Source organism: Microcebus murinus, chromosome 15 (genome assembly GCF_040939455.1).
Source record: "Microcebus murinus isolate Inina chromosome 15, M.murinus_Inina_mat1.0, whole genome shotgun sequence".
NCBI lineage: Eukaryota > Metazoa > Chordata > Mammalia > Primates > Cheirogaleidae > Microcebus > Microcebus murinus.
Window position 1 is genome coordinate 77,937,669 of NC_134118.1, and position 71,012 is coordinate 78,008,680.

Genomic DNA, 71,012 nt, shown 5'->3' on the forward strand with positions numbered 1-71,012 from the left:
GTGGACACAGCCAGATCCACACTGTGCCCTGCCTGACCGTCTGCCGTCGGTGAGTGGACACAGCCAGATCCACACTGCGCCCTGCCTGTCCGTCTGCCGTGGGCGAGTGGAGACAGCCAGATCCGCACTGCGCCCTGCCTGACCGTCTGCCGTTGGTGAGTGGACACAGCCAGATCCGCACTGCGCCCTGCCTGCCCGTCTCCCGTGGGTGAGTAGACACAGCCAGATCCGCACTGCGCCCTGCCTGACCGTCTCCCGTGGGTGAGTGGACACAGCCAGATCCGCAGTGCGCCTTGCCTGCCCGTCTCACATGGGTCAGTGGACACAGCCAGATCCGCACTGCACCTTGCCTGCCCGTCTCCCGTGGGTGAGTGGATACAGTCGGATCCGCACTTCGCCCTGCCTGCCTGTCTCTCGTGGGTGAGTGGACACAGCCAGATCAGAACTGCGCCATGCCTGACCGTCTGCCGTGGGTGAGTGGACACAGCCAGATCCGTACTGCGCCCTGCCTGCCCGTCTCCCATGGGTGAGTGGACATAGCCAGATTCACACAGCACCGCCTCTGCCCATCTCCCGTGGGTGAGTGGACACAGCCGTATCCGCACTGAGCCCTGCCTGCCTGTCTCCCGTGGGTGAGTGGACACAGCCAGATCCGCACTGCGCCCTGCCTGCCCGTCTCCCGTGGGTGAGTGGACACAGCCAGATCCGCACTGCGCCCTGCCTGCCCGTCTCCCGTGGGCGAGGGGACACAGCCAGATCCGCACTGCGCCCGGCCTGCCCGTCTGCCATGGGTGAGTGGACACAGCCAGATCCGCACTGCGCCCTGCCTGCCCGTCTCCCGTGGGTGAGTGGACACAGCCAGATCCGCACTGCGCCCTGCCTGCCCCTCTGCCGCGGGTGAGTGGACACAGCCAGATCCACACTGCGCCCTGCCTGCCCGTCTGCCGTGGGCGAGCGGACACAGCCAGATCCGCACTGCGCACTGCCTGACCGTCTGCCGTGGGTTAGTGGACACAGCCAGATCCGAACTGCGCCCTGCCTGACCGCCTGTCGTGGGTGAGTGGACACAGCCAGATCCGCACTGCGCCCTGCCTGACCGTCTCCCGTGGGTGAGTGGACACAGCCAGATCCGCACTGCGCCCTGCCTGCCCGTCTCCCGTGGGTGAGTGGACACCGCCAGATCCGCACTGCGCCCTGCCTGCCCGTCTCCCGTCAGTGAGTGGACACAGCCAGATCCGCACTGCGCCCTGCCTGCCCGTCTCCCGTCGGTGAGTGGACACAGCCAGATCCGCACTGCGCGCTGCCTGTCCGTCTCCCGTGGGCGAGTGGACACAGCCAGATCCGCACTGCGCCCTGCCTGCCCGTCTGTCGTGGGCGAGTGGACACAGCCAGATCCACACTGTGCCCTGCCTGACCGTCTGCCGTCGGTGAGTGGACACAGCCAGATCCACACTGCGCCCTGCCTGTCCGTCTGCCGTGGGCGAGTGGAGACAGCCAGATCCGCACTGCGCCCTGCCTGACCGTCTGCCGTTGGTGAGTGGACACAGCCAGATCCGCACTGCGCCCTGCCTGCCCGTCTCCCGTGGGTGAGTGGACACAGCCAGATCCGCACTGCGCCCTGCCTGCCTGTCTCCCGTGGGCGAGTAGACACAGCCAGATCCACACTGCGCCCTGCCTGACCGTCTCCCGTGGGTGAGTGGACACAGCCAGATCCGCAGTGCGCCTTGCCTGCCCGTGTCACATGGGTCAGTGGACACAGCCAGATCCGCACTGCACCTTGCCTGCCCGTCTCCCGTGGGTGAGTGGACACAGCCAGATCCGCACTGCACCCTGCCTGACCGTCCTTCGTGGGTCAGTGGACACCGCTAGATCCGCACTGCGCCCTGCCTGCTCGTCTCCCGTCAGTGAGTGGACACAGCCAGATCCGCACTGCACCCTGCCTGCCCGTCTCCCGTGGGTGAGTGGACACAGCCAGATCCGCACTGCGCCCTGCCTGCCCGTCTGTCGTGGGCGAGTGGACACAACTAGATCCGCACTGCGCCCTGCCTGACCGTCTGCCGTCGGTGAGTGGACACAGCCAGATCCACACTGCGCCCTGCCTGCCCATCTGCCATGGGTGAGTGGACACAGCCAGATCCGCACTGCGCACTGCCTGACCGTCTTCCGTGGTTGAGTGGACACAGCCAGATCCACACTGCGCCCTGCCTGACTGCCTGCCGTGGGTGAGTGGACACAGCCAGATCCGCACTGCACGCTGCCTGCCCGTCTCCCGTGGGTGAGTGGACACAGCCAGATCCGTACTGCGCGCTGCCTGCCCGTCTGCCGTGGGTGAGTGGACACAGCCCGATCCGCACTGCGCCCTGCCTGACCGTCTGCCGTGGGTGAGTGGACACAGCCAGATCCGCACTGCGCCCTGCCTGACCGTCTCCCGTTGGTGAGTGGACACAGCCAGATCCGCACTGCGCCCTGCCTGCCCGCCTGCCGTGGGTGAGTGGACACAGCCAGATCCGCACTGCGCCTTGCCTGCCCGTCTCCCGTCGGTGAGTGGACACAGCCAGATCCGCACTGCGCCCTGCCTGCCCGTCTGCCGTGGGTGAGTGGACACAGCCAGATCCGCACTGCGCCTTGCCTGCCCGTCTCCCGTGGGTGAGTGGACACAGCCAGATCCGCACTGCGCCCTGCCTGCCCGTCTGCCGTGGGTGAGTGGACACAGCCAGATCCGCACTGCGCCCTACCTGCCCGTCTCCCGTGGGCGAGTGGACACAGCCAGATCCGCACTGAGCCCTGCCTGGCCGTCTGCCGTGGGTGAGTGGACACAGCCAGATCCGCACTGCGCCTTGCCTGCCCGTCTCCCGTCAGTGAGTGGACACAGCCAGATCCGCACTGCGCCCTGCCTGCCCGTCTGCCGTGGGTGAGTGGACACAGCCAGATCCGCACTGCGCCTTGCCTGCCCGTCTCCCGTTGGTGAGTGGACACAGCCAGATCCGCACTGCGCCCTGCCTGCCCGTCTCCCGTGGGTGAGGGGACCCAGCCAGATCCGCACTGCGCCCTGCCTGCCCGTCTCCAGTGGGCGAGTGGATACAGCCAGATCCGCACTGCGCCCTGCCTGCCCGTCTCCCGTGGGTGAGTGGACACAGCCAGATCCTCACTGCACCCTGCCTGACCGTCCTTCGTGGGTGAGTGGACACCGCCAGATCCCCACTGCACCCTGCCTGCCCGTCTCCCGTGGGTGAGTGGACACAGCCAGATCCGCACTGCGCCCTGCCTGCCCGTCTCCCGTCAGTGAGTGGACACAGCCAGATCCGCACTGCGCCCTGAATGCCCGTCTCCCGTGGGTGAGTGGACACAGCCAGATCCGCACTGCGCGCTGCCTGCCCGTCTCCCGTGGGCGAGTGGACACAGCCAGATCCGCACTGCGCCCTGCCTGCCCGTCTCCCGTGGGTGAGTGGACACAGCCAGATCCACACTGCGCCCTGCCTGCCCGTCTGCGTGGGCGAGTGGACACAGCCAGATCCGCACTGCGCCCTGCCTGACCGTCTGCCGTGGGTGAGTGGACACAGCCAGTTCCGCACTGCGCCCTGCTTGACCGTCTGCCGTCGGTGAATGGACACAGCCAGATCCACACTGCGCCCTGCCTGTCCGTCTGCCGTGGGCGAGTGGACACAGCCAGATCCGCACTGCGCCCTGCCTGACCGTCTTCCGTGGGTGAGTGGACACAGCCAGATCAGCACTGCGCCCTGCCTGACCGCCTACCGTGGGCGAGTGAACACAGCAAGATCCGCACTGCGCCCTGCCTGCCCGTCTCCCGTGGGCGAGTGGACACAACCAGATCCGCACTGCACCCTACCTGCCCGTCTCCCGTGGGTGAGTGGACACAGCCAGATCCGCACTGCACCCTGCCTGACCGTCCTTCGTGGGTGAGTGGACACCGCCAGATCCGCACAGCGCCCTGCCTGCCCGTCTCCCGTGGGTGAGTGGACACAGCCAGATCCGCACAGCGCCCTGCCTGCCCGTCTCCCGTCAGTGAGTGGACACAGCCAGATCCGCACTGCGCCCTGCCTGCCCGTCTCCCGTGGGTGAGTGGACACAGCCAGATCCGCACTGCGCGCTGCCTGCCCGTCTCCCGTGGGCGAGTGGACACAGCCAGTTCCGCACTGCGCCCTGCCTGCCCGTCTCCCGTGGGCGAGTGGACACAGCCAGATCCGCACTGCGCCCTGCCTGCCCGTCTCCCGTGGGTGAGTGGACACAGCCAGATCCGCACTGCGCCCTGCCTGACCGCCTGCCGTGGGTGAGTGGACACAGCCAGATCCGCACTGCGCCCTGCCTGCCCGTCTCCCGTGGGCGAGTGGACACAGCCAGATCCGCACTGCGCCCTGCCTGCCCGTCTGCCGTGGGTGAGTGGACACAGCCAGATCCGCACTGCGCCCTGCCTGCCCGTCTTCCGTGGGTGAGTGGACACAGCCAGATCCGCACTGCGCACTGCCTGCCCGTCTCCCGTGTGCGAGTGGACACAGCCAGATCAGCACTGCGCCCTGCCTGCCCGTCTGTCGTGGCTGAGTGGACACAGACAGTTCCACACTGCGCCCTGCCTGACTGTCTGTCGTGGGTGAGTGGACACAGCCAGATCCGCACTGCGCCCTGCCTGCCCGTCTCCCGTGGGTGAGTGGACACAGCCAGATCCGCACTGCGCGCTGCCTGCCCGTCTCCCGTGGGCGAGTGGACACAGCCAGATCCGCACTGCGCCCTGCCTGCCCGTCTCCCGTGGGCGAGTGGACACAGCCAGATCCGCACTGCGCCCTGCCTTCCCGTCTCCCGTGGGTGAGTGGACACAGCCAGATCCGCACTGCGCCCTGCCTGACCGCCTGCCGTGAGTGAGTGGACACAGCCAGATCCGCACTGCGCCCTGCCTGCCCGTCTCCCGTGCGCGAGTGGACACAGCCAGATCCGCACTGCGCCCTGCCTGCCCTTCTGCCGTGGGCCAGTGGACACAGCCAGATCCGCACTGCGACCTGCCTGACCGTCTGCCGTGGGTGAGTGTACACAGCCAGATCCACACTGCGCCCTGCCTGCCCGTCTGCCGTGGGTGAGTGGACACAGCCAGATCCGCACTGCGCCCTGCCTGACCGTCTGCCGTTGGTGAGTGGACACAGCCAGATCCGCACTGCGCCCTGCCTTACCGCCTGTCGTGGGTGAGTGGTCACAGCCAGATCCGTACTGCGCCATGCCTGCCCGTCTGCCGTGGGACAGTGGACATAGCCAGATCCACACAGCACCGTCTCTGCCCATCTCCCGTGGGTGAGTGGACACAGTCGTATCCGCACTGCGCCCTGCCTGCCTGTCTCCCGTGGGTGAGTGGACACAGCCAGATCAGAACTGCGCCCTGCCTGACCGTCTGCCGTGGGTAAGTGGACACAGCCAGATCCGCACTGCGCCCTGCCTGCCCGTCTCCCGTGGGTGAGTGGACATAGCCAGATTCACACAGCACCGTCTCTGCCCATCTCCCGTGGGTGAGTGGACACAGCCAGATCCGCACTGCACGCTGCCTGCCCGTCTGCCGTGGGTGAGTGGACACAGCCCGATCCGCACTGCGCCCTGCCTGATCGTCTGCCGTGGGTGAGTGGTCACAGCCAGATCCGCACAGCGCCCTGCCTGCCCTTCTGCCGTGGGTGAGTGAACACAGCCAGATCCGCACTGCGCCTTGCCTGCCCTTCTGCGTGGGTGAGTGGACACAGCCAGATCCGCACTGCGCCCTGCCTGACCGTCTGCCGTGGGTGAGTGGACACAGCCAGATCCACACTGCGCCCTGCCTGCCCGTCTGCCGTGGGTGAGTGGACACAGCCCGATCCGCACTGCGCCCTGCCTTACCGTCTGCCGAGGGTGAGTGGACACAGCCAGATCCGCACTGCGCCCTGCCTGCCCGTCTGCCGTGGGTGAGTGGACACAGCCCGATCCGCACTGCGCCCTGCCTGACCGTCTGCCGTGGGTGAGTGGACACAGCCAGATCCGCACTGCGCCCTGCCTGCCCTTCTGCCGTGGGTGAGTGAACACAGCCAGATCCGCACTGCGCCTTGCCTGCCCTTCTGCCGTGGGTGAGTGGACACAGCCAGATCCGCACTGCGCCCTGCCTGACCGTCTGCCGTGGGTGAGTGGACACAGCCAGATCCACACTGCGCCCTGCCTGCCCGTCTGCCGTGGGTGAGTGGACACAGCCCAATCCGCACTGCGCCCTGCCTTACCGTCTGCCGAGGGTGAGTGGACACAGCCAGATCCGCACTGCGCCCTGCCTGCCCGTCTGCCGTGGGCGAGTGGACACAGCCAGATCCTCACTGCGTCCTGCCTGCCCTTCTGCCGTGGGTGAATGGACACAGCAAGATCCGCACTGCGCCCTGCCTGCCCGTCTCCCGTCAGTGAGTGGACACAGCCAGATCCGCACTGCGCCCTGCCTGCCCGTCTCCCGTGGGCGAGGGGACACAGCCAGATCCGCACTGCGCCCTGCCTGCCCGTCTGCCTTGGGTGAGTGGACACAGCCAGATCCGCACTGCGCCCTGCCTGCCCGTCTCCCGTGGGTGAGTGGACACAGCCAGATCCCCACTGCGCCCTGCCTGCCCCTCTGCCGTGGGTGAGTGGACACAGCCAGATCCACACTGCGCCCTGCCTGCCCGTCTGCCGTGGGCGAGCGGACACAGCCAGATCCGCACTGCGCACTGCCTGACCGTCTGCCGTGGGTGAGTGTACACAGCCAGATCCGCACTGCGCCCTGCCTGACCGCCTGTCGTGGGTGAGTGGACACAGCCAGATCCGCACTGCGCCCTGCCTGACCGTCTGCCGTGGGTGAGTGGACACAGCCAGATCCGCACTGCGCCCTGCCTGTCCATCTGCCGTGGGCGAGTGGAGACAGCCAGATCCGCACTGCGCCCTGCCTGACCGTCTGCCGTGGGTGAGTGGACACAGCCAGATCCGCACTGCCCCCTGCCTGACCGCCTGCCGTGGGTGAGTGGACACAGCCAGATCCGCACTGCGCCCTGCCTGCCCGTCTCCCGTGGGCGAGTGGACACAGCCAGATCCGCACTGCGCCCTGCCTGCCCTTCTGCCGTGGGTGAGTGGACACAGCCAGATCCGCACTGCGCCCTGCCTGCCCGTCTCCCGTCAGTGAGTGGACACAGCCAGATCCGCACTGCGCCCTGCCTGCCCGTCTCCCGTGGGTGAGTGGACACAGCCAGATCCGCACTGCGCCCTTCCTGCCTGTCTCCCGTGGGCGAGTAGACACACCCAGATCCGCACTGCGCCCTGCCTGACCGTCTCCCGTGGGTGAGTGGACACAGCCAGATCCGCAGTGCGCCTTGCCTGCCCGTCTCACATGGGTGAGTTGACACAGCCAGATCCGCACTGCACCTTGCATGCCCGTCTCCCGTGGGTGAGTGGAAACAGCCAGATCCGCACTGCACCCTGCCTGACCGTCCTTCGTGGGTGAGTGGACACCGCCAGATCCGCACTGCGCCCTGCCTGCTCGTCTCCCGTCAGTGAGTGGACACAGCCAGATCCGCACTGCACCCTGCCTGCCCGTCTCCCGTTGGTGAGTGGACACAGCCAGATCCGCACTGCGCCCTGCCTGCCCGTCTGTCGTGGGCGAGTGGACACAGCTAGATCCGCACTGCGCCCTGCCTGACCGTCTGCCGTCGGTGAGTGGACACAGCCAGATCCACACTGCGCCCTGCCTGCCCATCTGCCATGGGCGAGTGGACACAGCCAGATCCGCACTGCGCACTGCCTGACCGTCTTCCGTGGGTGAGTGGACACAGCCAGATACGCACTGCGCCCTGCCTGACCGCCTGCCGTGGGTGAGTGGACACAGCCAGATCCGCACTGCGCCCTGCCTGCCCGTCTGCCGTGGGCGAGTGGACACAGCCAGATCCGCACTGCGCCCTGCCTGACCGTCTGCCGTGGGTGAGTGGACACAGCCAGATCCACACTGCGCCTTGCCTGACTGCCTGCCGTGGGTGAGTGGACACAGCCAGATCCGCACTGCGCCCTGCCTGCCCGTCTCCCGTGGGCGAGTGGACACAGCCAGATCCGCACTGCGCCCTGCCTTCCCTTCTGCCGTGGGCCAGTGGACACAGCCAAATCCGCACTGCGCCCTCCCTGACCGTCTGCCGTGGGTGAGTGGACACAGCCAGATCCACACTGCGCCCTGCATGCCCGTCTGCCGTGGGTGAGTGGACACAGCCAGATCCGCACTGCGCCCTGCCTGACCGTCTGCCGTTGGTGGGTGGACACAGCCAGATCCGCACTGCGCCCTGCCTTACCGCCTGTTGTGGGTGAGTGGTCACAGCCAGATCCGTACTGCGCCCTGCCTGCCCGTCTGCTGTGGGACAGTGGACATAGCCAGATCCACACAGCACCGTCTCTGCCCATCTCCCGTGGGTGAGTGGACACAGCCAGATCCGCACTGCGCCTAGCCTACCCGTCTGCCGTGGCGAGTGGACACAGCCAGATCCATACTGCGCCCTGCCTGACCGTCTGCAGTGGGCGAGTGGACACAGCCAGATCTGCACTGCGCACTGCCTGACCGTCTGCCGTGGGCAAGTGGACACAGCCAGATCCGCACTGCGCCCTGCCTGCCCGTCTTCCGTGGGTCACTGGACACAGCCAGATCCGCACTGCACCTTGCCTGCCCGTCTCCCGTCAGTGAGTGGACATAGCCAGATCCGCACTGTGCCCTGCCTGCCCGTCTGCCGTGGGTGAGTGGACACAGCCAGATCCGCACTGCGCCCTGCCTGACCGTCTCCCGTGGGTGAGTGGACACAGCCAGATCCGCACTGCGCCTTGCCTGCCCGTCGCACGTGGGTGAGTGGACACAGCCAGATCCGCACTGCGCCCTACCTGCCCGTCTCCCGTGAGTGAGTGGACACAGCCAGATCCGCACTGCACCCTGCCAGACCATCCTTCGTGGGTGAGTGGACACCGCCAGATCCGCACTGCGCCCTGCCTGCCCGTCTCCCGTGGGTGAGTGGACACAGCCAGATCCGCACTGCGCCCTGCCTGCCCGTCTGTCGTGGGCGAGTGGACACAGCCAGATCCGCACTGCGCCCTGCCTGACCGTCTGCCGTCGGTGAGTGGACACAGCCAGATCCACACTGCGCCGTGCCTGCCCGTCTGCCGTGGGCGAGTGGACACAGCCAGATCCGCACTGCGCACTGCCTGACCGTCTGCCGTGGGTGAGTCGACACAGCCAGATCCGCACTGCGCCCTGCCTGCCCGTCTGTCGTGGGCGAGTGGACACAGCCATATCCGCACTGCGCCCTGCCTGCCCGTCTGCCGTGGGTGAGTGGACACAGCCAGATCCGCACTGCGCCCTGCCTGACCGTCTCCCGTGGGTGAGTGGACACAGCCACATCCGCACTGCGCCTTGTCTGCCCGTCGCACGTGGGTGAGTGGACACAGCCAGATCCGCACTGCGCCCTACCTGCCCGTCTCCCGTGAGTGAGTGGACACAGCCAGATCCGCACTGCAGCCTGCCAGACCGTCCTTCGTGGGTGAGTGGACACCGCCAGATCCGCACTGCGCCCTGCCTGCCCGTCACCCGTGGGTGAGTGGACACAGCCAGATCCGCACTGCGCCCTGCCTGCCCGTCTGTCGTGGGCGAGTGAACACAGCCAGATCCGCACTGCGCCCTGCCTGCCTGTCTCCCGTGGGTGAGTGGACACAGCCAGATCCACACTGCGCCGTGCCTGCCCGTCTGCCGTGGGCGAGTGGACACAGCCAGATCCGCACTGCGCACTGCCTGACCGTCTGCCGTGGGTGAGTCGACACAGCCAGATCCGCACTGCGCCCTGCCTGACCGCCTGCCGTGGGTGAGTGGACACAGCCAGATCCGAACTGCGCCCTGCCTGACCGTCTGCCGTGGGTGAGTGGACACAGCCAGATCCACACTGCGCCCTGCCTGCCCGTCTGCCGTGGGCGAGTGGACACAGCCAGATCCGCACTGCGCCCTGCCTGACCGTCTGCCGTCGGTGAGTGGACACAGCCAGATCCACACTGCGCCGTGCCTGCCCGTCTGCCGTGGGCGAGTGGACACAGCCAGATCCGCACTGCGCACTGCCTGACCGTCTGCCGTGGGTGAGTCGACACAGCCAGATCCGCACTGCGCCCTGCCTGCCCGTCTGTCGTGGGCGAGTGGACACAGCCATATCCGCACTGCGCCCTGCCTGCCCGTCGGCCGTGGGTGAGTGGACACAGCCAGATCCGCACTGCGCCCTGCCTGACCGTCTCCCGTGGGTGAGTGGACACAGCCAGATCCGCACTGCGCCTTGTCTGCCCGTCGCACGTGGGTGAGTGGACACAGCCAGATCCGCACTGCGCCCTACCTGCCCGTCTCCCGTGAGTGAGTGGACACAGCCAGATCCGCACTGCACCCTGCCAGACCGTCCTTCGTGGGTGAGTGGACACCGCCAGATCCGCACTGCGCCCTGCCTGCCCGTCACCCGTGGGTGAGGGGACACAGCCAGATCCGCACTGCGCCCTGCCTGCCCGTCTGTCGTGGGCGAGTGAACACAGCCAGATCCGCACTGCGCCCTGCCTGACCGTCTGCCGTCGGTGAGTGGACACAGCCAGATCCACACTGCGCCGTGCCTGCCCGTCTGCCGTGGGCGAGTGGACACAGCCAGATCCGCACTGCGCACTGCCTGACCGTCTGCCGTGGGTGAGTCGACACAGCCAGATCCGCACTGCGCCCTGCCTGACCGCCTGCCGTGGGTGAGTGGACACAGCCAGATCCGCACTGCGCCCTGCCTGACCGTCTGCCGTGGGTGAGTGTAAACAGCCAGATCCACACTGCGCCCTGCCTGCCCGTCTGCCGTGGGTGAGTGGACACAGCCAGATCCGCACTGCTCCCTGCCTGACCGTCTGCCGTGGGTGAGTGGACACAGCCAGATCCGCACTGCGCCCTGCCTGACCGCCTGCCGTGGGTGAGTGGACACAGCCAGATCCGCACTGCGCCCTGCCTGCCCGTCTCCCGTGGGCGAGTGGACACAGCCAGTTCCACACTGCGCCCTGCCTGCCCTTCTGCCGTGGGCCAGTGGACACAGCCAGATCCGCACTGCGCCCTGCCTTACCGCCTGTTGTGGGTGAGTGGTCACAGCCAGATCCGCACTGCGCCCTGCCTGACCGTCTGCCGTGGGTGAGTGGACACAGCCAGATCCACACTGCGCCCTGCCTGCCCGTCTGCCGTGGGCGAGTGGACACAGCCAGATCCGCACTGCGCCCTGCCTGACCGTCTGCCGTCGGTGAGTGGACACAGCCAGATCCACACTGCGCCGTGCCTGCCCGTCTGCCGTGGGCGAGTGGACACAGCCAGATCCGCACTGCGCACTGCCTGACCGTCTGCCGTGGGCGAGTCGACACAGCCAGATCCGCACTGCGCCCTGCCTGCCCGTCTCCCGTGGGCGAGTGGACACTGCCAGATCCGCACTGCGCCCTGCCTGCCCTTCTGCCGTGGGCCAGTGGACACAGCCAGATCCGCACTGCGCCCTGCCTGACCGTCTGCCGTGGGTGAGTGGACACAGCCAGATCCACACTGCGCCCTGCCTGCCCGTCTGCCGTGGGTGAGTGGACACAGCCAGATCCGCACTGCGCCCTGCCTGACCATCTGCCGTTGGTGAGTGGACACAGCCAGATCCGCACTGCGCCCTGCCTTACCGCCTGTCGTGGGTGAGTGGTCACAGCCAGATCCGTACTGCGCCCTGCCTGCCCGTCTGCCGTGGGACAGTGGACATAGCCAGATCCACACAGCACCGTCTCTGCCCATCTCCCGTGGGAGAGTGGACACAGCCAGATCCGCACTGCGCCCTGCCTGACCGCCTGCCGTGGGTGAGTGGACACAGCCAGATCCGCACTGCGCCCTGCCTGCCCGTCTCCCGTAGGCGAGTGGACACAGCCAGTTCCGCACTGCGCCCTGCCTGCCCTTCTGCCGTGGGCCAGTGGACACAGCCAGATCCGCACTGCGCCCTGCCTTACCGCCTGTTGTAGGTGAGTGGTCACAGCCAGATCCGTACTGCGCCCTGCCTGCCCGTCTGCTGTGGGACAGTGGACATAGCCAGATCCACACAGCACCGTCTAAGCCCATCTCCCGTGGGTGAGTGGACACAGCCAGATCCGCACTGCGCCTAGCCTACCCGTCTGCCGTGGGCGAGTGGACACAGCCAGATCCATACTGCGCCCTGCCTGACCGTCTGCAGTGGGCGAGTGGACACAGCCAGATCCGCACTGCGCCCTGCCTGACCGTCTGCCGTGGGCGAGTGGACACAGCCAGATCCGCACTGCGCCCTGCCTGCCCGTCTTCCGTGGGTCACTGGACACAGCCAGATCCGCACTGCACCTTGCCTGCCCGTCTCCCGTCAGTGAGTGGACATAGCCAGATCCGCACTGTGCCCTGCCTGCCCGTCTCCCGTGGGTGAGTGGACACAGCAAGATCCGCACTGCGCGCTGCCTGCCCGTCTCCCGTGGGCGAGTGGAAACAGCCAGATCTGCACTGCGCGCTGCCTGCCCGTCTGTCGTGGGCGAGTGGACACAGCCATATCCGCACTGCGCCCTGCCTGCCCGTCTGCCGTGGGTGAGTGGACACAGCCAGATCCGCACTGCGCCCTGCCTGACCGTCTCCCGTGGGTGAGTGGACACAGCCAGATCCGCACTGCGCCTTGCCTGCCCGTCGCACGTGGGTGAGTGGACACAGCCAGATCCGCACTGCGCCCTACCTGCCCGTCTCCCGTGAGTGAGTGGACACAGCCAGATCCGCACTGCACCCTGCCAGACCGTCCTTCGTGGGTGAGTGGACACCGCCAGATCCGCACTGCGCCCTGCCAGCCCGTCTCCGGTGGGCGAGTGGAAACAGCCAGATCCGCACTGCGCGCTGCCTGCCCGTCTGTCGTGGGCGAGTGGACACAGCCATATCCGCACTGCGCCCTGCCTGCCCGTCTGCCGTCGGTGAGTGGACACAGCCAGATCCGCCCTGCGCCCTGCCTGACCGTCTCCCGTGGGTGAGTGGACACAGCCAGATCCGCACTGCGCCTTGCCTGCCCGTCGCACGTGGGTGAGTGGACACAGCCAGATCCGCACTGCGCCCTACCTGCCCGTCTCCCGTGAGTGAGTGGACACAGCCAGATCCGCACTGCACCCTTCCAGACCGTCCTTCGTGGGTGAGTGGACACCGCCAGATCCGCACTGCGCCCTGCCTGCCCGTCTCCCGTGGGTGAGTGGACACAGCCAGATCCGCACTGCGCCCTGCCTGCCCGTCTGCCGTGGGCGAGTGGACACAGCCAGATCCGCACTGCACCCTGCCAGACCGTCCTTCGTGGGAGAGTGGACACCGCCAGATCCGCACTGCGCCCTGCCTGCCCGTCACCCGTGGGTGAGTGGACACAGCCAGATCCGCACTGCGCCCTGCCTGCCCGTCTGTCGTGGGCGAGTGAACACAGCCAGATCCGCACTGCGCCCTGCCTGACCGTCTGCCGTCGGTGAGTGGACACAGCCAGATCCACACTGCGCCGTGCCTGCCCGTCTGACGTGGGCGAGTGGACACAGCCAGATCCGCACTGCGCACTGCCTGACCGTCTGCCGTGGGTGAGTCGACACAGCCAGATCCGCACTGCGCCCTGCCTGACCGCCTGCCGTGGGTGAGTGGACACAGCCAGATCCGCACTGCGCCCTGCCTGACCGTCTGCCGTGGGTGAGTGGACACAGCCAGATCCACACTGCGCCCTGCCTGCCCGTCTGCCGTGGGCGAGTGGACACAGCCAGATCCGCACTGCTCCCTGCCTGTCCGTCTGCCGTGGGTGAGTGGACACAGCCAGATCCGCACTGCGCCCTGCCTGACCGCCTGCCGTGGGTGAGTGGACACAGCCAGATCCGCACTGCGCCCTGCCTGCCCGTCTCCCGTGGGCGAGTGGACACAGCCAGTTCCGCACTGCGCCCTGCCTGCCCTTCTGCCGTGAGCCAGTGGACACAGCCAGATCCGCACTGCGCCCTGCCTGACCGTCTGCCGTGGGTGAGTGGACACAGCCAGATCCACACTGCGCCCTGCATGCCCGTCTGCCGTGGGTGAGTGAACACAGCCAGATCCGCACTGCGCCCTGCCTGACCGTCTGCCGTTGGTGGGTGGACACAGCCAGATCCGCACTGCGCCCTGCCTTACCGCCTGTTGTGGGTGAGTGGTCACAGCCAGATCCGTACTGCGCCCTGCCTGCCCGTCTGCTGTGGGACAGTGGACATAGCCAGATCCACACAGCACCGTCTCTGCCCATCTCCCGTGGGTGAGTGGACACAGCCAGATCCGCACTGCGCCTAGCCTACCCGTCTGCCGTGGGCGAGTGGACACAGCCAGATCCATACTGCGCCCTGCCTGACCGTCTGCAGTGGGCGAGTGGACACAGCCAGATCCGCACTGCGCCCTGCCTGACCGTCTGCCGTGGGCGAGTGGACACAGCCAGATCCGCACTGCGCCCTGCCTGCCCGTCTTCCGTGGGTCACTGGACACAGCCAGATCCGCACTGCACCTTGCCTGCCCGTCTCCCGTCAGTGAGTGGACATAGCCAGATCCGCACTGTGCCCTGCCTGCCCGTCTCCCGTGGGTGAGTGGACACAGCAAGATCCGCACTGCGCGCTGCCTGCCCGTCTCCCGTGGGCGAGTGGAAACAGCCAGATCCGCACTGCGCGCTGCCTGTCCGTCTGTCGTGGGCGAGTGGACACAGCCATATCCGCACTGCGCCCTGCCTGCCCGTCTGCCGTGGGTGAGTGGACACAGCCAGATCCGCACTGCGCCCTGCCTGACCGTCTCCCGTGGGTGAGTGGACACAGCCAGATCCGCACTGCGCCTTGCCTGCCCGTCGCACGTGGGTGAGTGGACACAGCCAGATCTGCACTGCGCCCTACCTGCCCGTCTCCCGTGAGTGAGTGGACACAGCCAGATCCGCACTGCACCCTGCCAGACCGTCCTTCGTGGGTGAGTGGACACTGCCAGATCCGCACTGCGCCCTGCCTGCCCGTCTCCCGTGGGCGAGTGGAAACAGCCAGATCCGCACTGCGCGCTGCCTGCCCGTCTGTCGTGGGCGAGTGGACACAGCCATATCCGCACTGCGCCCTGCCTGCCCGTCTGCCGTCGGTGAGTGGACACAGCCAGATCCGCACTGCGCCCTGCCTGACCGTCTCCCGTGGGTGAGTGGACACAGCCAGATCCGCACTGCGCCTTGCCTGCCCGTCGCACGTGGGTGAGTGGACACAGCCAGATCCGCACTGCGCCCTACCTGCCCGTCTCCCGTGAGTGAGTGGACACAGCCAGATCCGCACTGCACCCTGCCAGACCGTCCTTCGTGGGTGAGTGGACACCGCCAGATCCGCACTGCGCCCTGCCTGCCCGTCTCCCGTGGGCGAGTGGAAACAGCCAGATCCGCACTGCGCGCTGCCTGCCCGTCTGTCGTGGGCGAGTGGACACAGCCATATCCGCACTGCGCCCTGCCTGCTCGTCTGCCGTCGGTGAGTGGACACAGCCAGATCCGCACTGCGCCCTGCCTGACCATCTCCCGTGGGTGAGTGGACACAGCCAGATCCGCACTGCGCCTTGCCTGCCCGTCGCACGTGGGTGAGTGGACACAGCCAGATCCGCACTGCGCCCTACCTGCCCGTCTCCCGTGAGTGAGTTGACACAGCCAGATCCGCACTGCACCCTGCCAGACCGTACTTCGTGGGTGAGTGGACACCGCCAGATCCGCACTGCGCCCTGCCTGCCCGTCTCCCGTGGGCGAGTGGACACAGCCAGTTCCGCACTGCGCCCTGCCTGCCCTTCTGCCGTGGGCCAGTGGACACAGCCAGATCCGCACTGCGCCCTGCCTTACCGCCTGTTGTGGGTGAGTGGTCACAGCCAGATCCGTACTGCGCCCTGCCTGCCCGTCTGCTGTGGGACAGTGGACATAGCCAGATCCACACAGCACCGTCTCTGCCCATCTCCCGTGGGTGAGTGGACACAGCCAGATTCGCACTGCGCCTAGCCTACCCGTCTGCCGTGGGCGAGTGGACACAGCCAGATCCATACTGCGCCCTGCCTGACCGTCTGCAGTGGGCGAGTGGACACAGCCAGATCCGCACTGCGCCCTGCCTGACCGTCTGCCGTGGGCGAGTGGACACAGCCAGATCCGCACTGCGCCCTGCCTGACCGTCTGCCGTGGGCGAGTGGACACAGCCAGATCCGTACTGCGCCCTGCCTGCCCGTCTTCCGTGGGTCACTGGACACAGCCAGATCCGCACTGCACCTTGCCTGCCCGTCTCCCGTCAGTGAGTGGACATAGCCAGATCCGCACTGTGCCCTGCCTGCCCGTCTCCCGTGGGTGAGTGGACACAGCAAGATCCGCACTGCGCGCTGCCTGCCCGTCTCCCGTGGGCAAGTGGAAACAGCCAGATCCGCACTGCGCGCTGCCTGCCCGTCTGTCGTGGGCGAGTGGACACAGCCATATCCGCACTGCGCCCTGCCTGCCCGTCTGCCGTGGGTGAGTGGACACAGCCAGATCCGCACTGCGCCCTGCCTGACCGTCTCCTGTGGGTGAGTGGACACAGCCAGATCCGCACTGCGCCTTGCCTGCCCGTCGCACGTGGGTGAGTGGACACAGCCAGATCCGCACTGCGCCCTACCTGCCCGTCTCCCGTGAGTGAGTGGACACAGCCAGATCCGCACTGCACCCTGCCAGACCGTCCTTCGTGGGTGAGTGGACACCGCCAGATCCGCACTGCGCCCTGCCTGCCCGTCACCCGTGGGTGAGTGGACACAGCCAGATCCGCACTGCGCCCTGCCTGCCCGTCTGTCGTGGGCGAGTGAACACAGCCAGATCCGCACTGCGCCCTGCCTGACCGTCTGCCGTCGGTGAGTGGACACAGCCAGATCCACACTGCGCCGTGCCTGCCCGTCTGACGTGGGCGAGTGGACACAGCCAGATCCGCACTGCGCACTGCCTGACCGTCTGCCGTGGGTGAGTGTACACAGCCAGATCCGCACTGCGCCCTGCCTGACCGCCTGTCGTGGGTGAGTGGACACAGCCAGATCCGCACTGCGCCCTGCCTGACCGTCTGCCGTGGGTGAGTGGACACAGCCAGATCCGCACTGCGCCCTGCCTGTCCATCTGCCGTGGGCGAGTGGAGACAGCCAGATCCGCACTGCGCCCTGCCTGACCGTCTGCCGTGGGTGAGTGGACACAGCCAGATCCGCACTGCCCCCTGCCTGACCGCCTGCCGTGGGTGAGTGGACACAGCCAGATCCGCACTGCGCCCTGCCTGCCCGTCTCCCGTGGGCGAGTGGACACAGCCAGATCCGCACTGCGCCCTGCCTGCCCTTCTGCCGTGGGTGAGTGGACACAGCCAGATCCGCACTGCGCCCTGCCTGCCCGTCTCCCGTCAGTGAGTGGACACAGCCAGATCCGCACTGCGCCCTGCCTGCCCGTCTCCCGTGGGTGAGTGGACACAGCCAGATCCGCACTGCGCCCTTCCTGCCTGTCTCCCGTGGGCGAGTAGACACACCCAGATCCGCACTGCGCCCTGCCTGACCGTCTCCCGTGGGTGAGTGGACACAGCCAGATCCGCAGTGCGCCTTGCCTGCCCGTCTCACATGGGTGAGTTGACACAGCCAGATCCGCACTGCACCTTGCATGCCCGTCTCCCGTGGGTGAGTGGAAACAGCCAGATCCGCACTGCACCCTGCCTGACCGTCCTTCGTGGGTGAGTGGACACCGCCAGATCCGCACTGCGCCCTGCCTGCTCGTCTCCCGTCAGTGAGTGGACACAGCCAGATCCGCACTGCACCCTGCCTGCCCGTCTCCCGTTGGTGAGTGGACACAGCCAGATCCGCACTGCGCCCTGCCTGCCCGTCTGTCGTGGGCGAGTGGACACAGCTAGATCCGCACTGCGCCCTGCCTGACCGTCTGCCGTCGGTGAGTGGACACAGCCAGATCCACACTGCGCCCTGCCTGCCCATCTGCCATGGGCGAGTGGACACAGCCAGATCCGCACTGCGCACTGCCTGACCGTCTTCCGTGGGTGAGTGGACACAGCCAGATACGCACTGCGCCCTGCCTGACCGCCTGCCGTGGGTGAGTGGACACAGCCAGATCCGCACTGCGCCCTGCCTGCCCGTCTGCCGTGGGCGAGTGGACACAGCCAGATCCGCACTGCGCCCTGCCTGACCGTCTGCCGTGGGTGAGTGGACACAGCCAGATCCACACTGCGCCTTGCCTGACTGCCTGCCGTGGGTGAGTGGACACAGCCAGATCCGCACTGCGCCCTGCCTGCCCGTCTCCCGTGGGCGAGTGGACACAGCCAGATCCGCACTGCGCCCTGCCTTCCCTTCTGCCGTGGGCCAGTGGACACAGCCAAATCCGCACTGCGCCCTCCCTGACCGTCTGCCGTGGGTGAGTGGACACAGCCAGATCCACACTGCGCCCTGCATGCCCGTCTGCCGTGGGTGAGTGGACACAGCCAGATCCGCACTGCGCCCTGCCTGACCGTCTGCCGTTGGTGGGTGGACACAGCCAGATCCGCACTGCGCCCTGCCTTACCGCCTGTTGTGGGTGAGTGGTCACAGCCAGATCCGTACTGCGCCCTGCCTGCCCGTCTGCTGTGGGACAGTGGACATAGACAGATCCACACAGCACCGTCTCTGCCCATCTCCCGTGGGTGAGTGGACACAGCCAGATCCGCACTGCGCCTAGCCTACCCGTCTGCCGTGGGCGAGTGGACACAGCCAGATCCATACTGCGCCCTGCCTGACCGTCTGCAGTGGGCGAGTGGACACAGCCAGATCTGCACTGCGCCCTGCCTGACCGTCTGCCGTGGGCAAGTGGACACAGCCAGATCCGCACTGCGCCCTGCCTGCCCGTCTTCCGTGGGTCACTGGACACAGCCAGATCCGCACTGCACCTTGCCTGCCCGTCTCCCGTCAGTGAGTGGACATAGCCAGATCCGCACTGTGCCCTGCCTGCCCGTCTGCCGTGGGTGAGTGGACACAGCCAGATCCGCACTGCGCCCTGCCTGACCGTCTCCCGTGGGTGAGTGGACACAGCCAGATCCGCACTGCGCCTTGCCTGCCCGTCGCACGTGGGTGAGTGGACACAGCCAGATCCGCACTGCGCCCTACCTGCCCGTCTCCCGTGAGTGAGTGGACACAGCCAGATCCGCACTGCACCCTGCCAGACCATCCTTCGTGGGTGAGTGGACACCGCCAGATCCGCACTGCGCCCTGCCTGCCCGTCTCCCGTGGGTGAGTGGACACAGCCAGATCCGCACTGCGCCCTGCCTGCCCGTCTGTCGTGGGCGAGTGGACACAGCCAGATCCGCACTGCGCCCTGCCTGACCGTCTGCCGTCGGTGAGTGGACACAGCCAGATCCACACTGCGCCGTGCCTGCCCGTCTGCCGTGGGCGAGTGGAAACAGCCAGATCCGCACTGCGCACTGCCTGACCGTCTGCCGTGGGTGAGTCGACACAGCCAGATCCGCACTGCGCCCTGCCTGCCCGTCTGTCGTGGGCGAGTGGACACAGCCATATCCGCACTGCGCCCTGCCTGCCCGTCTGCCGTGGGTGAGTGGACACAGCCAGATCCGCACTGCGCCCTGCCTGACCGTCTCCCGTGGGTGAGTGGACACAGCCACATCCGCACTGCGCCTTGTCTGCCCGTCGCACGTGGGTGAGTGGACACAGCCAGATCCGCACTGCGCCCTACCTGCCCGTCTCCCGTGAGTGAGTGGACACAGCCAGATCCGCACTGCACCCTGCCAGACCGTCCTTCGTGGGTGAGTGGACACCGCCAGATCCGCACTGCGCCCTGCCTGCCCGTCACCCGTGGGTGAGTGGACACAGCCAGATCCGCACTGCGCCCTGCCTGCCCGTCTGTCGTGGGCGAGTGAACACAGCCAGATCCGCACTGCGCCCTGCCTGCCTGTCTCCCGTGGGTGAGTGGACACAGCCAGATCCACACTGCGCCGTGCCTGCCCGTCTGCCGTGGGCGAGTGGACACAGCCAGATCCGCACTGCGCACTGCCTGACCGTCTGCCGTGGGTGAGTCGACACAGCCAGATCCGCACTGCGCCCTGCCTGACCGCCTGCCGTGGGTGAGTGGACACAGCCAGATCCGAACTGCGCCCTGCCTGACCGTCTGCCGTGGGTGAGTGGACACAGCCAGATCCACACTGCGCCCTGCCTGCCCGTCTGCCGTGGGCGAGTGGACACAGCCAGATCCGCACTGCGCCCTGCCTGACCGTCTGCCGTCGGTGAGTGGACACAGCCAGATCCACACTGCGCCGTGCCTGCCCGTCTGCCGTGGGCGAGTGGACACAGCCAGATCCGCACTGCGCACTGCCTGACCGTCTGCCGTGGGTGAGTCGACACAGCCAGATCCGCACTGCGCCCTGCCTGCCCGTCTGTCGTGGGCGAGTGGACACAGCCATATCCGCACTGCGCCCTGCCTGCCCGTCGGCCGTGGGTGAGTGTACACAGCCAGATCCGCACTGCGCCCTGCCTGACCGTCTCCCGTGGGTGAGTGGACACAGCCAGATCCGCACTGCGCCTTGTCTGCCCGTCGCACGTGGGTGAGTGGACACAGCCAGATCCGCACTGCGCCCTACCTGCCCGTCTCCCGTGAGTGAGTGGACACAGCCAGATCCGCACTGCACCCTGCCAGACCGTCCTTCGTGGGTGAGTGGACACCGCCAGATCCGCACTGCGCCCTGCCTGCCCGTCACCCGTGGGTGAGGGGACACAGCCAGATCCGCACTGCGCCCTGCCTGCCCGTCTGTCGTGGGCGAGTGAACACAGCCAGATCCGCACTGCGCCCTGCCTGACCGTCTGCCGTCGGTGAGTGGACACAGCCAGATCCACACTGCGCCGTGCCTGCCCGTCTGCCGTGGGCGAGTGGACACAGCCAGATCCGCACTGCGCACTGCCTGACCGTCTGCCGTGGGTGAGTCGACACAGCCAGATCCGCACTGCGCCCTGCCTGACCGCCTGCCGTGGGTGAGTGGACACAGCCAGATCCGCACTGCGCCCTGCCTGACCGTCTGCCGTGGGTGAGTGTAAACAGCCAGATCCACACTGCGCCCTGCCTGCCCGTCTGCCGTGGGCGAGTGGACACAGCCAGATCCGCACTGCTCCCTGCCTGACCGTCTGCCGTGGGTGAGTGGACACAGCCAGATCCGCACTGCGCCCTGCCTGACCGCCTGCCGTGGGTGAGTGGACACAGCCAGATCCGCACTGCGCCCTGCCTGCCCGTCTCCCGTGGGCGAGTGGACACAGCCAGTTCCGCACTGCGCCCTGCCTGCCCTTCTGCCGTGGGCCAGTGGACACAGCCAGATCCGCACTGCGCCCTGCCTTACCGCCTGTTGTGGGTGAGTGGTCACAGCCAGATCCGCACTGCGCCCTGCCTGACCGTCTGCCGTGGGTGAGTGGACACAGCCAGATCCACACTGCGCCCTGCCTGCCCGTCTGCCGTGGGCGAGTGGACACAGCCAGATCCGCACTGCGCCCTGCCTGACCGTCTGCCGTCGGTGAGTGGACACAGCCAGATCCACACTGCGCCGTGCCTGCCCGTCTGCCGTGGGCGAGTGGACACAGCCAGATCCGCACTGCGCACTGCCTGACCGTCTGCCGTGGGCGAGTCGACACAGCCAGATCCGCACTGCGCCCTGCCTGCCCGTCTCCCGTGGGCGAGTGGACACTGCCAGATCCGCACTGCGCCCTGCCTGCCCTTCTGCCGTGGGCCAGTGGACACAGCCAGATCCGCACTGCGCCCTGCCTGACCGTCTGCCGTGGGTGAGTGGACACAGCCAGATCCACACTGCGCCCTGCCTGCCCGTCTGCCGTGGGTGAGTGGACACAGCCAGATCCGCACTGCGCCCTGCCTGACCATCTGCCGTTGGTGAGTGGACACAGCCAGATCCGCACTGCGCCCTGCCTTACCGCCTGTCGTGGGTGAGTGGTCACAGCCAGATCCGTACTGCGCCCTGCCTGCCCGTCTGCCGTGGGACAGTGGACATAGCCAGATCCACACAGCACCGTCTCTGCCCATCTCCCGTGGGAGAGTGGACACAGCCAGATCCGCACTGCGCCCTGCCTGACCGCCTGCCGTGGGTGAGTGGACACAGCAAGATCCGCACAGCGCCCTGCCTGCCCTTCTGCCGTGGGTGAGTGAACACAGCCAGATCCGCACTGCGCCTTGCCTGCCCTTCTGCGTGGGTGAGTGGACACAGCCAGATCCGCACTGCGCCCTGCCTGACCGTCTGCCGTGGGTGAGTGGACACAGCCAGATCCACACTGCGCCCTGCCTGCCCGTCTGCCGTGGGTGAGTGGACACAGCCCGATCCGCACTGCGCCCTGCCTTACCGTCTGCCGAGGGTGAGTGGACACAGCCAGATCCGCACTGCGCCCTGCCTGCCCGTCTGCCGTGGGTGAGTGGACACAGCCCGATCCGCACTGCGCCCTGCCTGACCGTCTGCCGTGGGTGAGTGGACACAGCCAGATCCGCACTGCGCCCTGCCTGCCCTTCTGCCGTGGGTGAGTGAACACAGCCAGATCCGCACTGCGCCTTGCCTGCCCTTCTGCCGTGGGTGAGTGGACACAGCCAGATCCGCACTGCGCCCTGCCTGACCGTCTGCCGTGGGTGAGTGGACACAGCCAGATCCACACTGCGCCCTGCCTGCCCGTCTGCCGTGGGTGAGTGGACACAGCCCAATCCGCACTGCGCCCTGCCTTACCGTCTGCCGAGGGTGAGTGGACACAGCCAGATCCGCACTGCGCCCTGCCTGCCCGTCTGCCGTGGGCGAGTGGACACAGCCAGATCCTCACTGCGCCCTGCCTGCCCTTCTGCCGTGGGTGAATGGACACAGCAAGATCCGCACTGCGCCCTGCCTGCCCGTCTCCCGTCAGTGAGTGGACACAGCCAGATCCGCACTGCGCCCTGCCTGCCCGTCTCCCGTGGGCGAGGGGACACAGCCAGATCCGCACTGCGCCCTGCCTGCCCGTCTGCCTTGGGTGAGTGGACACAGCCAGATCCGCACTGCGCCCTGCCTGCCCGTCTCCCGTGGGTGAGTGGACACAGCCAGATCCGCACTGCGCCCTGCCTGCCCCTCTGCCGTGGGTGAGTGGACACAGCCAGATCCACACTGCACCCTTCCTTCCCCTTCTGCCGTGGGCGAGCGGACACAGCCAGATCCGCACTGCGCACTGCCTGACCGTCTGCCGTGGGTGAGTGTACACAGCCAGATCCGCACTGCGCCCTGCCTGACCGCCTGTCGTGGGTGAGTGGACACAGCCAGATCCGCACTGCGCCCTGCCTGACCGTCTGCCGTGGGTGAGTGGACACAGCCAGATCCGCACTGCGCCCTGCCTGTCCATCTGCCGTGGGCGAGTGGAGACAGCCAGATCCGCACTGCCCCCTGCCTGACCGCCTGCCGTGGGTGAGTGGACACAGCCAGATCCGCACTGCGCCCTGCCTGCCCGTCTCCCGTGGGCGAGTGGACACAGCCAGATCCGCACTGCGCCCTGCCTGCCCTTCTGCCGTGGGTGAGTGGACACAGCCAGATCCGCACTGCGCCCTGCCTGCCCGTCTCCCGTCAGTGAGTGGACACAGCCAGATCCGCACTGCGCCCTGCCTGCCCGTCTCCCGTGGGTGAGTGGACACAGCCAGATCCGCACTGCGCCCTTCCTGCCTGTCTCCCGTGGGCGAGTAGACACACCCAGATCCGCACTGCGCCCTGCCTGACCGTCTCCCGTGGGTGAGTGGACACAGCCAGATCCGCAGTGCGCCTTGCCTGCCCGTCTCACATGGGTGAGTTGACACAGCCAGATCCGCACTGCACCTTGCATGCCCGTCTCCCGTGGGTGAGTGGAAACAGCCAGATCCGCACTGCACCCTGCCTGACCGTCCTTCGTGGGTGAGTGGACACCGCCAGATCCGCACTGCGCCCTGCCTGCTCGTCTCCCGTCAGTGAGTGGACACAGCCAGATCCGCACTGCACCCTGCCTGCCCGTCTCCCGTTGGTGAGTGGACACAGCCAGATCCGCACTGCGCCCTGCCTGCCCGTCTGTCGTGGGCGAGTGGACACAGCTAGATCCGCACTGCGCCCTGCCTGACCGTCTGCCGTCGGTGAGTGGACACAGCCAGATCCACACTGCGCCCTGCCTGCCCATATGCCATGGGCGAGTGGACACAGCCAGATCCGCACTGCGCACTGCCTGACCGTCTTCCGTGGGTGAGTGGACACAGCCAGATACGCACTGCGCCCTGCCTGACCGCCTGCCGTGGGTGAGTGGACACAGCCAGATCCGCACTGCGCCCTGCCTGCCCGTCTGCCGTGGGCGAGTGGACACAGCCAGATCCGCACTGCGCCCTGCCTGACCGTCTGCCGTGGGTGAGTGGACACAGCCAGATCCACACTGCGCCTTGCCTGACTGCCTGCCATGGGTGAGTGGACACAGCCAGATCCGCACTGCGCCCTGCCTGCCCGTCTCCCGTGGGCGAGTGGACACAGCCAGATCCGCACTGCGCCCTGCCTTCCCTTCTGCCGTGGGCCAGTGGACACAGCCAAATCCGCACTGCGCCCTCCCTGACCGTCTGCCGTGGGTGAGTGGAGACAGCCAGATCCACACTGCGCCCTGCATGCCCGTCTGCCGTGGGTGAGTGGACACAGCCAGATCCGCACTGCGCCCTGCCTGACCGTCTGCCGTTGGTGGGTGGACACAGCCAGATCCGCACTGCGCCCTGCCTTACCGCCTGTTGTGGGTGAGTGGTCACAGCCAGATCCGTACTGCGCCCTGCCTGCCCGTCTGCTGTGGGACAGTGGACATAGCCAGATCCACACAGCACCGTCTCTGCCCATCTCCCGTGGGTGAGTGGACACAGCCAGATCCGCACTGCGCCTAGCCTACCCGTCTGCCGTGGGCGAGTGGACACAGCCAGATCCATACTGCGCCCTGCCTGACCGTCTGCAGTGGGCGAGTGGACACAGCCAGATCTGCACTGCGCCCTGCCTGACCGTCTGCCGTGGGCAAGTGGATACAGCCAGATCCGCACTGCGCCCTGCCTGCCCGTCTTCCGTGGGTCACTGGACACAGCCAGATCCGCACTGCACCTTGCCTGCCCGTCTCCCGTCAGTGAGTGGACATAGCCAGATCCGCACTGTGCCCTGCCTGCCCGTCTGCCGTGGGTGAGTGGACACAGCCAGATCCGCACTGCGCCCTGCCTGACCGTCTCCCGTGGGTGAGTGGACACAGCCAGATCCGCACTGCGCCTTGCCTGCCCGTCGCACGTGGGTGAGTGGACACAGCCAGATCCGCACTGCGCCCTACCTGCCCGTCTCCCGTGAGTGAGTGGACACAGCCAGATCCGCACTGCACCCTGCCAGACCATCCTTCGTGGGTGAGTGGACACCGCCAGATCCGCACTGCGCCCTGCCTGCCCGTCTCCCGTGGGTGAGTGGACACAGCCAGATCCGCACTGCGCCCTGCCTGCCCGTCTGTCGTGGGCGAGTGGACACAGCCAGATCCGCACTGCGCCCTGCCTGACCGTCTGCCGTCGGTGAGTGGACACAGCCAGATCCACACTGCGCCGTGCCTGCCCGTCTGCCGTGGGCGAGTGGACACAGCCAGATCCGCACTGCGCACTGCCTGACCGTCTGCCGTGGGTGAGTCGACACAGCCAGATCCGCACTGCGCCCTGCCTGCCCGTCTGTCGTGGGCGAGTGGACACAGCCATATCCGCACTGCGCCCTGCCTGCCCGTCTGCCGTGGGTGAGTGGACACAGCCAGATCCGCACTGCGCCCTGCCTGACCGTCTCCCGTGGGTGAGTGGACACAGCCACATCCGCACTGCGCCTTGTCTGCCCGTCGCACGTGGGTGAGTGGACACAGCCAGATCCGCACTGCGCCCTACCTGCCCGTCTCCCGTGAGTGAGTGGACACAGCCAGATCCGCACTGCAGCCTGCCAGACCGTCCTTCGTGGGTGAGTGGACACCGCCAGATCCGCACTGCGCCCTGCCTGCCCGTCACCCGTGGGTGAGTGGACACAGCCAGATCCGCACTGCGCCCTGCCTGCCCGTCTGTCGTGGGCGAGTGAACACAGCCAGATCCGCACTGCGCCCTGCCTGCCTGTCTCCCGTGGGTGAGTGGACACAGCCAGATCCACACTGCGCCGTGCCTGCCCGTCTGCCGTGGGCGAGTGGACACAGCCAGATCCGCACTGCGCACTGCCTGACCGTCTGCCGTGGGTGAGTCGACACAGCCAGATCCGCACTGCGCCCTGCCTGACCGCCTGCCGTGGGTGAGTGGACACAGCCAGATCCGAACTGCGCCCTGCCTGACCGTCTGCCGTGGGTGAGTGGACACAGCCAGATCCACACTGCGCCCTGCCTGCCCGTCTGCCGTGGGCGAGTGGACACAGCCAGATCCGCACTGCGCCCTGCCTGACCGTCTGCCGTCGGTGAGTGGACACAGCCAGATCCACACTGCGCCGTGCCTGCCCGTCTGCCGTGGGCGAGTGGACACAGCCAGATCCGCACTGCGCACTGCCTGACCGTCTGCCGTGGGTGAGTCGACACAGCCAGATCCGCACTGCGCCCTGCCTGCCCGTCTGTCGTGGGCGAGTGGACACAGCCATATCCGCACTGCGCCCTGCCTGCCCGTCGGCCGTGGGTGAGTGGACACAGCCAGATCCGCACTGCGCCCTGCCTGACCGTCTCCCGTGGGTGAGTGGACACAGCCAGATCCGCACTGCGCCTTGTCTGCCCGTCGCACGTGGGTGAGTGGACACAGCCAGATCCGCACTGCGCCCTACCTGCCCGTCTCCCGTGAGTGAGTGGACACAGCCAGATCCGCACTGCACCCTGCCAGACCGTCCTTCGTGGGTGAGTGGACACCGCCAGATCCGCACTGCGCCCTGCCTGCCCGTCACCCGTGGGTGAGGGGACACAGCCAGATCCGCACTGCGCCCTGCCTGCCCGTCTGTCGTGGGCGAGTGAACACAGCCAGATCCGCACTGCGCCCTGCCTGACCGTCTGCCGTCGGTGAGTGGACACAGCCAGATCCACACTGCGCCGTGCCTGCCCGTCTGCCGTGGGCGAGTGGACACAGCCAGATCCGCACTGCGCACTGCCTGACCGTCTGCCGTGGGTGAGTCGACACAGCCAGATCCGCACTGCGCCCTGCCTGACCGCCTGCCGTGGGTGAGTGGACACAGCCAGATCCGCACTGCGCCCTGCCTGACCGTCTGCCGTGGGTGAGTGTAAACAGCCAGATCCACACTGCGCCCTGCCTGCCCGTCTGCCGTGGGCGAGTGGACACAGCCAGATCCGCACTGCTCCCTGCCTGACCGTCTGCCGTGGGTGAGTGGACACAGCCAGATCCGCACTGCGCCCTGCCTGACCGCCTGCCGTGGGTGAGTGGACACAGCCAGATCCGCACTGCGCCCTGCCTGCCCGTCTCCCGTGGGCGAGTGGACACAGCCAGTTCCGCACTGCGCCCTGCCTGCCCTTCTGCCGTGGGCCAGTGGACACAGCCAGATCCGCACTGCGCCCTGCCTTACCGCCTGTTGTGGGTGAGTGGTCACAGCCAGATCCGCACTGCGCCCTGCCTGACCGTCTGCCGTGGGTGAGTGGACACAGCCAGATCCACACTGCGCCCTGCCTGCCCGTCTGCCGTGGGCGAGTGGACACAGCCAGATCCGCACTGCGCCCTGCCTGACCGTCTGCCGTCGGTGAGTGGACACAGCCAGATCCACACTGCGCCGTGCCTGCCCGTCTGCCGTGGGCGAGTGGACACAGCCAGATCCGCACTGCGCACTGCCTGACCGTCTGCCGTGGGCGAGTCGACACAGCCAGATCCGCACTGCGCCCTGCCTGCCCGTCTCCCGTGGGCGAGTGGACACTGCCAGATCCGCACTGCGCCCTGCCTGCCCTTCTGCCGTGGGCCAGTGGACACAGCCAGATCCGCACTGCGCCCTGCCTGACCGTCTGCCGTGGGTGAGTGGACACAGCCAGATCCACACTGCGCCCTGCCTGCCCGTCTGCCGTGGGTGAGTGGACACAGCCAGATCCGCACTGCGCCCTGCCTGACCATCTGCCGTTGGTGAGTGGACACAGCCAGATCCGCACTGCGCCCTGCCTTACCGCCTGTCGTGGGTGAGTGGTCACAGCCAGATCCGTACTGCGCCCTGCCTGCCCGTCTGCCGTGGGACAGTGGACATAGCCAGATCCACACAGCACCGTCTCTGCCCATCTCCCGTGGGAGAGTGGACACAGCCAGATCCGCACTGCGCCCTGCCTGACCGCCTGCCGTGGGTGAGTGGACACAGCCAGATCCGCACTGCGCCCTGCCTGCCCGTCTCCCGTAGGCGAGTGGACACAGCCAGTTCCGCACTGCGCCCTGCCTGCCCTTCTGCCGTGGGCCAGTGGACACAGCCAGATCCGCACTGCGCCCTGCCTTACCGCCTGTTGTAGGTGAGTGGTCACAGCCAGATCCGTACTGCGCCCTGCCTGCCCGTCTGCTGTGGGACAGTGGACATAGCCAGATCCACACAGCACCGTCTAAGCCCATCTCCCGTGGGTGAGTGGACACAGCCAGATCCGCACTGCGCCTAGCCTACCCGTCTGCCGTGGGCGAGTGGACACAGCCAGATCCATACTGCGCCCTGCCTGACCGTCTGCAGTGGGCGAGTGGACACAGCCAGATCCGCACTGCGCCCTGCCTGACCGTCTGCCGTGGGCGAGTGGACACAGCCAGATCCGCACTGCGCCCTGCCTGCCCGTCTTCCGTGGGTCACTGGACACAGCCAGATCCGCACTGCACCTTGCCTGCCCGTCTCCCGTCAGTGAGTGGACATAGCCAGATCCGCACTGTGCCCTGCCTGCCCGTCTCCCGTGGGTGAGTGGACACAGCAAGATCCGCACTGCGCGCTGCCTGCCCGTCTCCCGTGGGCGAGTGGAAACAGCCAGATCTGCACTGCGCGCTGCCTGCCCGTCTGTCGTGGGCGAGTGGACACAGCCATATCCGCACTGCGCCCTGCCTGCCCGTCTGCCGTGGGTGAGTGGACACAGCCAGATCCGCACTGCGCCCTGCCTGACCGTCTCCCGTGGGTGAGTGGACACAGCCAGATCCGCACTGCGCCTTGCCTGCCCGTCGCACGTGGGTGAGTGGACACAGCCAGATCCGCACTGCGCCCTACCTGCCCGTCTCCCGTGAGTGAGTGGACACAGCCAGATCCGCACTGCACCCTGCCAGACCGTCCTTCGTGGGTGAGTGGACACCGCCAGATCCGCACTGCGCCCTGCCAGCCCGTCTCCGGTGGGCGAGTGGAAACAGCCAGATCCGCACTGCGCGCTGCCTGCCCGTCTGTCGTGGGCGAGTGGACACAGCCATATCCGCACTGCGCCCTGCCTGCCCGTCTGCCGTCGGTGAGTGGACACAGCCAGATCCGCCCTGCGCCCTGCCTGACCGTCTCCCGTGGGTGAGTGGACACAGCCAGATCCGCACTGCGCCTTGCCTGCCCGTCGCACGTGGGTGAGTGGACACAGCCAGATCCGCACTGCGCCCTACCTGCCCGTCTCCCGTGAGTGAGTGGACACAGCCAGATCCGCACTGCACCCTTCCAGACCGTCCTTCGTGGGTGAGTGGACACCGCCAGATCCGCACTGCGCCCTGCCTGCCCGTCTCCCGTGGGTGAGTGGACACAGCCAGATCCGCACTGCGCCCTGCCTGCCCGTCTGCCGTGGGCGAGTGGACACAGCCAGATCCGCACTGCACCCTGCCAGACCGTCCTTCGTGGGAGAGTGGACACCGCCAGATCCGCACTGCGCCCTGCCTGCCCGTCACCCGTGGGTGAGTGGACACAGCCAGATCCGCACTGCGCCCTGCCTGCCCGTCTGTCGTGGGCGAGTGAACACAGCCAGATCCGCACTGCGCCCTGCCTGACCGTCTGCCGTCGGTGAGTGGACACAGCCAGATCCACACTGCGCCGTGCCTGCCCGTCTGACGTGGGCGAGTGGACACAGCCAGATCCGCACTGCGCACTGCCTGACCGTCTGCCGTGGGTGAGTCGACACAGCCAGATCCGCACTGCGCCCTGCCTGACCGCCTGCCGTGGGTGAGTGGACACAGCCAGATCCGCACTGCGCCCTGCCTGACCGTCTGCCGTGGGTGAGTGGACACAGCCAGATCCACACTGCGCCCTGCCTGCCCGTCTGCCGTGGGCGAGTGGACACAGCCAGATCCGCACTGCTCCCTGCCTGTCCGTCTGCCGTGGGTGAGTGGACACAGCCAGATCCGCACTGCGCCCTGCCTGACCGCCTGCCGTGGGTGAGTGGACACAGCCAGATCCGCACTGCGCCCTGCCTGCCCGTCTCCCGTGGGCGAGTGGACACAGCCAGTTCCGCACTGCGCCCTGCCTGCCCTTCTGCCGTGAGCCAGTGGACACAGCCAGATCCGCACTGCGCCCTGCCTGACCGTCTGCCGTGGGTGAGTGGACACAGCCAGATCCACACTGCGCCCTGCATGCCCGTCTGCCGTGGGTGAGTGAACACAGCCAGATCCGCACTGCGCCCTGCCTGACCGTCTGCCGTTGGTGGGTGGACACAGCCAGATCCGCACTGCGCCCTGCCTTACCGCCTGTTGTGGGTGAGTGGTCACAGCCAGATCCGTACTGCGCCCTGCCTGCCCGTCTGCTGTGGGACAGTGGACATAGCCAGATCCACACAGCACCGTCTCTGCCCATCTCCCGTGGGTGAGTGGACACAGCCAGATCCGCACTGCGCCTAGCCTACCCGTCTGCCGTGGGCGAGTGGACACAGCCAGATCCATACTGCGCCCTGCCTGACCGTCTGCAGTGGGCGAGTGGACACAGCCAGATCCGCACTGCGCCCTGCCTGACCGTCTGCCGTGGGCGAGTGGACACAGCCAGATCCGCACTGCGCCCTGCCTGCCCGTCTTCCGTGGGTCACTGGACACAGCCAGATCCGCACTGCACCTTGCCTGCCCGTCTCCCGTCAGTGAGTGGACATAGCCAGATCCGCACTGTGCCCTGCCTGCCCGTCTCCCGTGGGTGAGTGGACACAGCAAGATCCGCACTGCGCGCTGCCTGCCCGTCTCCCGTGGGCGAGTGGAAACAGCCAGATCCGCACTGCGCGCTGCCTGTCCGTCTGTCGTGGGCGAGTGGACACAGCCATATCCGCACTGCGCCCTGCCTGCCCGTCTGCCGTGGGTGAGTGGACACAGCCAGATCCGCACTGCGCCCTGCCTGACCGTCTCCCGTGGGTGAGTGGACACAGCCAGATCCGCACTGCGCCTTGCCTGCCCGTCGCACGTGGGTGAGTGGACACAGCCAGATCTGCACTGCGCCCTACCTGCCCGTCTCCCGTGAGTGAGTGGACACAGCCAGATCCGCACTGCACCCTGCCAGACCGTCCTTCGTGGGTGAGTGGACACTGCCAGATCCGCACTGCGCCCTGCCTGCCCGTCTCCCGTGGGCGAGTGGAAACAGCCAGATCCGCACTGCGCGCTGCCTGCCCGTCTGTCGTGGGCGAGTGGACACAGCCATATCCGCACTGCGCCCTGCCTGCCCGTCTGCCGTCGGTGAGTGGACACAGCCAGATCCGCACTGCGCCCTGCCTGACCGTCTCCCGTGGGTGAGTGGACACAGCCAGATCCGCACTGCGCCTTGCCTGCCCGTCGCACGTGGGTGAGTGGACACAGCCAGATCCGCACTGCGCCCTACCTGCCCGTCTCCCGTGAGTGAGTGGACACAGCCAGATCCGCACTGCACCCTGCCAGACCGTCCTTCGTGGGTGAGTGGACACCGCCAGATCCGCACTGCGCCCTGCCTGCCCGTCTCCCGTGGGCGAGTGGAAACAGCCAGATCCGCACTGCGCGCTGCCTGCCCGTCTGTCGTGGGCGAGTGGACACAGCCATATCCGCACTGCGCCCTGCCTGCTCGTCTGCCGTCGGTGAGTGGACACAGCCAGATCCGCACTGCGCCCTGCCTGACCATCTCCCGTGGGTGAGTGGACACAGCCAGATCCGCACTGCGCCTTGCCTGCCCGTCGCACGTGGGTGAGTGGACACAGCCAGATCCGCACTGCGCCCTACCTGCCCGTCTCCCGTGAGTGAGTTGACACAGCCAGATCCGCACTGCACCCTGCCAGACCGTACTTCGTGGGTGAGTGGACACCGCCAGATCCGCACTGCGCCCTGCCTGCCCGTCTCCCGTGGGCGAGTGGACACAGCCAGTTCCGCACTGCGCCCTGCCTGCCCTTCTGCCGTGGGCCAGTGGACACAGCCAGATCCGCACTGCGCCCTGCCTTACCGCCTGTTGTGGGTGAGTGGTCACAGCCAGATCCGTACTGCGCCCTGCCTGCCCGTCTGCTGTGGGACAGTGGACATAGCCAGATCCACACAGCACCGTCTCTGCCCATCTCCCGTGGGTGAGTGGACACAGCCAGATTCGCACTGCGCCTAGCCTACCCGTCTGCCGTGGGCGAGTGGACACAGCCAGATCCATACTGCGCCCTGCCTGACCGTCTGCAGTGGGCGAGTGGACACAGCCAGATCCGCACTGCGCCCTGCCTGACCGTCTGCCGTGGGCGAGTGGACACAGCCAGATCCGCACTGCGCCCTGCCTGACCGTCTGCCGTGGGCGAGTGGACACAGCCAGATCCGTACTGCGCCCTGCCTGCCCGTCTTCCGTGGGTCACTGGACACAGCCAGATCCGCACTGCACCTTGCCTGCCCGTCTCCCGTCAGTGAGTGGACATAGCCAGATCCGCACTGTGCCCTGCCTGCCCGTCTCCCGTGGGTGAGTGGACACAGCAAGATCCGCACTGCGCGCTGCCTGCCCGTCTCCCGTGGGCAAGTGGAAACAGCCAGATCCGCACTGCGCGCTGCCTGCCCGTCTGTCGTGGGCGAGTGGACACAGCCATATCCGCACTGCGCCCTGCCTGCCCGTCTGCCGTGGGTGAGTGGACACAGCCAGATCCGCACTGCGCCCTGCCTGACCGTCTCCTGTGGGTGAGTGGACACAGCCAGATCCGCACTGCGCCTTGCCTGCCCGTCGCACGTGGGTGAGTGGACACAGCCAGATCCGCACTGCGCCCTACCTGCCCGTCTCCCGTGAGTGAGTGGACACAGCCAGATCCGCACTGCACCCTGCCAGACCGTCCTTCGTGGGTGAGTGGACACCGCCAGATCCGCACTGCGCCCTGCCTGCCCGTCACCCGTGGGTGAGTGGACACAGCCAGATCCGCACTGCGCCCTGCCTGCCCGTCTGTCGTGGGCGAGTGAACACAGCCAGATCCGCACTGCGCCCTGCCTGACCGTCTGCCGTCGGTGAGTGGACACAGCCAGATCCACACTGCGCCGTGCCTGCCCGTCTGACGTGGGCGAGTGGACACAGCCAGATCCGCACTGCGCACTGCCTGACCGTCTGCCGTGGGTGAGTCGACACAGCCAGATCCGCACTGCGCCCTGCCTGACCGCCTGCCGTGGGTGAGTGGACACAGCCAGATCCGCACTGCGCCCTGCCTGACCGTCTGCCGTGGGTGAGTGGACACAGCCAGATCCACACTGCGCCCTGCCTGCCCGTCTGCCGTGGGCGAGTGGACACAGCCAGATCCGCACTGCTCCCTGCCTGACCGTCTGCCGTGGGTGAGTGGACACAGCCAGATCCGCACTGCGCCCTGCCTGACCGCCTGCCGTGGGTGAGTGGACACAGCCAGATCCGCACTGCGCCCTGCCTGCCCGTCTCCCGTGGGCGAGTGGACACAGCCAGTTCCGCACTGCGCCCTGCCTGCCCTTCTGCCGTGGGCCAGTGGACACAGCCAGATCCGCACTGCGCCCTGCCTGACCGTCTGCCGTGGGTGAGTGGACACAGCCAGATCCACACTGCGCCCTGCATGCCCGTCTGCCGTGGGTGAGTGGACACAGCCAGATCCGCACTGCGCCCTGCCTGACCGTCTGCCGTTGGTGGGTGGACACAGCCAGATCCGCACTGCGCCCTGCCTTACCGCCTGTTGTGGGTGAGTGGTCACAGCCAGATCCGTACTGCGCCCTGCCTGCCCGTCTGCTGTGGGACAGTGGACATAGCCAGATCCACACAGCACCGTCTCTGCCCATCTCCCGTGGGTGAGTGGACACAGCCAGATCCGCACTGCGCCTAGCCTACCCGTCTGCCGTGGGCGAGTGGACACAGCCAGATCCATACTGCGCCCTGCCTGACCGTCTGCAGTGGGCGAGTGGACACAGCCAGATCCGCACTGCGCCCTGCCTGACCGTCTCCCGTGAGTGAGTGGACACAGCCAGATCCGCACTGCACCCTGCCAGACCGTCCTTCGTGGGTGAGTGGACACCGCCAGATCCGCACTGCGCCCTGCCTGCCCGTCTCCCGTGGGCGAGTGGAAACAGCCAGATCCGCACTGCGCGCTGCCTGCCCGTCTGTCGTGGGCGAGTGGACACAGCCATATCCGCACTGCGCCCTGCCTGCCCGTCTGCCGTCGGTGAGTGGACACAGCCAGATCCGCACTGCGCCCTGCCTGACCGTCTCCCGTGGGTGAGTGGACACAGCCAGATCCGCACTGCGCCTTGCCTGCCCGTCGCACGTGGGTGAGTGGACACAGCCAGATCCGCACTGCGCCCTACCTGCCCGTCTCCCGTGAGTGAGTGAACACAGCCAGATCCGCACTGCACCCTGCCAGACCGTCCTTCGTGGGTGAGTGGACACCGCCAGATCCGCACTGCGCCCTGCCTGCCCGTCTCCCGTGGGCGAGTGGAAACAGCCAGATCCGCACTGCGCGCTGCCTGCCCGTCTGTCGTGGGCGAGTGGACACAGCCATATCCGCACTGCGCCCTGCCTGCCCGTCTGCCGTCGGTGAGAGGACACAGCCAGATCCGCACTGCGCCCTGCCTGACCGTCTCCCGTGGGTGAGTGGACACAGCCAGATCCGCACTGCGCCTTGCCTGCCCGTCGCACGTGGGTGAGTGGACACAGCCAGATCCGCACTGCGCCCTACCTGCCCGTCTCCCGTGAGTGAGTGGACACAGCCAGATCCGCACTGCACCCTGCCAGACCGTACTTCGTGGGTGAGTGGACACCGCCAGATCCGCACTGCGCCCTGCCTGCCCGTCTCCCGTGGGTGAGTGGACACAGCCAGATCCGCACTGCGCCCTGCCTGCCCGTCTGCCATGGGCGAGTGGACACAGCCAGATCCGCACTGCGCCCTGCCTGACCGTCTGCCGTCGGTGAGTGGACACAGCCAGATCCACACTGCGCCGTGCCTGCCCGTCTGCCGTGGGCGAGTGGACACAGCCAGATCCGCACTGCGCACTGCCTGACCGTCTGCCGTGGGTGAGTCGACACAGCCAGATCCGCACTGCGCCCTGCCTGCCCGTCTGTCGTGGGCGAGTGGACACAGCCATATCCGCACTGCGCCCTGCCTGCCCGTCTGCCGTGGGTGAGTGGACACAGCCAGATCCACACTGCGCCCTGCCTGCCCGTCTGCCGTGGGCGAGTGGACACAGCCAGATCCGCACTGCGCCCTGCCTGACCGTCTGCCGTGGGTGAGTCGACACAGCCAGATCCGCACTGCGCCCTGCCTGACCGCCTGCCGTGGGTGAGTGGACACAGCCAGATCCGCACTGCGCCCTGCTTGACCGTCTGCCGTGGGTGAGTGGACACAGCCAGATCCACACTGCGCCCTGCCTGCCCGTCTGCCGTGGGCGAGTGGACACAGCCAGATCCGCACTGCTCCCTGCCTGACCGTCTGCCGTGGGTGAGTGGACACAGCCAGATCCGCACTGCGCCCTGCCTGACCGCCTGCCGTGGGTGAGTGGACACAGCCAGATCCGCACTGCGCCCTGCCTGCCCGTCTCCCGTGGGCGAGTGGACACAGCCAGTTCCGCACTGCGCCCTGCCTGACCGTCTGCCGTGGGTGAGTGGACACAGCCAGATCCGCACTGCGCCCTGCCTGACCGCCTGCCGTGGGTGAGTGGACACAGCCAGATCCGCACTGCGCCCTGCCTGCCCGTCTCCCGTGGGTGAGTGGACACAGCCAGTTCCGCACTGCGCCCTGCCTGCCCTTCTGCCGTGGGCCAGTGGACACAGCCAGATCCGCACTGCGCCCTGCCTTACCGCCTGTTGTGGGTGAGTGGTCACAGCCAGATCCGTACTGCGCCCTGCCTGCCCGTCTGCTGTGGGACAGTGGACATAGCCAGATCCACACAGCACCGTCTCTGCCCATCTCCCGTGGGTGAGTGGACACAGCCAGATCCGCACTGCGCCTAGCCTACCCGTCTGCCGTGGGCGAGTGGACACAGCAAGATCCATACTGCGCCCTGCCTGACCGTCTGCAGTGGGCGAGTGGACACAGCCAGATCTGCACTGCGCCCTGCCTGACCGTCTGCCGTGGGCAAGTGGACACAGCCAGATCCACACTGCGCCCTGCCTGCCCGTCTTCCGTGGGTCACTGGACACAGCCAGATCCGCACTGCACCTTGCCTGCCCGTCTCCCGTCAGTGAGTGGACATAGCCAGATCCGCACTGTGCCCTGCCTGCCCGTCTGCCGTGGGTGAGTGGACACAGCCAGATCCGCACTGCGCCCTGCCTGACCGTCTCCCGTGGGTGAGTGGACACAGCCAGATCCGCACTGCGCCTTGCCTGCCCGTCGCACGTGGGTGAGTGGACACAGCCAGATCCGCACTGCGCCCTACCTGCCCGTCTCCCATGAGTGAGTGGACACAGCCAGATCCGCACTGCACCCTGCCAGACCATCCTTCGTGGGTGAGTGGACACCGCCAGATCCGCACTGCGCCCTGCCTGCCCGTCTCCCGTGGGTGAGTGGACACAGCCAGATCCGCACTGCGCCCTGCCTGCCCGTCTGTCGTGGGCGAGTGGACACAGCCAGATCCGCACTGCGCCCTGCCTGACCGTCTGCCGTCGGTGAGTGGACACAGCCAGATCCACACTGCGCCGTGCCTGCCCGTCTGCCGTGGGCGAGTGGAAACAGCCAGATCCGCACTGCGCACTGCCTGACCGTCTGCCGTGGGTGAGTCGACACAGCCAGATCCGCACTGCGCCCTGCCTGCCCGTCTGTCGTGGGCGAGTGGACACAGCCATATCCGCACTGCGCCCTGCCTGCCCGTCTGCCGTGGGTGAGTGGACACAGCCAGATCCGCACTGCGCCCTGCCTGACCGTCTCCCGTGGGTGAGTGGACACAGCCACATCCGCACTGCGCCTTGTCTGCCCGTCGCACGTGGGTGAGTGGACACAGCCAGATCCGCACTGCGCCCTACCTGCCCGTCTCCCGTGAGTGAGTGGACACAGCCAGATCCGCACTGCACCCTGCCAGACCGTCCTTCGTGGGTGAGTGGACACCGCCAGATCCGCACTGCGCCCTGCCTGCCCGTCACCCGTGGGTGAGTGGACACAGCCAGATCCGCACTGCGCCCTGCCTGCCCGTCTGTCGTGGGCGAGTGAACACAGCCAGATCCGCACTGCGCCCTGCCTGCCTGTCTCCCGTGGGTGAGTGGACACAGCCAGATCCACACTGCGCCGTGCCTGCCCGTCTGCCGTGGGCGAGTGGACACAGCCAGATCCGCACTGCGCACTGCCTGACCGTCTGCCGTGGGTGAGTCGACACAGCCAGATCCGCACTGCGCCCTGCCTGACCGCCTGCCGTGGGTGAGTGGACACAGCCAGATCCGAACTGCGCCCTGCCTGACCGTCTGCCGTGGGTGAGTGGACACAGCCAGATCCACACTGCGCCCTGCCTGCCCGTCTGCCGTGGGCGAGTGGACACAGCCAGATCCGCACTGCGCCCTGCCTGACCGTCTGCCGTCGGTGAGTGGACACAGCCAGATCCACACTGCGCCGTGCCTGCCCGTCTGCCGTGGGCGAGTGGACACAGCCAGATCCGCACTGCGCACTGCCTGACCGTCTGCCGTGGGTGAGTCGACACAGCCAGATCCGCACTGCGCCCTGCCTGCCCGTCTGTCGTGGGCGAGTGGACACAGCCATATCCGCACTGCGCCCTGCCTGCCCGTCGGCCGTGGGTGAGTGTACACAGCCAGATCCGCACTGCGCCCTGCCTGACCGTCTCCCGTGGGTGAGTGGACACAGCCAGATCCGCACTGCGCCTTGTCTGCCCGTCGCACGTGGGTGAGTGGACACAGCCAGATCCGCACTGCGCCCTACCTGCCCGTCTCCCGTGAGTGAGTGGACACAGCCAGATCCGCACTGCACCCTGCCAGACCGTCCTTCGTGGGTGAGTGGACACCGCCAGATCCGCACTGCGCCCTGCCTGCCCGTCACCCGTGGGTGAGGGGACACAGCCAGATCCGCACTGCGCCCTGCCTGCCCGTCTGTCGTGGGCGAGTGAACACAGCCAGATCCGCACTGCGCCCTGCCTGACCGTCTGCCGTCGGTGAGTGGACACAGCCAGATCCACACTGCGCCGTGCCTGCCCGTCTGCCGTGGGCGAGTGGACACAGCCAGATCCGCACTGCGCACTGCCTGACCGTCTGCCGTGAGTGAGTCGACACAGCCAGATCCGCACTGCGCCCTGCCTGACCGCCTGCCGTGGGTGAGTGGACACAGCCAGATCCGCACTGCGCCCTGCCTGACCGTCTGCCGTGGGTGAGTGTAAACAGCCAGATCCACACTGCGCCCTGCCTGCCCGTCTGCCGTGGGCGAGTGGACACAGCCAGATCCGCACTGCTCCCTGCCTGACCGTCTGCCGTGGGTGAGTGGACACAGCCAGATCCGCACTGCGCCCTGCCTGACCGCCTGCCGTGGGTGAGTGGACACAGCCAGATCCGCACTGCGCCCTGCCTGCCCGTCTCCCGTGGGCGAGTGGACACAGCCAGTTCCGCACTGCGCCCTGCCTGCCCTTCTGCCGTGGGCCAGTGGACACAGCCAGATCCGCACTGCGCCCTGCCTTACCGCCTGTTGTGGGTGAGTGGTCACAGCCAGATCCGCACTGCGCCCTGCCTGACCGTCTGCCGTGGGTGAGTGGACACAGCCAGATCCACACTGCGCCCTGCCTGCCCGTCTGCCGTGGGCGAGTGGACACAGCCAGATCCGCACTGCGCCCTGCCTGACCGTCTGCCGTGGGTGAGTCGACACAGCCAGATCCGCACTGCGCCCTGCCTGACCGCCTGCCGTGGGTGAGTGGACACAGCCAGATCCGCACTGCGCCCTGCTTGACCGTCTGCCGTGGGTGAGTGGACACAGCCAGATCCGCACTGCGCCCTGCCTGCCCGTCTGCCGTGGGCGAGTGGACACAGCCAGATCCGCACTGCTCCCTGCCTGACCGTCTGCCGTGGGTGCGTGGACACAGCCAGATCCGCACTGCGCCCTGCCTGACCGCCTGCCGTGGGTGAGTGGACACAGCCAGATCCGCACTGCGCCCTGCCTGCCCGTCTCCCGTGGGCGAGTGGACACAGCCAGTTCCGCACTGCGCCCTGCCTGACCGTCTGCCGTGGGTGAGTGGACACAGCCAGATCCGCACTGCGCCCTGCCTGACCGCCTGCCGTGGGTGAGTGGACACAGCCAGATCCGCACTGCGCCCTGCCTGCCCGTCTCCCGTGGGTGAGTGGACACAGCCAGTTCCGCACTGCGCCCTGCCTGCCCTTCTGCCGTGGGCCAGTGGACACAGCCAGATCCGCACTGCGCCCTGCCTTACCGCCTGTTGTGGGTGAGTGGTCACAGCCAGATCCGTACTGCGCCCTGCCTGCCCGTCTGCTGTGGGACAGTGGACATAGCCAGATCCACACAGCACCGTCTCTGCCCATCTCCCGTGGGTGAGTGGACACAGCCAGATCCGCACTGCGCCTAGCCTACCCGTCTGCCGTGGGCGAGTGGACACAGCAAGATCCATACTGCGCCCTGCCTGACCGTCTGCAGTGGGCGAGTGGACACAGCCAGATCTGCACTGCGCCCTGCCTGACCGTCTGCCGTGGGCAAGTGGACACAGCCAGATCCGCACTGCGCCCTGCCTGCCCGTCTTCCGTGGGTCACTGGACACAGCCAGATCCGCACTGCACCTTGCCTGCCCGTCTCCCGTCAGTGAGTGGACATAGCCAGATCCGCACTGTGCCCTGCCTGCCCGTCTGCCGTGGGTGAGTGGACACAGCCAGATCCGCACTGCGCCCTGCCTGACCGTCTCCCGTGGGTGAGTGGACACAGCCAGATCCGCACTGCGCCTTGCCTGCCCGTCGCACGTGGGTGAGTGGACACAGCCAGATCCGCACTGCGCCCTACCTGCCCGTCTCCCATGAGTGAGTGGACACAGCCAGATCCGCACTGCACCCTGCCAGACCATCCTTCGTGGGTGAGTGGACACCGCCAGATCCGCACTGCGCCCTGCCTGCCCGTCTCCCGTGGGTGAGTGGACACAGCCAGATCCGCACTGCGCCCTGCCTGCCCGTCTGTCGTGGGCGAGTGGACACAGCCAGATCCGCACTGCGCCCTGCCTGACCGTCTGCCGTCGGTGAGTGGACACAGCCAGATCCACACTGCGCCGTGCCTGCCCGTCTGCCGTGGGCGAGTGGAAACAGCCAGATCCGCACTGCGCACTGCCTGACCGTCTGCCGTGGGTGAGTCGACACAGCCAGATCCGCACTGCGCCCTGCCTGCCCGTCTGTCGTGGGCGAGTGGACACAGCCATATCCGCACTGCGCCCTGCCTGCCCGTCTGCCGTGGGTGAGTGGACACAGCCAGATCCGCACTGCGCCCTGCCTGACCGTCTCCCGTGGGTGAGTGGACACAGCCACATCCGCACTGCGCCTTGTCTGCCCGTCGCACGTGGGTGAGTGGACACAGCCAGATCCGCACTGCGCCCTACCTGCCCGTCTCCCGTGAGTGAGTGGACACAGCCAGATCCGCACTGCACCCTGCCAGACCGTCCTTCGTGGGTGAGTGGACACCGCCAGATCCGCACTGCGCCCTGCCTGCCCGTCACCCGTGGGTGAGTGGACACAGCCAGATCCGCACTGCGCCCTGCCTGCCCGTCTGTCGTGGGCGAGTGAACACAGCCAGATCCGCACTGCGCCCTGCCTGCCTGTCTCCCGTGGGTGAGTGGACACAGCCAGATCCACACTGCGCCGTGCCTGCCCGTCTGCCGTGGGCGAGTGGACACAGCCAGATCCGCACTGCGCACTGCCTGACCGTCTGCCGTGGGTGAGTCGACACAGCCAGATCCGCACTGCGCCCTGCCTGACCGCCTGCCGTGGGTGAGTGGACACAGCCAGATCCGCACTGCGCCCTGCCTGACCGTCTGCCGTGGGTGAGTGGACACAGCCAGATCCACACTGCGCCCTGCCTGCCCGTCTGCCGTGGGCGAGTGGACACAGCCAGATCCGCACTGCGCCCTGCCTGACCGTCTGCCTTCGGTGAGTGGACACAGCCAGATCCACACTGCGCCGTGCCTGCCCGTCTGCCGTGGGCGAGTGGACACAGCCAGATCCGCACTGCGCACTGCCTGACCGTCTGCCGTGGGTGAGTCGACACAGCCAGATCCGCACTGCGCCCTGCCTGCCCGTCTGTCGTGGGCGAGTGGACACAGCCATATCCGCACTGCGCCCTGCCTGCCCGTCGGCCGTGGGTGAGTGTACACAGCCAGATCCGCACTGCGCCCTGCCTGACCGTCTCCCGTGGGTGAGTGGACACAGCCAGATCCGCACTGCGCCTTGTCTGCCCATCGCACGTGGGTGAGTGGACACAGCCAGATCCGCACTGCGCCCTACCTGCCCGTCTCCCGTGAGTGAGTGGACACAGCCAGATCCGCACTGCACCCTGCCAGACCGTCCTTCGTGGGTGAGTGGACACCGCCAGATCCGCACTGCGCCCTGCCTGCCCGTCACCCGTGGGTGAGGGGACACAGCCAGATCCGCACTGCGCCCTGCCTGCCCGTCTGTCGTGGGCGAGTGAACACAGCCAGATCCGCACTGCGCCCTGCCTGACCGTCTGCCGTCGGTGAGTGGACACAGCCAGATCCACACTGCGCCGTGCCTGCCCGTCTGCCGTGGGCGAGTGGACACAGCCAGATCCGCACTGCGCACTGCCTGACCGTCTGCCGTGGGTGAGTCGACACAGCCAGATCCGCACTGCGCCCTGCCTGACCGCCTGCCGTGGGTGAGTGGACACAGCCAGATCCGCACTGCGCCCTGCCTGACCGTCTGCCGTGGGTGAGTGTAAACAGCCAGATCCACACTGCGCCCTGCCTGCCCGTCTGCCGTGGGCGAGTGGACACAGCCAGATCCGCACTGCTCCCTGCCTGACCGTCTGCCGTGGGTGAGTGGACACAGCCAGATCCGCACTGCGCCCTGCCTGACCGCCTGCCGTGGGTGAGTGGACACAGCCAGATCCGCACTGCGCCCTGCCTGCCCGTCTCCCGTGGGCGAGTGGACACAGCCAGTTCCGCACTGCGCCCTGCCTGCCCTTCTGCCGTGGGCCAGTGGACACAGCCAGATCCGCACTGCGCCCTGCCTTACCGCCTGTTGTGGGTGAGTGGTCACAGCCAGATCCGCACTGCGCCCTGCCTGACCGTCTGCCGTGGGTGAGTGGACACAGCCAGATCCACACTGCGCCCTGCCTGCCCGTCTGCCGTGGGCGAGTGGACACAGCCAGATCCGCACTGCGCCCTGCCTGACCGTCTGCCGTCGGTGAGTGGACACCGCCAGATCCACACTGCGCCGTGCCTGCCCGTCTGCCGTGGGCGAGTGGACACAGCCAGATCCGCACTGCGCACTGCCTGACCGTCTGCCGTGGGCGAGTCGACACAGCCAGATCCGCACTGCGCCCTGCCTGCCCGTCTCCCGTGGGCGAGTGGACACTGCCAGATCCGCACTGCGCCCTGCCTGCCCTTCTGCCGTGGGCCAGTGGACACAGCCAGATCCGCACTGCGCCCTGCCTGACCGTCTGCCGTGGGTGAGTGGACACAGCCAGATCCACACTGCGCCCTGCCTGCCCGTCTGCCGTGGGTGAGTGGACACAGCCAGATCCGCACTGCGCCCTGCCTGACCATCTGCCGTTGGTGAGTGGACACAGCCAGATCCGCACTGCGCCCTGCCTTACCGCCTGTCGTGGGTGAGTGGTCACAGCCAGATCCGTACTGCGCCCTGCCTGCCCGTCTGCCGTGGGACAGTGGACATAGCCAGATCCACACAGCACCGTCTCTGCCCATCTCCCGTGGGAGAGTGGACACAGCCAGATCCGCACTGCGCCCTGCCTGACCGCCTGCCGTGGGTGAGTGGACACAGCCAGATCCGCACAGCGCCCTGCCTGCCCTTCTGCCGTGGGTGAGTGAACACAGCCAGATCCGCACTGCGCCTTGCCTGCCCTTCTGCGTGGGTGAGTGGACACAGCCAGATCCGCACTGCGCCCTGCCTGACCGTCTGCCGTGGGTGAGTGGACACAGCCAGATCCACACTGCGTCCTGCCTGCCCGTCTGCCGTGGGTGAGTGGACACAGCCCGATCCGCACTGCGCCCTGCCTTACCGTCTGCCGAGGGTGAGTGGACACAGCCAGATCCGCACTGCGCCCTGCCTGCCCGTCTGCCGTGGGTGAGTGGACACAGCCCGATCCGCACTGCGCCCTGCCTGACCGTCTGCCGTGGGTGAGTGGACACAGCCAGATCCGCACTGCGCCCTGCCTGCCCTTCTGCCGTGGGTGAGTGGACACAGCCAGATCCACACTGCGCCCTGCCTGCCCGTCTGCCGTGGGTGAGTGGACACAGCCCGATCCGCACTGCGCCCTGCCTTACCGTCTGCCGAGGGTGAGTGGACACAGCCAGATCCGCACTGCGCCCTGCCTGCCCGTCTGCCGTGGGTGAGTGGACACAGCCCGATCCGCACTGCGCCCTGCCTGACCGTCTGCCGTCGGTGAGTGGACACAGCCAGATCCACACTGCGCCGTGCCTGCCCGTCTGCCGTGGGCGAGTGGACACAGCCAGATCCGCACTGCGCACTGCCTGACCGTCTGCCGTGGGTGAGTCGACACAGCCAGATCCGCACTGCGCCCTGCCTGCCTGTCTGTCGTGGGCGAGTGGACACAGCCATATCCGCACTGCGCCCTGCCTGCCCGTCGGCCGTGGGTGAGTGGACACAGCCAGATCCGCACTGCGCCCTGCCTGACCGTCTCCCGTGGGTGAGTGGACACAGCCAGATCCGCACTGCGCCTTGTCTGCCCGTCGCACGTGGGTGAGTGGACACAGCCAGATCCGCACTGCGCCCTACCTGCCCGTCTCCCGTGAGTGAGTGGACACAGCCAGATCCGCACTGCACCCTGCCAGACCGTCCTTCGTGGGTGAGTGGACACCGCCAGATCCGCACTGCGCCCTGCCTGCCCGTCACCCGTGGGTGAGGGGACACAGCCAGATCCGCACTGCGCCCTGCCTGCCCGTCTGTCGTGGGCGAGTGAACACAGCCAGATCCGCACTGCGCCCTGCCTGACCGTCTGCCGTCGGTGAGTGGACACAGCCAGATCCACACTGCGCCGTGCCTGCCCGTCTGCCGTGGGCGAGTGGACACAGCCAGATCCGCACTGCGCACTGCCTGACCGTCTGCCGTGGGTGAGTCGACACAGCCAGATCCGCACTGCGCCCTGCCTGACCGCCTGCCGTGGGTGAGTGGACACAGCCAGATCCGCACTGCGCCCTGCCTGACCGTCTGCCGTGGGTGAGTGTAAACAGCCAGATCCACACTGCGCCCTGCCTGCCCGTCTGCCGTGGGCGAGTGGACACAGCCAGATCCGCACTGCTCCCTGCCTGACCGTCTGCCGTGGGTGATTGGACACAGCCAGATCCGCACTGCGCCCTGCCTGACCGTCTGCCGTGGGTGAGTCGACACAGCCAGATCCGCACTGCGCCCTGCCTGACCGCCTGCCGTGGGTGAGTGGACACAGCCAGATCCGCACTGCGCCCTGCTTGACCGTCTGCCGTGGGTGAGTGGACACAGCCAGATCCACACTGCGCCCTGCCTGCCCGTCTGCCGTGGGCGAGTGGACACAGCCAGATCCGCACTGCTCCCTGCCTGACCGTCTGCCGTGGGTGAGTGGACACAGCCAGATCCGCACTGCGCCCTGCCTGACCGCCTGCCGTGGGTGAGTGGACACAGCCAGATCCGCACTGCGCCCTGCCTGCCCGTCTCCCGTGGGCGAGTGGACACAGCCAGTTCCGCACTGCGCCCTGCCTGACCGTCTGCCGTGGGTGAGTGGACACAGCCAGATCCGCACTGCGCCCTGCCTGACCGCCTGCCGTGGGTGAGTGGACACAGCCAGATCCGCACTGCGCCCTGCCTGCCCGTCTCCCGTGGGTGAGTGGACACAGCCAGTTCCGCACTGCGCCCTGCCTGCCCTTCTGCCGTGGGCCAGTGGACACAGCCAGATCCGCACTGCGCCCTGCCTTACCGCCTGTTGTGGGTGAGTGGTCACAGCCAGATCCGTACTGCGCCCTGCCTGCCCGTCTGCTGTGGGACAGTGGACATAGCCAGATCCACACAGCACCGTCTCTGCCCATCTCCCGTGGGTGAGTGGACACAGCCAGATCCGCACTGCGCCTAGCCTACCCGTCTGCCGTGGGCGAGTGGACACAGCAAGATCCATACTGCGCCCTGCCTGACCGTCTGCAGTGGGCGAGTGGACACAGCCAGATCTGCACTGCGCCCTGCCTGACCGTCTGCCGTGGGCAAGTGGACACAGCCAGATCCGCACTGCGCCATGCCTGCCCGTCTTCCGTGGGTCACTGGACACAGCCAGATCCGCACTGCAACTTGCCTGCCCGTCTCCCGTCAGTGAGTGGACATAGCCAGATCCGCACTGTGCCCTGCCTGCCCGTCTGCCGTGGGTGAGTGGACACAGCCAGATCCGCACTGCGCCCTGCCTGACCGTCTCCCGTTGGTGAGTGGACACAGCCAGATCCGCACTGCGCCTTGCCTGCCCGTCGCACGTGGGTGAGTGGACACAGCCAGATCCGCACTGCGCCCTACCTGCCCGTCTCCCATGAGTGAGTGGACACAGCCAGATCCGCACTGCACCCTGCCAGACCATCCTTCGTGGGTGAGTGGACACCGCCAGATCCGCACTGCGCCCTGCCTGCCCGTCTCCCGTGGGTGAGTGGACACAGCCAGATCCGCACTGCGCCCTGCCTGCCCGTCTGTCGTGGGCGAGTGGACACAGCCAGATCCGCACTGCGCCCTGCCTGACCGTCTGCCGTCGGTGAGTGGACACAGCCAGATCCACACTGCGCCGTGCCTGCCCGTCTGCCGTGGGCGAGTGGAAACAGCCAGATCCGCACTGCGCACTGCCTGACCGTCTGCCGTGGGTGAGTCGACACAGCCAGATCCGCACTGCGCCCTGCCTGCCCGTCTGTCGTGGGCGAGTGGACACAGCCATATCCGCACTGCGCCCTGCCTGCCCGTCTGCCGTGGGTGAGTGGACACAGCCAGATCCGCACTGCGCCCTGCCTGACCGTCTCCCGTGGGTGAGTGGACACAGCCACATCCGCACTGCGCCTTGTCTGCCCGTCGCACGTGGGTGAGTGGACACAGCCAGATCCGCACTGCGCCCTACCTGCCCGTCTCCCGTGAGTGAGTGGACACAGCCAGATCCGCACTGCACCCTGCCAGACCGTCCTTCGTGGGTGAGTGGACACCGCCAGATCCGCACTGCGCCCTGCCTGCCCGTCACCCGTGGGTGAGTGGACACAGCCAGATCCGCACTGCGCCCTGCCTGCCCGTCTGTCGTGGGCGAGTGAACACAGCCAGATCCGCACTGCGCCCTGCCTGCCTGTCTCCCGTGGGTGAGTGGACACAGCCAGATCCACACTGCGCCGTGCCTGCCCGTCTGCCGTGGGCGAGTGGACACAGCCAGATCCGCACTGCGCACTGCCTGACCGTCTGCCGTGGGTGAGTCGACACAGCCAGATCCGCACTGCGCCCTGCCTGACCGCCTGCCGTGGGTGAGTGGACACAGCCAGATCCGAACTGCGCCCTGCCTGACCGTCTGCCGTGGGTGAGTGGACACAGCCAGATCCACACTGCGCCCTGCCTGCCCGTCTGCCGTGGGCGAGTGGACACAGCCAGATCCGCACTGCGCCCTGCCTGACCGTCTGCCGTCGGTGAGTGGACACAGCCAGATCCACACTGCGCCGTGCCTGCCCGTCTGCCGTGGGCGAGTGGACACAGCCAGATCCGCACTGCGCACTGCCTGACCGTCTGCCGTGGGTGAGTCGACACAGCCAGATCCGCACTGCGCCCTGCCTGCCCGTCTGTCGTGGGCGAGTGGACACAGCCATATCCGCACTGCGCCCTGCCTGCCCGTCGGCCGTGGGTGAGTGTACACAGCCAGATCCGCACTGCGCCCTGCCTGACCGTCTCCCGTGGGTGAGTGGACACAGCCAGATCCGCACTGCGCCTTGTCTGCCCGTCGCACGTGGGTGAGTGGACACAGCCAGATCCGCACTGCGCCCTACCTGCCCGTCTCCCGTGAGTGAGTGGACACAGCCAGATCCGCACTGCACCCTGCCAGACCGTCCTTCGTGGGTGAGTGGACACCGCCAGATCCGCACTGCGCCCTGCCTGCCCGTCACCCGTGGGTGAGGGGACACAGCCAGATCCGCACTGCGCCCTGCCTGCCCGTCTGTCGTGGGCGAGTGAACACAGCCAGATCCGCACTGCGCCCTGCCTGACCGTCTGCCGTCGGTGAGTGGACACAGCCAGATCCACACTGCGCCGTGCCTGCCCGTCTGCCGTGGGCGAGTGGACACAGCCAGATCCGCACTGCGCACTGCCTGACCGTCTGCCGTGGGTGAGTCGACACAGCCAGATCCGCACTGCGCCCTGCCTGACCGCCTGCCGTGGGTGAGTGGACACAGCCAGATCCGCACTGCGCCCTGCCTGACCGTCTGCCGTGGGTGAGTGTAAACAGCCAGATCCACACTGCGCCCTGCCTGCCCGTCTGCCGTGGGCGAGTGGACACAGCCAGATCCGCACTGCTCCCTGCCTGACCGTCTGCCGTGGGTGAGTGGACACAGCCAGATCCGCACTGCGCCCTGCCTGACCGCCTGCCGTGGGTGAGTGGACACAGCCAGATCCGCACTGCGCCCTGCCTGCCCGTCTCCCGTGGGCGAGTGGACACAGCCAGTTCCGCACTGCGCCCTGCCTGCCCTTCTGCCGTGGGCCAGTGGACACAGCCAGATCCGCACTGCGCCCTGCCTTACCGCCTGTTGTGGGTGAGTGGTCACAGCCAGATCCGCACTGCGCCCTGCCTGACCGTCTGCCGTGGGTTAGTGGACACAGCCAGATCCACACTGCGCCCTGCCTGCCCGTCTGCCGTGGGCGAGTGGACACAGCCAGATCCGCACTGCGCCCTGCCTGACCGTCTGCCGTCGGTGAGTGGACACAGCCAGATCCACACTGCGCCGTGCCTGCCCGTCTGCCGTGGGCGAGTGGACACAGCCAGATCCGCACTGCGCACTGCCTGACCGTCTGCCGTGGGCGAGTCGACACAGCCAGATCCGCACTGCGCCCTGCCTGCCCGTCTCCCGTGGGCGAGTGGACACTGCCAGATCCGCACTGCGCCCTGCCTGCCCTTCTGCCGTGGGCCAGTGGACACAGCCAGATCCGCACTGCGCCCTGCCTGACCGTCTGCCGTGGGTGAGTGGACACAGCCAGATCCACACTGCGCCCTGCCTGCCCGTCTGCCGTGGGTGAGTGGACACAGCCAGATCCGCACTGCGCCCTGCCTGACCATCTGCCGTTGGTGAGTGGACACAGCCAGATCCGCACTGCGCCCTGCCTTACCGCCTGTCGTGGGTGAGTGGTCACAGCCAGATCCGTACTGCGCCCTGCCTGCCCGTCTGCCGTGGGACAGTGGACATAGCCAGATCCACACAGCACCGTCTCTGCCCATCTCCCGTGGGAGAGTGGACACAGCCAGATCCGCACTGCGCCCTGCCTGACCGCCTGCCGTGGGTGAGTGGACACAGCCAGATCCGCACTGCGCCCTGCCTGCCCGTCTCCCGTAGGCGAGTGGACACAGCCAGTTCCGCACTGCGCCCTGCCTGCCCTTCTGCCGTGGGCCAGTGGACACAGCCAGATCCGCACTGCGCCCTGCCTTACCGCCTGTTGTAGGTGAGTGGTCACAGCCAGATCCGTACTGCGCCCTGCCTGCCCGTCTGCTGTGGGACAGTGGACATAGCCAGATCCACACAGCACCGTCTAAGCCCATCTCCCGTGGGTGAGTGGACACAGCCAGATCCGCACTGCGCCTAGCCTACCCGTCTGCCGTGGGCGAGTGGACACAGCCAGATCCATACTGCGCCCTGCCTGACCGTCTGCAGTGGGCGAGTGGACACAGCCAGATCCGCACTGCGCCCTGCCTGACCGTCTGCCGTGGGCGAGTGGACACAGCCAGATCCGCACTGCGCCCTGCCTGCCCGTCTTCCGTGGGTCACTGGACACAGCCAGATCCGCACTGCACATTGCCTGCCCGTCTCCCGTCAGTGAGTGGACATAGCCAGATCCGCACTGTGCCCTGCCTGCCCGTCTCCCGTGGGTGAGTGGACACAGCAAGATCCGCACTGCGCGCTGCCTGCCCGTCTCCCGTGGGCGAGTGGAAACAGCCAGATATGCACTGCGCGCTGCCTGCCCGTCTGTCGTGGGCGAGTGGACACAGCCATATCCGCACTGCGCCCTGCCTGCCCGTCTGCCGTGGGTGAGTGGACACAGCCAGATCCGCACTGCGCCCTGCCTGACCGTCTCCCGTGGGTGAGTGGACACAGCCAGATCCGCACTGCGCCTTGCCTGCCCGTCGCACGTGGGTGAGTGGACACAGCCAGATCCGCACTGCGCCCTACCTGCCCGTCTCCCGTGAGTGAGTGGACACAGCCAGATCCGCACTGCACCCTGCCAGACCGTCCTTCGTGGGTGAGTGGACACCGCCAGATCCGCACTGCGCCCTGCCTGCCCGTCTCCCGTGGGCGAGTGGAAACAGCCAGATCCGCACTGCGCGCTGCCTGCCCGTCTGTCGTGGGCGAGTGGACACAGCCAGATCCGCACTGCGCCCTGCCTGACCGTCTGCCGTCGGTGAGTGGACACAGCCAGATCCACACTGCGCCGTGCCTGCCCGTCTGACGTGGGCGAGTGGACACAGCCAGATCCGCACTGCGCACTGCCTGACCGTCTGCCGTGGGTGAGTCGACACAGCCAGATCCGCACTGCGCCCTGCCTGATCGCCTGCCGTGGGTGAGTGGACACAGCCAGATCCGCACTGCGCCCTGCCTGACCGTCTGCCGTGGGTGAGTGGACACAGCCAGATCCACACTGCGCCCTGCCTGCCCGTCTGCCGTGGGCGAGTGGACACAGCCAGATCCGCACTGCTCCCTGCCTGTCCGTCTGCCGTGGGTGAGTGGACACAGCCAGATCCGCACTGCGCCCTGCCTGACCGCCTGCCGTGGGTGAGTGGACACAGCCAGATCCGCACTGCGCCCTGCCTGCCCGTCTCCCGTGGGCGAGTGGACACAGCCAGTTCCGCACTGCGCCCTGCCTGCCCTTCTGCCGTGGGCCAGTGGACACAGCCAGATCCGCACTGCGCCCTGCCTGACCGTCTGCCGTGGGTGAGTGGACACAGCCAGATCCACACTGCGCCCTGCATGCCCGTCTGCCGTGGGTGAGTGGACACAGCCAGATCCGCACTGCGCCCTGCCTGACCGTCTGCCGTTGGTGGGTGGACACAGCCAGATCCGCACTGCGCCCTGCCTTACCGCCTGTTGTGGGTGAGTGGTCACAGCCAGATCCGTACTGCGCCCTGCCTGCCCGTCTGCTGTGGGACAGTGGACATAGCCAGATCCACACAGCACCGTCTCTGCCCATCTCCCGTGGGTGAGTGGATACAGCCAGATCCGCACTGCGCCTAGCCTACCCGTCTGCCGTGGGCGAGTGGACACAGCCAGATCCATACTGCGCCCTGCCTGACCGTCTGCAGTGGGCGAGTGGACACAGCCAGATCCGCACTGCGCCCTGCCTGACCGTCTGCCGTGGGCGAGTGGACACAGCCAGATCCGCACTGCGCCCTGCCTGCCCGTCTTCCGTGGGTCACTGGACACAGCCAGATCCGCACTGCACCTTGCCTGCCCGTCTCCCGTCAGTGAGTGGACATAGCCAGATCCGCACTGTGCCCTGCCTGCCCGTCTCCCGTGGGTGAGTGGACACAGCAAGATCCGCACTGCGCGCTGCCTGCCCGTCTCCCGTGGGCGAGTGGAAACAGCCAGATCCGCACTGCGCGCTGCCTGTCCGTCTGTCGTGGGCGAGTGGACACAGCCATATCCGCACTGCGCCCTGCCTGCCCGTCTGTTGTGGGTGAGTGGACACAGCCAGATCCGCACTGCGCCCTGCCTGACCGTCTCCCGTGGGTGAGTGGACACAGCCAGATCCGCACTGCGCCTTGCCTGCCCGTCGCACGTGGGTGAGTGGACACAGCCAGATCTGCACTGCGCCCTACCTGCCCGTCTCCCGTGAGTGAGTGGACACAGCCAGATCCGCACTGCACCCTGCCAGACCGTCCTTCGTGGGTGAGTGGACACTGCCAGATCCGCACTGCGCCCTGCCTGCCCGTCTCCCGTGGGCGAGTGGAAACAGCCAGATCCGCACTGCGCGCTGCCTGCCCGTCTGTCGTGGGCGAGTGGACACAGCCATATCCGCACTGCGCCCTGCCTGCCCGTCTGCCGTCGGTGAGTGGACACAGCCAGATCCGCACTGCGCCCTGCCTGACCGTCTCCCGTGGGTGAGTGGACACAGCCAGATCCGCACTGCGCCTTGCCTGCCCGTCGCACGTGGGTGAGTGGACACAGCCAGATCCGCACTGCGCCCTACCTGCCCGTCTCCCGTGAGTGAGTGGACACAGCCAGATCCGCACTGCACCCTGCCAGACCGTCCTTCGTGGGTGAGTGGACACCGCCAGATCCGCACTGCGCCCTGCCTGCCCGTCTCCCGTGGGCGAGTGGAAACAGCCAGATCCGCGCTGCGCGCTGCCTGCCCGTCTGTCGTGGGCGAGTGGACACAGCCATATCCGCACTGCGCCCTGCCTGCCCGTCTGCCGTCGGTGAGTGGACACAGCCAGATCCGCACTGCGCCCTGCCTGACCATCTCCCGTGGGTGAGTGGACACAGCCAGATCCGCACTGCGCCTTGCCTGCCCGTCGCACGTGGGTGAGTGGACACAGCCAGATCCGCACTGCGCCCTACCTGCCCGTCTCCCGTGAGTGAGTGGACACAGCCAGATCCGCACTGCACCCTTCCAGACCGTACTTCGTGGGTGAGTGGACACCGCCAGATCCGCACTGCGCCCTGCCTGCCCGTCTCCCGTGGGTGAGTGGACACAGCCAGATCCGCACTGCGCCCTGCCTGCCCGTCTGCCGTGGGCGAGTGGACACAGCCAGATCCGCACTGCGCCCTGCCTGACCGTCTGCCGTCGGTGAGTGGACACAGCCAGATCCGCACTGCGCCGTGCCTGCCCGTCTGCCGTGGGCGAGTGGACACAGCCAGATCCGCACTGCGCACTGCCTGACCGTCTGCCGTGGGTGAGTCGACACAGCCAGATCCGCACTGCGCCCTGCCTGCCCGTCTGTCGTGGGCGAGTGGACACAGCCATATCCGCACTGCGCCCTGCCTGCCCGTCTGCCGTGGGTGAGTGGACACAGCCAGATCCACACTGCGCCCTGCCTGCCCGTCTGCCGTGGGCGAGTGGACACAGCCAGATCCGCACTGCGCCCTGCCTGACTGTCTGCCGTGGGTGAGTCGACACAGCCAGATCCGCACTGCGCCCTGCCTGACCGCCTGCCGTGGGTGAGTGGACACAGCCAGATCCGCACTGCGCCCTGCCTGACCGTCTGCCGTGGGCGAGTGGACACAGCCAGATCCACACTGCGCCCTGCCTGCCCGTCTGCCGTGGGCGAGTGGACACAGCCAGATCCGCACTGCTCCCTGCCTGACCGTCTGCCGTGGGTGAGTGGACACAGCCAGATCCGCACTGCGCCCTGCCTGACCGCCTGCCGTGGGTGAGTGGACACAGCCAGATCCGCACTGCGCCCTGCCTGCCCGTCTCCCGTGGGCGAGTGGACACAGCCAGTTCCGCACTGCGCCCTGCCTGACCGTCTGCCGTGGGTGAGTGGACACAGCCAGATCCGCACTGCGCCCTGCCTGACCGCCTGCCGTGGGTGAGTGGACACAGCCAGATCCGCACTGCGCCCTGCCTGCCCGTCTCCCGTGGGCGAGTGGACACAGCCAGTTCCGCACTGCGCCCTGCCTGCCCTTCTGCCGTGGGCCAGTGGACACAGCCAGATCCGCACTGCGCCCTGCCTTACCGCCTGTTGTGGGTGAGTGGTCACAGCCAGATCCGTACTGCGCCCTGCCTGCCCGTCTGCTGTGGGACAGTGGACATAGCCAGATCCACACAGCACCGTCTCTGCCCATCTCCCGTGGGTGAGTGGACACAGCCAGATCCGCACTGCGCCTAGCCTACCCGTCTGCCGTGGGCGAGTGGACACAGCCAGATCCATACTGCGCCCTGCCTGACCGTCTGCAGTGGGCGAGTGGACACAGCCAGATCCGCACTGCGCCCTGCCTGACCGTCTGCCGTGGGCGAGTGGACACAGCCAGATCCGCACTGCGCCCTGCCTGACCGTCTGCCGTGGGCGAGTGGACACAGCCAGATCCGTACTGCGCCCTGCCTGCCCGTCTTCCGTGGGTCACTGGACACAGCCAGATCCGCACTGCACCTTGCCTGCCCGTCTCCCGTCAGTGAGTGGACATAGCCAGATCCGCACTGTGCCCTGCCTGCCCGTCTCCCGTGGGTGAGTGGACACAGCAAGATCCGCACTGCGCGCTGCCTGCCCGTCTCCCGTGGGCGAGTGGAAACAGCCAGATCCGCACTGCGCGCTGCCTGCCCGTCTGTCGTGGGCGAGTGGACACAGCCATATCCGCACTGCGCCCTGCCTGCCCGTCTGCCGTGGGTGAGTGGACACAGCCAGATCCGCACTGCGCCCTGCCTGACCGTCTCCTGTGGGTGAGTGGACACAGCCAGATCCGCACTGCGCCTTGCCTGCCCGTCGCACGTGGGTGAGTGGACACAGCCAGATCCGCACTGCGCCCTACCTGCCCGTCTCCCGTGAGTGAGTGGACACAGCCAGATCCGCACTGCACCCTGCCAGACCGTCCTTCGTGGGTGAGTGGACACCGCCAGATCCGCACTGCGCCCTGCCTGCCCGTCACCCGTGGGTGAGTGGACACAGCCAGATCCGCACTGCGCCCTGCCTGCCCGTCTGTCGTGGGCGAGTGAACACAGCCAGATCCGCACTGCGCCCTGCCTGACCGTCTGCCGTCGGTGAGTGGACACAGCCAGATCCACACTGCGCCGTGCCTGCCCGTCTGACGTGGGCGAGTGGACACAGCCAGATCCGCACTGCGCACTGCCTGACCGTCTGCCGTGGGTGAGTCGACACAGCCAGATCCGCACTGCGCCCTGCCTGACCGCCTGCCGTGGGTGAGTGGACACAGCCAGATCCGCACTGCGCCCTGCCTGACCGTCTGCCGTGGGTGAGTGGACACAGCCAGATCCACACTGCGCCCTGCCTGCCCGTCTGCCGTGGGCGAGTGGACACAGCCAGATCCGCACTGCTCCCTGCCTGACCGTCTGCCGTGGGTGAGTGGACACAGCCAGATCCGCACTGCGCCCTGCCTGACCGCCTGCCGTGGGTGAGTGGACACAGCCAGATCCGCACTGCGCCCTGCCTGCCCGTCTCCCGTGGGCGAGTGGACACAGCCAGTTCCGCACTGCGCCCTGCCTGCCCTTCTGCCGTGGGCCAGTGGACACAGCCAGATCCGCACTGCGCCCTGCCTGACCGTCTGCCGTGGGTGAGTGGACACAGCCAGATCCACACTGCGCCCTGCATGCCCGTCTGCCGTGGGTGAGTGGACACAGCCAGATCCGCACTGCGCCCTGCCTGACCGTCTGCCGTTGGTGGGTGGACACAGCCAGATCCGCACTGCGCCCTGCCTTACCGCCTGTTGTGGGTGAGTGGTCACAGCCAGATCCGTACTGCGCCCTGCCTGCCCGTCTGCTGTGGGACAGTGGACATAGCCAGATCCACACAGCACCGTCTCTGCCCATCTCCCGTGGGTGAGTGGACACAGCCAGATCCGCACTGCGCCTAGCCTACCCGTCTGCCGTGGGCGAGTGGACACAGCCAGATCCATACTGCGCCCTGCCTGACCGTCTGCAGTGGGCGAGTGGACACAGCCAGATCCGCACTGCGCCCTGCCTGACCGTCTCCCGTGAGTGAGTGGACACAGCCAGATCCGCACTGCACCCTGCCAGACCGTCCTTCGTGGGTGAGTGGACACCGCCAGATCCGCACTGCGCCCTGCCTGCCCGTCTCCCGTGGGCGAGTGGAAACAGCCAGATCCGCACTGCGCGCTGCCTGCCCGTCTGTCGTGGGCGAGTGGACACAGCCATATCCGCACTGCGCCCTGCCTGCCCGTCTGCCGTCGGTGAGTGGACACAGCCAGATCCGCACTGCGCCCTGCCTGACCGTCTCCCGTGGGTGAGTGGACACAGCCAGATCCGCACTGCGCCTTGCCTGCCCGTCGCACGTGGGTGAGTGGACACAGCCAGATCCGCACTGCGCCCTACCTGCCCGTCTCCCGTGAGTGAGTGGACACAGCCAGATCCGCACTGCACCCTGCCAGACCGTCCTTCGTGGGTGAGTGGACACCGCCAGATCCGCACTGCGCCCTGCCTGCCCGTCTCCCGTGGGCGAGTGGAAACAGCCAGATCCGCACTGCGCGCTGCCTGCCCGTCTGTCGTGGGCGAGTGGACACAGCCATATCCGCACTGCGCCCTGCCTGCCCGTCTGCCGTCGGTGAGAGGACACAGCCAGATCCGCACTGCGCCCTGCCTGACCGTCTCCCGTGGGTGAGTGGACACAGCCAGATCCGCACTGCGCCTTGCCTGCCCGTCGCACGTGGGTGAGTGGACACAGCCAGATCCGCACTGCGCCCTACCTGCCCGTCTCCCGTGAGTGAGTGGACACAGCCAGATCCGCACTGCACCCTGCCAGACCGTACTTCGTGGGTGAGTGGACACCGCCAGATCCGCACTGCGCCCTGCCTGCCCGTCTCCCGTGGGTGAGTGGACACAGCCAGATCCGCACTGCGCCCTGCCTGCCCGTCTGCCGTGGGCGAGTGGACACAGCCAGATCCGCACTGCGCCCTGCCTGACCGTCTGCCGTCGGTGAGTGGACACAGCCAGATCCACACTGCGCCGTGCCTGCCCGTCTGCCGTGGGCGAGTGGACACAGCCAGATCCGCACTGCGCACTGCCTGACCGTCAGCCGTGGGTGAGTCGACACAGCCAGATCCGCACTGCGCCCTGCCTGCCCGTCTGTCGTGGGCGAGTGGACACAGCCATATCCGCACTGCGCCCTGCCTGCCCGTCTGCCGTGGGTGAGTGGACACAGCCAGATCCACACTGCGCCCTGCCTGCCCGTCTGCCGTGGGCGAGTGGACACAGCCAGATCCGCACTGCGCCCTGCCTGACCGTCTGCCGTGGGTGAGTCGACACAGCCAGATCCGCACTGCGCCCTGCCTGACCGCCTGCCGTGGGTGAGTGGACACAGCCAGATCCGCACTGCGCCCTGCTTGACCGTCTGCCGTGGGTGAGTGGACACAGCCAGATCCACACTGCGCCCTGCCTGCCCGTCTGCCGTGGGCGAGTGGACACAGCCAGATCCGCACTGCTCCCTGCCTGACCGTCTGCCGTGGGTGAGTGGACACAGCCAGATCCGCACTGCGCCCTGCCTGACCGCCTGCCGTGGGTGAGTGGACACAGCCAGATCCGCACTGCGCCCTGCCTGCCCGTCTCCCGTGGGCGAGTGGACACAGCCAGTTCCGCACTGCGCCCTGCCTGACCGTCTGCGGTGGGTGAGTGGACACAGCCAGATCCGCACTGCGCCCTGCCTGACCGCCTGCCGTGGGTGAGTGGACACAGCCAGATCCGCACTGCGCCCTGCCTGCCCGTCTCCCGTGGGTGAGTGGACACAGCCAGTTCCGCACTGCGCCCTGCCTGCCCTTCTGCCGTGGGCCAGTGGACACAGCCAGATCCGCACTGCGCCCTGCCTTACCGCCTGTTGTGGGTGAGTGGTCACAGCCAGATCCGTACTGCGCCCTGCCTGCCCGTCTGCTGTGGGACAGTGGACATAGCCAGATCCACACAGCACCGTCTCTGCCCATCTCCCGTGGGTGAGTGGACACAGCCAGATCCGCAATGCGCCTAGCCTACCCGTCTGCCGTGGGCGAGTGGACACAGCCAGATCCATACTGCGCCCTGCCTGACCGTCTGCAGTGGGCGAGTGGACACAGCCAGATCCGCACTGCGCCCTGCCTGACCGTCTGCCGTGGGCGAGTGGACACAGCCAGATCCGCACTGCGCCCTGCCTGCCCGTCTTCCGTGGGTCACTGGACACAGCCAGATCCGCACTGCACCTTGCCTGCCCGTCTCCCGTCAGTGAGTGGACATAGCCAGATCCGCACTGTGCCCTGCCTGCCCGTCTCCCGTGGGTGAGTGGACACAGCAAGATCCGCACTGCGCGCTGCCTGCCCGTCTCCCGTGGGCGAGTGGAAACAGCCAGATCCGCACTGCGCGCTGCCTGCACGTCTGTCGTGGGCGAGTGGACACAGCCATATCCGCACTGCGCCCTGCCTGCCCGTCTGCCGTGGGTGAGTGGACACAGCCAGATCCGCACTGCGCCCTGCCTGACCGTCTCCCGTGGGTGAGTGGACACAGCCAGATCCGCACTGCGCCTTGCCTGCCCGTCGCACGTGGGTGAGTGGACACAGCCAGATCCGCACTGCGCCCTACCTGCCCGTCTCCCGTGAGTGAGTGGACACAGCCAGATCCGCACTGCACCCTGCCAGACCGTCATTCGTGGGTGAGTGGACACCGCCAGATCCGCACTGCGCCCTGCCTGCCCGTCTCCCGTGGGCGAGTGGAAACAGCCAGATCCGCACTGCGCGCTGCCTGCCCGTCTGTCGTGGGCGAGTGGACACAGCCATATCCGCACTGCGCCCTGCCTGCCCGTCTGCCGTCGGTGAGTGGACACAGCCATATCCGCACTGCGCCCTGCCTGACCGTCTCCCGTGGGTGAGTGGACACAGCCAGATCCGCACTGCGCCTTGCCTGCCCGTCGCACGTGGGTGAGTGGACACAGCCAGATCCGCACTGCGCCCTACCTGCCCGTCTCCCGTGAGTGAGTGGACACAGCCAGATCCGCACTGCACCCTGCCAGACCGTCCTTCGTGGGTGAGTGGACACTGCCAGATCCGCACTGCGCCCTGCCTGCCCGTCTCCCGTGGGTGAGTGGACACAGCCAGATCCGCACTGCGCCCTGCCTGCCCGTCTGTCGTGGGCGAGTGGACACAGCCAGATCCGCACTGCGCCCTGCCTGACCGTCTGCCGTCGGTGAGTGGACACAGCCAGATCCACACTGCGCCGTGCCTGCCCGTCTGCCGTGGGCGAGTGGACACAGCCAGATCCGCACTGCGCACTGCCTGACCGTCTGCCGTGGGTGAGTCGACACAGCCCGATCCGCACTGCGCCCTGCCTGACCGCCTGCCGTGGGTGAGTGGACACAGCCAGATCCGCACTGCGCCCTGCCTGACCGTCTGCCGTGGGTGAGTGGACACAGCCAGATCCACACTGCGCCCTGCCTGCCCGTCTGCCGTGGGCGAGTGGACACAGCCAGATCCGCACTGCGCCCTGCCTGACCGTCTGCCGTCGGTGAGTGGACACAGCCAGATCCACACTGCGCCGTGCCTGCCCGTCTGCCGTGGGCGAGTGGACACAGCCAGATCCGCACTGCGCACTGCCTGACCGTCTGCCGTGGGCGAGTCGACACAGCCAGATCCGCACTGCGCCCTGCCTGCCTGTCTCCAGTGGGCGAGTGGACACTGCCAGATCCGCACTGCGCCCTGCCTGCCCTTCTGCCGTGGGCCAGTGGACACAGCCAGATCCGCACTGCGCCCTGCCTGCCCGTCTCCCGTCAGTGAGTGGACACAGCCAGATCCGCACTGCGCCCTGCCTGCCCGTCTCCCGTGGGCGAGGGGACACAGCCAGATCCGCACTGCGCCCTGCCTGCCCGTCTGCCTTGGGTGAGTGGACACAGCCAGATCCGCACTGCGCCCTGCCTGCCCGTCTCCCGTGGGTGAGTGGACACAGCCAGATCCGCACTGCGCCCTGCCTGCCCCTCTGCCGTGGGTGAGTGGACACAGCCAGATCCACACTGCGCCCTGCCTGCCCGTCTGCCGTGGGCGAGCGGACACAGCCAGATCCGCACAGCGCACTGCCTGACCGTCTGCCGTGGGTGAGTGGACACAGCCAGATCCACACTGCGCCCTGCCTGCCCGTCTGCCGTGGGCGAGTGGACACAGCCAGATCCGCACTGCTCCCTGCCTGACCGTCTGCCGTGGGTGAGTGGACACAGCCAGATCCGCACTGCGCCCTGCCTGACCGCCTGCCGTGGGTGAGTGGACACAGCCAGATCCGCACTGCGCCCTGCCTGCCCGTCTCCCGTGGGCGAGTGGACACAGCCAGTTCCGCACTGCGCCCTGCCTGACCGTCTGCCGTGGGTGAGTGGACACAGCCAGATCCGCACTGCGCCTAGCCTACCCGTCTGCCGTGGGCGAGTGGACACAGCCAGATCCATACTGCGCCCTGCCTGACCGTCTGCAGTGGGCGAGTGGACACAGCCAGATCCGCACTGCGCCCTGCCTGACCGTCTCCCGTGAGTGAGTGGACACAGCCAGATCCGCACTGCACCCTGCCAGACCGTCCTTCGTGGGTGAGTGGACACCGCCAGATCCGCACTGCGCCCTGCCTGCCCGTCTCCCGTGGGCGAGTGGAAACAGCCAGATCCGCACTGCGCGCTGCCTGCCCGTCTGTCGTGGGCGAGTGGACACAGCCATATCCGCACTGCGCCCTGCCTGCCCGTCTGCCGTCGGTGAGTGGACACAGCCAGATCCGCACTGCGCCCTGCCTGACCGTCTCCCGTGGGTGAGTGGACACAGCCAGATCCGCACTGCGCCTTGCCTGCCCGTCGCACGTGGGTGAGTGGACACAGCCAGATCCGCACTGCGCCCTACCTGCCCGTCTCCCGTGAGTGAGTGGACACAGCCAGATCCGCACTGCACCCTGCCAGACCGTCCTTCGTGGGTGAGTGGACACCGCCAGATCCGCACTGCGCCCTGCCTGCCCGTCTCCCGTGGGCGAGTGGAAACAGCCAGATCCGCACTGCGCGCTGCCTGCCCGTCTGTCGTGGGCGAGTGGACACAGCCATATCCGCACTGCGCCCTGCCTGCCCGTCTGCCGTCGGTGAGAGGACACAGCCAGATCCGCACTGCGCCCTGCCTGACCGTCTCCCGTGGGTGAGTGGACACAGCCAGATCCGCACTGCGCCTTGCCTGCCCGTCGCACGTGGGTGAGTGGACACAGCCAGATCCGCACTGCGCCCTACCTGCCCGTCTCCCGTGAGTGAGTGGACACAGCCAGATCCGCACTGCACCCTGCCAGACCGTACTTCGTGGGTGAGTGGACACCGCCAGATCCGCACTGCGCCCTGCCTGCCCGTCTCCCGTGGGTGAGTGGACACAGCCAGATCCGCACTGCGCCCTGCCTGCCCGTCTGCCGTGGGCGAGTGGACACAGCCAGATCCGCACTGCGCCCTGCCTGACCGTCTGCCGTCGGTGAGTGGACACAGCCAGATCCACACTGCGCCGTGCCTGCCCGTCTGCCGTGGGCGAGTGGACACAGCCAGATCCGCACTGCGCACTGCCTGACCGTCAGCCGTGGGTGAGTCGACACAGCCAGATCCGCACTGCGCCCTGCCTGCCCGTCTGTCGTGGGCGAGTGGACACAGCCATATCCGCACTGCGCCCTGCCTGCCCGTCTGCCGTGGGTGAGTGGACACAGCCAGATCCACACTGCGCCCTGCCTGCCCGTCTGCCGTGGGCGAGTGGACACAGCCAGATCCGCACTGCGCCCTGCCTGACCGTCTGCCGTGGGTGAGTCGACACAGCCAGATCCGCACTGCGCCCTGCCTGACCGCCTGCCGTGGGTGAGTGGACACAGCCAGATCCGCACTGCGCCCTGCTTGACCGTCTGCCGTGGGTGAGTGGACACAGCCAGATCCACACTGCGCCCTGCCTGCCCGTCTGCCGTGGGCGAGTGGACACAGCCAGATCCGCACTGCTCCCTGCCTGACCGTCTGCCGTGGGTGAGTGGACACAGCCAGATCCGCACTGCGCCCTGCCTGACCGCCTGCCGTGGGTGAGTGGACACAGCCAGATCCGCACTGCGCCCTGCCTGCCCGTCTCCCGTGGGCGAGTGGACACAGCCAGTTCCGCACTGCGCCCTGCCTGACCGTCTGCGGTGGGTGAGTGGACACAGCCAGATCCGCACTGCGCCCTGCCTGACCGCCTGCCGTGGGTGAGTGGACACAGCCAGATCCGCACTGCGCCCTGCCTGCCCGTCTCCCGTGGGTGAGTGGACACAGCCAGTTCCGCACTGCGCCCTGCCTGCCCTTCTGCCGTGGGCCAGTGGACACAGCCAGATCCGCACTGCGCCCTGCCTTACCGCCTGTTGTGGGTGAGTGGTCACAGCCAGATCCGTACTGCGCCCTGCCTGCCCGTCTGCTGTGGGACAGTGGACATAGCCAGATCCACACAGCACCGTCTCTGCCCATCTCCCGTGGGTGAGTGGACACAGCCAGATCCGCAATGCGCCTAGCCTACCCGTCTGCCGTGGGCGAGTGGACACAGCCAGATCCATACTGCGCCCTGCCTGACCGTCTGCAGTGGGCGAGTGGACACAGCCAGATCCGCACTGCGCCCTGCCTGACCGTCTGCCGTGGGCGAGTGGACACAGCCAGATCCGCACTGCGCCCTGCCTGCCCGTCTTCCGTGGGTCACTGGACACAGCCAGATCCGCACTGCACCTTGCCTGCCCGTCTCCCGTCAGTGAGTGGACATAGCCAGATCCGCACTGTGCCCTGCCTGCCCGTCTCCCGTGGGTGAGTGGACACAGCAAGATCCGCACTGCGCGCTGCCTGCCCGTCTCCCGTGGGCGAGTGGAAACAGCCAGATCCGCACTGCGCGCTGCCTGCACGTCTGTCGTGGGCGAGTGGACACAGCCATATCCGCACTGCGCCCTGCCTGCCCGTCTGCCGTGGGTGAGTGGACACAGCCAGATCCGCACTGCGCCCTGCCTGACCGTCTCCCGTGGGTGAGTGGACACAGCCAGATCCGCACTGCGCCTTGCCTGCCCGTCGCACGTGGGTGAGTGGACACAGCCAGATCCGCACTGCGCCCTACCTGCCCGTCTCCCGTGAGTGAGTGGACACAGCCAGATCCGCACTGCACCCTGCCAGACCGTCATTCGTGGGTGAGTGGACACCGCCAGATCCGCACTGCGCCCTGCCTGCCCGTCTCCCGTGGGCGAGTGGAAACAGCCAGATCCGCACTGCGCGCTGCCTGCCCGTCTGTCGTGGGCGAGTGGACACAGCCATATCCGCACTGCGCCCTGCCTGCCCGTCTGCCGTCGGTGAGTGGACACAGCCATATCCGCACTGCGCCCTGCCTGACCGTCTCCCGTGGGTGAGTGGACACAGCCAGATCCGCACTGCGCCTTGCCTGCCCGTCGCACGTGGGTGAGTGGACACAGCCAGATCCGCACTGCGCCCTACCTGCCCGTCTCCCGTGAGTGAGTGGACACAGCCAGATCCGCACTGCACCCTGCCAGACCGTCCTTCGTGGGTGAGTGGACACTGCCAGATCCGCACTGCGCCCTGCCTGCCCGTCTCCCGTGGGTGAGTGGACACAGCCAGATCCGCACTGCGCCCTGCCTGCCCGTCTGTCGTGGGCGAGTGGACACAGCCAGATCCGCACTGCGCCCTGCCTGACCGTCTGCCGTCGGTGAGTGGACACAGCCAGATCCACACTGCGCCGTGCCTGCCCGTCTGCCGTGGGCGAGTGGACACAGCCAGATCCGCACTGCGCACTGCCTGACCGTCTGCCGTGGGTGAGTCGACACAGCCCGATCCGCACTGCGCCCTGCCTGACCGCCTGCCGTGGGTGAGTGGACACAGCCAGATCCGCACTGCGCCCTGCCTGACCGTCTGCCGTGGGTGAGTGGACACAGCCAGATCCACACTGCGCCCTGCCTGCCCGTCTGCCGTGGGCGAGTGGACACAGCCAGATCCGCACTGCGCCCTGCCTGACCGTCTGCCGTCGGTGAGTGGACACAGCCAGATCCACACTGCGCCGTGCCTGCCCGTCTGCCGTGGGCGAGTGGACACAGCCAGATCCGCACTGCGCACTGCCTGACCGTCTGCCGTGGGCGAGTCGACACAGCCAGATCCGCACTGCGCCCTGCCTGCCTGTCTCCAGTGGGCGAGTGGACACTGCCAGATCCGCACTGCGCCCTGCCTGCCCTTCTGCCGTGGGCCAGTGGACACAGCCAGATCCGCACTGCGCCCTGCCTGCCCGTCTCCCGTCAGTGAGTGGACACAGCCAGATCCGCACTGCGCCCTGCCTGCCCGTCTCCCGTGGGCGAGGGGACACAGCCAGATCCGCACTGCGCCCTGCCTGCCCGTCTGCCTTGGGTGAGTGGACACAGCCAGATCCGCACTGCGCCCTGCCTGCCCGTCTCCCGTGGGTGAGTGGACACAGCCAGATCCGCACTGCGCCCTGCCTGCCCCTCTGCCGTGGGTGAGTGGACACAGCCAGATCCACACTGCGCCCTGCCTGCCCGTCTGCCGTGGGCGAGCGGACACAGCCAGATCCGCACAGCGCACTGCCTGACCGTCTGCCGTGGGTGAGTGGACACAGCCAGATCCACACTGCGCCCTGCCTGCCCGTCTGCCGTGGGCGAGTGGACACAGCCAGATCCGCACTGCTCCCTGCCTGACCGTCTGCCGTGGGTGAGTGGACACAGCCAGATCCGCACTGCGCCCTGCCTGACCGCCTGCCGTGGGTGAGTGGACACAGCCAGATCCGCACTGCGCCCTGCCTGCCCGTCTCCCGTGGGCGAGTGGACACAGCCAGTTCCGCACTGCGCCCTGCCTGACCGTCTGCCGTGGGTGAGTGGACACAGCCAGATCCGCACTGCGCCCTGCCTGACCGCCTGCCGTGGGTGAGTGGACACAGCCAGATCCGCACTGCGCCCTGCCTGCCCGTCTCCCGTGGGCGAGTGGACACAGCCAGTTCCGCACTGCGCCCTGCCTGCCCTTCTGCCGTGGGCCAGTGGACACAGCCAGATCCGCACTGCGCCCTGCCTTACCGCCTGTTGTGGGTGAGTGGTCACAGCCAGATCCGTACTGCGCCCTGCCTGCCCGTCTGCTGTGGGACAGTGGACATAGCCAGATCCACACAGCACCGTCTCTGCCCATCTCCCGTGGGTGAGTGGACACAGCCAGATCCGCACTGCGCCTAGCCTACCCGTCTGCCGTGGGCGAGTGGACACAGCCAGATCCATACTGCGCCCTGCCTGACCGTCTGCAGTGGGCGAGTGGACACAGCCAGATCCACACTGCGCCCTGCCTGACCGTCTGCCGTGGGCGAGTGGACACAGCCAGATCCGCACTGCGCCCTGCCTGCCCGTCTTCCGTGGGTCACTGGACACAGCCAGATCCGCACTGCACCTTGCCTGCCCGTCTCCCGTCAGTGAGTGGACATAGCCAGATCCGCACTGTGCCCTGCCTGCCCGTCTCCCGTGGGTGAGTGGACACAGCAAGATCCGCACTGCGCGCTGCCTGCCCGTCTCCCGTGGGCGAGTGGAAACAGCCAGATCCGCACTGCGCGCTGCCTGCCCGTCTGTCATGGGCGAGTGGACACAGCCATATCCGCACTGCGCCCTGCCTGCCCGTCTGCCGTGGGTGAGTGGACACAGCCAGATCCGCACTGCGCCCTGCCTGACCGTCTCCCGTGGGTGAGTGGACACAGCCAGATCCGCACTGCGCCTTGCCTGCCCGTCGCACGTGGGTGAGTGGACACAGCCAGATCCGCACTGCGCCCTACCTGCCCGTCTCCCGTGAGTGAGTGGACACAGCCAGATCCGCACTGCACCCTGCCAGACCGTCCTTCGTGGGTGAGTGGACACCGCCAGATCCGCACTGCGCCCTGCCTGCCCGTCTCCCGTGGGCGAGTGGACACAGCCAGATCCGCACTGCGCCCTGCCTGCCCGTCTGTCGTGGGCGAGTGGACACAGCCATATCCGCACTGCGCCCTGCCTGCCCGTCTGCCGTCGGTGAGTGGACACAGCCAGATCCGCACTGCGCCCTGCCTGACCGTCTCCCGTGGGTGAGTGGACACAGCCAGATCCGCACTGCGCCTGGCCTGCCCGTCGCACGTGGGTGAGTGGACACAGCCAGATCCGCACTGCGCCCTACCTGCCCGTCTCCCGTGAGTGAGTGGACACAGCCAGATCCGCACTGCACCCTGCCAGACCGTCCTTCGTGGGTGAGTGGACACTGCCAGATCCGCACTGCGCCCTGCCTGCCCGTCTCCCGTGGGTGAGTGGACACAGCCAGATCCGCACTGCGCCCTGCCTGCCCGTCTGTCGTGGGCGAGTGGACACAGCCAGATCCGCACTGCGCACTGCCTGACCGTCTGCCGTGGGTGAGTCGACACAGCCAGATCCGCATTGCGCCCTGCCTGACCGCCTGCCGTGGGTGAGTGGACACAGCCAGATCCGCACTGCGCCCTGCCTGACCGTCTGCCGTGGGTGAGTGGACACAGCCAGATCCACACTGCGCCGTGCCTGCCCGTCTGCCGTGGGCGAGTGGACACAGCCAGATCCGCACTGCGCACTGCCTGACCGTCTGCCGTGGGTGAGTCGACACAGCCAGATCCGCATTGCGCCCTGCCTGACCGCCTGCCGTGGGTGAGTGGACACAGCCAGATCCGCACTGCGCCCTGCCTGACCGTCTGCCGTCGGTGAGTGGACACAGCCAGATCCACACTGCGCCGTATCTGCCCGTCTGCCGTGGGCGAGTGGACACAGCCAGATCCGCACTGCGCACTGCCTGACCATCTGCCGTGGGCGAGTCGACACAGCCAGATCCGCACTGCGCCCTGCCTGCCTGTCTCCCGTGGGCGAGTGGACACTGCCAGATCCGCACTGCGCCCTGCCTGCCCTTCTGCCGTGGGCCAGTGGACACAGCCAGATCCGCACTGCGCCCTGCCTGCCCGTCTCCCGTCAGTGAGTGGACACAGCCAGATCCGCACTGCGCCCTGCCTGCCCGTCTCCCGTGGGCGAGGGGACACAGCCAGATCCGCACTGCGCCCTGCCTGCCCGTCTGCCTTGGGTGAGTGGACACAGCCAGATCCGCACTGCGCCTTGCCTGCCCGTCTCCCGTGGTTGAGTGGACACAGCCAGATCCGCACTGCGCCCTGCCTGCCCCTCTGCCGTGGGTGAGTGGACACAGCCAGATCCACACTGCGCCCTGCCTGCCCGTCTGCCGTGGGCGAGCGGACACAGCCAGATCCGCACAGCGCACTGCCTGACCGTCTGCCGTGGGTGAGTGTACACAGCCAGATCCGCACTGCGCCCTGCCTGACCGCCTGTCGTGGGTGAGTGGACACAGCCAGATCCGCACTGCGCCCTGCCTGACCGTCTGCCGTGGGTGAGTGGACACAGCCAGATCCGCACTGCGCCCTGCCTGCCCGTCTCCCGTGGGTGAGTGGACACCGCCAGATCCGCACAGCGCACTGCCTGACCGTCTGCCGTGGGTGAGTGTACACAGCCAGATCCGCACTGCGCCCTGCCTGACCGCCTGTCGTGGGTGAGTGGACACAGCCAGATCCGCACTGCGCCCTGCCTGACCGTCTGCCGTGGGTGAGTGGACACAGCCAGATCCGCACTGCGCCCTGCCTGCCCGTCTCCCGTGGGTGAGTGGACACCGCCAGATCCGCACTGCGCGCTGCCTGCCCGTCTCCCGTCAGTGAGTGGACACAGCCAGATCCGCACTGCGCCCTGCCTGCCCGTCTCCCGTGGGTGAGTGGACACAGCCAGATCCGCACTGCGCGCTGCCTGCCCGTCTCCCGTGGGCGAGTGGACACAGCCAGATCCGCACTGCGCCCTGCTTGCCCGTCGGTCGTGGGCGAGTGGACACAGCCAGATCCTCACTGCGCCCTGCCTGACCGTCTGCCGTCGGTGAGTGGACACAGCCAGATCCACACTGCGCCCTGCCTGTCCGTCTGCCGTGGGCGAGTGGACACAGCCAGATCCGCACTGCGCCCTGCCTGACCGTCTGCCGTGGGTGAGTGGACACAGCCAGATCCGCACTGCCCCCTGCCTGACCGCCTGCCGTGGGTGAGTGGACACAGCCAGATCCGCACTGCGCCCTGCCTGCCCGTCTCCCGTGGGCGAGTGGACACAGCCAGATCCGCACTGCGCCCTGCCTGCCCTTCTGCCGTGGGTGAGTGGACACAGCCAGATCCGCACTGCGCCCTGCCTGCCCGTCTCCCGTCGGTGAGTGGACACAGCCAGATCCGCACTGCGCCCTGCCTGCCCGTCTCCCGTGGGTGAGGGGACACAGCCAGATCCGCACTGCGCCCTTCCTGCCTGTCTCCCGTGGGCGAGTAGACACACCCAGATCCGCACTGCGCCCTGCCTGACCGTCTCCCGTGGGTGAGTGGACACAGCCAGATCCGCAGTGCGCCTTGCCTGCCCGTCTCACATGGGTGAGTTGACACAGCCAGATCCGCACTGCACCTTGCATGCCCGTCTCCCGTGGGTGAGTGGACACAGCCAGATCCGCACTGCACGCTGCCTGACCGTCCTTCGTGGGTGAGTGGACACCGCCAGATCCGCACTGCGCCCTGCCTGCTCGTCTCCCGTCAGTGAGTGGACACAGCCAGATCCGCACTGCACCCTGCCTGCCCGTCTCCCGTTGGTGAGTGGACACAGCCAGATCCGCACTGTGCCCTGCCTGCCCGTCTGTCGTGGGCGAGTGGACACAGCTAGATCCGCACTGCGCCCTGCCTGACCGTCTGCCGTCGGTGAGTGGACACAGCCAGATCCACACTGCGCCCTGCCTGCCCATCTGCCAAGGGCGAGTGGACACAGCCAGATCCGCACTGCGCACTGTCTGACCGTCTGCCGTGGGTGAGTGGACACAGCCAGATCCGCACTGCGCCCTGCCTGACCGTCTCCCGTGGGTGAGTGGACACAGCCAGATCCGCACTGCGCCTTGCCTGCCCGTCGCACGTGGGTGAGTGGACACAGCCAGATCCGCACTGCGCCCTACCTGCCCGTCTCCCGTGAGTGAGTGGACACAGCCAGATCCGCACTGCACCCTGCCAGACCGTCCTTCGTGGGTGAGTGGACACCGCCAGATCCGCACTGCGCCCTGCCTGCCCGTCTCCCGTGGGCGAGTGGAAACAGCCAGATCCGCACTGCGCGCTGCCTGCCCGTCTGCCGTCGGTGAGTGGACACAGCCAGATCCGCACTGCGCCCTGCCTGACCGTCTCCCGTGGGTGAGTGGACACAGCCAGATCCGCACTGCGCCTTGCCTGCCCGTCGCACGTGGGTGAGTGGACACAGCCAGATCCGCACTGCGCCCTACCTGTCCGTCTCCCGTGAGTGAGTGGACACAGCCAGATCCGCACTGCACCCTGCCAGACCGTCCTTCGTGGGTGAGTGGACACTGCCAGATCCGCACTGCGCCCTGCCTGCCCGTCTCCCGTGGGTGAGTGGACACAGCCAGATCCGCACTGCGCCCTGCCTGCCCGTCTGTCGTGGGCGAGTGGACACAGCCAGATCCGCACTGCGCCCTGCCTGACCGTCTGCCGTCGGTGAGTGGACACAGCCAGATCCACACTGCGCCGTGCCTGCCCGTCTGCCGTGGGCGAGTGGACACAGCCAGATCCGCACTGCGCACTGCCTGACCGTCTGCCGTGGGTGAGACGACACAGCCAGATCCGCATTGCGCCCTGCCTGACCGCCTGCCGTGGGTGAGTGGACACAGCCAGATCCGCACTGCGCCCTGCCTGACCGTCTGCCGTGGGTGAGTGGACACAGCCAGATCCACACTGCGCCCTGCCTGCCCGTCTGCCGTGGGCGAGTGGACACAGCCAGATCTGCACTGCGCCCTGCCTGACCGTCTGCCGTCGGTGAGTGGACACAGCCAGATCCACACTGCGCCGTATCTGCCCGTCTGCCGTGGGCGAGTGGACACAGCCAGATCCGCACTGCGCACTGCCTGACCGTCTGCCGTGGGCGAGTCGACACAGCCAGATCCGCACTGCGCCCTGCCTGCCTGTCTCCCGTGGGTTAGTGGACACTGCCAGATCCGCACTGCGCCCTGCCTGCCCTTCTGCCGTGGGCCAGTGGACACAGCCAGATCCGCACTGCGCCCTGCCTGCCCGTCTCCCGTCAGTGAGTGGACACAGCCAGATCCGCACTGCGCCCTGCCTGCCCGTCTCCCGTGGGCGAGGGGACACAGCCAGATCCGCACTGCGCCCTGCCTGCCCGTCTGCCTTGGGTGAGTGGACACAGCCAGATCCGCACTGCGCCTTGCCTGCCCGTCTCCCGTGGTTGAGTGGACACAGCCAGATCCGCACTGCGCCCTGCCTGCCCCTCTGCCGTGGGTGAGTGGACACAGCCAGATCCACACTGCGCCCTGCCTGCCCGTCTGCCGTGGGCGAGCGGACACAGCCAGATCCGCACAGCGCACTGCCTGACCGTCTGCCGTGGGTGAGTGTACACAGCCAGATCCGCACTGCGCCCTGCCTGACCGCCTGTCGTGGGTGAGTGGACACAGCCAGATCCGCACTGCGCCCTGCCTGACCGTCTGCCGTGGGTGAGTGGACACAGCCAGATCCGCACTGCGCCCTGCCTGCCCGTCTCCCGTGGGTGAGTGGACACCGCCAGATCCGCACTGCGCGCTGCCTGCCCGTCTCCCGTCAGTGAGTGGACACAGCCAGATCCGCACTGCGCCCTGCCTGCCCGTCTCCCGTGGGTGAGTGGACACAGCCAGATCCGCACTGCGCGCTGCCTGCCCGTCTCCCGTGGGCGAGTGGACACAGCCAGATCCGCACTGCGCCCTGCCTGCCCGTCTGTCGTGGGCGAGTGGACACAGCCAGATCCTCACTGCGCCCTGCCTGACCGTCTGCCGTCGGTGAGTGGACACAGCCAGATCCACACTGCGCCCTGCCTGTCCGTCTGCCGTGGGCGAGTGGACACAGCCAGATCCGCACTGCGCCCTGCCTGACCGTCTGCCGTGGGTGAGTGGACACAGCCAGATCCGCACTGCCCCCTGCCTGACCGCCTGCCGTGGGTGAGTGGACACAGCCAGATCCGCACTGCGCCCTGCCTGCCCGTCTCCCGTGGGCGAGTGGACACAGCCAGATCCGCACTGCGCCCTGCCTGCCCTTCTGCCGTGGGTGAGTGGACACAGCCAGATCCGCACTGCGCCCTGCCTGCCCGTCTCCCGTCGGTGAGTGGACACAGCCAGATCCGCACTGCGCCCTGCCTGCCCGTCTCCCGTGGGTGAGGGGACACAGCCAGATCCGCACTGCGCCCTTCCTGCCTGTCTCCCGTGGGCGAGTAGACACACCCAGATCCGCACTGCGCCCTGCCTGACCGTCTCCCGTGGGTGAGTGGACACAGCCAGATCCGCAGTGCGCCTTGCCTGCCCGTCTCACATGGGTGAGTTGACACAGCCAGATCCGCACTGCACCTTGCATGCCCGTCTCCCGTGGGTGAGTGGACACAGCCAGATCCGCACTGCACCCTGCCTGACCGTCCTTCGTGGGTGAGTGGACACCGCCAGATCCGCACTGCGCCCTGCCTGCTCGTCTCCCGTCAGTGAGTGGACACAGCCAGATCCGCACTGCACCCTGCCTGCCCGTCTCCCGTTG